The 72,089-nt window shown below is 40.1% G+C and overlaps 1 protein-coding gene and 1 long non-coding RNA gene across 3 annotated transcripts; both read right to left on the bottom strand.

Moving 5' to 3' along the window:
- Positions 1 to 11,771: 11,771 nt before the first annotated feature.
- On the bottom strand, positions 11,772 to 14,575 carry LOC118156453. The gene is made up of 3 exons (XR_004746276.1): positions 14,454 to 14,575; positions 12,645 to 12,748; positions 11,772 to 12,053 (listed from the first exon to the last, which is right to left on the bottom strand). It is a non-coding gene; the product is annotated as an uncharacterized LOC118156453 (long non-coding RNA).
- A 9,388-nt stretch (positions 14,576 to 23,963) lies between these two features.
- SULT4A1 (sulfotransferase family 4A member 1) lies at positions 23,964 to 55,494 on the bottom strand. 2 transcript variants are annotated; one of them, XR_004746263.1, is made up of 8 exons: positions 55,267 to 55,494; positions 36,650 to 36,780; positions 35,141 to 35,221; positions 34,890 to 35,016; positions 32,312 to 32,406; positions 31,139 to 31,277; positions 27,282 to 27,411; positions 23,964 to 25,662 (listed from the first exon to the last, which is right to left on the bottom strand). XR_004746263.1 is itself a non-coding variant. In XM_035310507.1 (7 exons), exons 1-7 carry the CDS (start codon positions 55,433 to 55,435, stop codon positions 25,550 to 25,552), a joined length of 855 nt encoding a protein of 284 aa, XP_035166398.1. In that variant the 5' UTR covers positions 55,436 to 55,493; the 3' UTR covers positions 23,964 to 25,549. The 2 variants fall into 2 exon arrangements, 1 of the variants encoding a protein (XP_035166398.1); XM_035310507.1 differs by lacking the exon at positions 27,282 to 27,411 and having other exon boundaries at positions 55,267 to 55,493.
- Between the last annotated feature and the right edge of the window lie 16,595 nt (positions 55,495 to 72,089).

Raw genomic sequence — 72,089 nt, 5'->3', positions numbered from 1 at the left:
GAGAGCAGCTCTGCCGAGCAGGCCTGGTGCCCAGGTCAGGCTACCGCATCTGGGAACCAGCTCCGGGGACTAGCCCTGGGCAGCACGTCTGGTCCGCAGGACTTGGCGACAGACTCTGGGGACCAGGTCTTCGGCACAGCTCTGGGGAGCTGTGGCCCAGCCGTGCGGACAAGAGCTGGAGAGCAGGTCTGGGCACAACTCGTGGGGACCAGCTCTGGGAACCAACTCCATGAGCAGCGCTGCGGAACACTTGTTCTGAGCAGGTGTGGCGAGCAGGTCTTGGTACCAGCTCTGGGCAGCAGGTTAGGTGAGCTCCCGGTGTTCATCACCGGGTGTCCGGCACGGCGCTTGGTGCACGGTGGGATCTCCCACTGCAGTCACTGCAATCCACAGTTATCTCAATATCCATCCACTTACTTCAATAACCTGTCTTAGCTGCCAAAGGTAGCATGGAGTGCTTGCATATTTAATGACGTAGACATAAAACTAAATGTGTGTGCAGAGACAAATCCTACTTTAATACTGAAAGGTGAGAACTGTGTTCTCCTCCTATGATTAAACTTTGTTTCCTGCCATCTACCTGTTTTCTGTTCTCGAGCAGAAGAGTACTTTCTAGTTTAAAACTGAAATCTCAGAATAATTGTCTTTGAGACCACCAATCCAATACCCCTGTTCTTTACTGATATCAACTTCTAAGTCAATTCCTATGCAGCATTAGCTGCATTTACAAGAGCATAAAGACAAGATCAAAGAATTCCTGAAGCAGCCTGTGCTTTTCAAAGACAGACAACACTTTGGGAGGAATTAATACATGTAGTAGGCACTCCTTACCAAGAGAAGCTAAATCAGCATATTGTGAACTTAAGAGAAATAAATCCACAGCAGTCTGTTGGCCTGAACAGTCCGATGTCAACTTCTTAGAAAAATCCATAGCTGGACCAAGATGTTGGACCACCTTTGGTGAGAAAGTTACATGGGGAAGACTTAAAATAGTGATTGTGCTTCCATAAAACTGAAGGAACAACAGATGTACTGTTCAATAGCAAATTATCATAAGCAAGTTTCATTTAAGCAAAATAAGACTATTCCGTCGGTAACAACACAACAGAGAAAGCACCGTCTTCTGATTGAATATTCCTTCAAGCAATGTGCAAATTCACCTCTCCACCAAAGCTGTGGATGCAAGTCCTCTTTTTGCAGTTTTAGTTTCTTATTGTTGTTAATAAAAATAAAACCTCTATAAATTCCTTCTTTTCTCAGCATTTCTTACTCTAAGCTATCTTTTACCCAGATTCTCCTGATACTAAATGGGGTTGTTTTTTTCCCCACTATTACTTGCTTTACTTACGTCAGTGCTAAGAAGTCCTAGTCAGTATATTAAAGGCTAAAATCATCACAGAGCCAAATGAAAATAAATGGTTATGATCATATTTCTTACAGAATTTACACAAATCTTTGTTTCTAATAAGAAAAAATGAACACAACAGTCAAGCACTAAATATCTTGAAGCTACGAGATTTACTGAAGAACAAACCCGGCAGTAAACTCTCCTAATATTTAAGTACGATTTTTGTTAACACAAAAGATATTAAAAAATCAAAAAGCAGTGAGTGAACTTTATGTGAACTTGAAAATATTCACTTTAGCTTCTTTAATATGTTTCATTTCATTCCAAGGAAATTAAATTTTCCTTCTTACTACCGGAAAATACAAACACATGCACTGAAAACTATATGATTTTTCTTCACAAAATCAAATGAAGTACTTATGAGAGACTTACAACAACCGCTTGGGCAACTTTAATTAGTTGCCAAAAGAATCTAAGAATTGCTGCTACAATATATATTATGATTTTCACTGTAAAATCAAGTAACAAAATATATTTTAAAAAGTCAAGTAAAACCAAAAAAAACTATTCAGGCACTAATCAGTTCAAATAGGCATGGTCATTTTTTGTTTCTGTCCTGTAAGTTCAAAAAGGAAAACTCTGTTTTGATAATTATAGGAAAGGACATTGCTCAGTTCCTCCAATGGAACAATGAATCAAACGTCACTACTCCTAGCTTATACATACCTGTTTGAGAAGAGCCAAAACATACAAGGGAAACAACTTGAGGGAATTTGGTGCTATCAGCATGGACTGCTGCAGGCAGTTGACGCATATGCGGACAAAGAGTCTACCACAGCATTAACTAAGGCATCTCTTACATCTGAAAGACTAGATGAAACTGAGCGATCCACCGCTGTTGGATTAGAAGAAGAAAAAAGGTTAGTAGTGTTGACCTCTTTCGTGTAATTTTCCATACAGAGGCTTCCTTTTCCAATGCTTAAAAAAAAATAGAAACAGGAGTTGTAACACTTGATTTAAACTGTAGTATGAACATGAGACTATGTACACATCATGCTTTAAATCTTATGCAAATAGGTTAGCTATTGATTCAACTATTCACTGCAAGGAAGTGAAATAGCCTGAACCCCTAGGTTTCACCACATATCAAATAACTGCAGTATTACAAATCTGTGACTCTACCAGAAAAAACTGCTTCCTTGGAATAATACTACTAATAGTAATAACAAGGTCTGCCCAAAGAACACAACACGCCAGACTTAGCTGGAAAACTATGTACCTGTATAAATACTGAAAACTCCTCAGAGAGATAAAAACGTCCTGTACACAAATCAAATCACGCAATTGAAAATTCAGCTTTATAAAATTATGCGGAATTTGCATAAACATTGCTCTAAAAGCAGAGCAGCTAATCAAAGCTATCAGAGGAGGTGTGGATTTTGTTTAAATACTGAGCTAAGAAGATCACAATGGAGGATCCCACTCTTTAGGATAGGAATCCCTGCTTTTACAGAAAAATTACGGCAAATCTGGCACTCTAAAGTGGTTCATTTGTCCCCAGGGCAGCTTATTTATTGGTCAAAACAAATACGCTGTGTACTTACGCACCTGCTTGTCAGCATGGTACCACTTGAACACCCATCTCCACAGCATGTGACAACTAACCCTGTGAGTAGCATCACCTCCAGCTTTGCAAATGGAAACCCGCAGTTGGTGCTGCCAGCAGGTATCTTGGCAAACCGATCCCCATCATGGTGCATGTGATCCCTGTTATGAATCACGGGGCCATGGACAGCACCGGCACACACCAAGGGCGAAGGCAACAGGCAACCAAGCTCTGCTCTCCCAAACTGACCACAAGAGCTCCAACCTTTCCTTTCAGAGCTGGAGGCAAAACACTTCTTCAACTGAATGATTATGACGAACAGGAGAACTAGCAACACACACAAGCAAATATAACCCCCCAGAGAACAAAAGAAAAAGCACAGGGGGAAAAATATCAAATAGTCACACCAGCATTTGCACTGGACAAGATGTACTTGACATTCTGCTCGACATCAACGTCTAAAGAGCTAAACAAGCATAGTAACATCTTTCCACTAGCTTGAAATTACAACTACAGGCCATTAATTTAATTTCTTTACTAACAAATATTTTAATTGCCTTAACTGTTCTGCAGAGACGTATTCACAAATTTGAAAGGCACCCAAAGATGAAAACAGGAAGGGGCAAAATCAGTAAACATGCTTCATCATCTATCATGCTAACGGCTCTGTAGAAAATTTGGAACTCTGCACTGCGCATATAAAAAGCATTCTATATTAATACATTCCCAACACTTCCACTTTAGAAATGAGCAAGATCTCCTATTTAACATCTTTTGCAAATTAGAGTTTTCCTTGACATTACAACACCCCTCTCCCTAGCCTAGAAAAGCATAAGAATTTAATTCCTAAATCACATCGCTGTCATGTTCCATCCCAATAAGTCACAGAGCTGTTTGTTTTCCTGCTCCTTCCTATAATGGCAGGAGTGCCAAATCAAGAGCTTCTCCTCCTCCTCCTCTCCTTTTTTGTGCATCTTCTGGAACTTTCAGCCTCATTTTGGAGCCTTCGAAAAGCATGACGCTTGCCTGCAAAGCGGTATCCCAGAGAAGTTAGAGGTGATGAACTGACTATGTAACACCAGTGCGCTGACTGGCAGTGGAAATGCCCTCTCTGAAAGCAAAGATGTTTTTTGCACTCTGTGTTCAAGCCGTAGAAGATGATGGAGGCTACGCCAGTATATATTTTAATTTCCTTCCTTAAGTGTCCTCATAAGCCATGCATGCCAAACCAGAGAGCAGCCATTCAGATTAGCAGAGAAGGGGCAAATTAACACTATGGGATTACGCAGATACGTTTCTGAGTGGGGTTTGTGCTCGAGCTCTCAGCAAGAAGCCAGCAGCTTGCTCAGGAGCATGATGTGACCCTTCGGCAGGTCCCAGGGTTTGCACAAGCCAGCCCATTGCACGTCCTTCTGCCACTGGGCCCTGGGGCTTCCTTCTTGTGGACATGACAGGGACACCGTCGTGCTGCTTTTATCACAGCCACATCTTCAAGTGCGCTGAGGATAGCTGCTATGAAAAACAGTAACCAAGGGTTAAACCACGTTCCCTCTGAACTTGCAACCACATGGGCCTTGCACACCTCCTGGACGCTCCGAAGTCGCAGCAAACATATTTTCCTCACCCTCCCCTACATGCTGGGGCTGTCCAAGCTCAGCGAACCCACAGCCCCGAGCCCTTCCAACAGACAACTTCCACAACAATGCCTCACCAGGACCGAGCAGTGCCGCTCCAACCAAGCAGCCACCACCGGCTCGACCCTCCCCTGGCCTCCCCAGCTCCCCGAATCCCCCGTCCGAGCCCCTCAGGGCCGTCAGGAGGCAGGCGAGATGTGGGGAAAGCCCAGCCCGTGCCCGCCCGCCTCACCCACCTGAAGCGCGGGCAGGGCCGGGAAGCCCCCCGCCAGCAGCCGGCGACGCCGCTCACCCAGCGGCCAGCCGCTCCGCACCGCCCGCCCCAGCTTCGCCCCAGCCTTCCTCCTCCTCTTCTTCTTCCAGCGCCGCCGTGGGCCAGCCTGAGCACTGGGCGTTGCCGCCGGGGCTGGGCGCCCTACCCCTTCCCGCGCGCCGCCGGGGAGAAAGAGGAGGGCAGCTCCCTGCGGGGAGGGCCGGCTGCTCCTCGCCGTGAAAACGGCAAACAGAGCTGCGGGAGCTCGTACCGCAACACCCGAGTATCGTGGCGTACTGTACTATGTAGTCCCCACACTGCCTGTTTTTGAGGTGTATTGGTGTCGCTGCCCTCTGTGTTTCAGCGGGATAAACGCAGTCTGCTGCCTCAGCAATGAGCATCCAAACGCAAAAGCAAGCCCTACCGAGGTTTATTATTTCCAAGGGAGTTCTATTTACAAGAAATTGTCGGCAGTTATGTGTTCCACATCAGCATATCTCACATCTCTATCACCACAAACGTTGCTTTTCATGTTCAGTGCAAACCACTGAAGCGGCGAAACCCAGGGAAGTGTTGGATTTGCCTGTTTTCTCTGCTCTTTGTAGGTCCCTCCACAGCCACGCTGCATACAAGACACAGCTTTGCCCTGCGGTGATAAAAGGGTCTTGAAGAAGAAACTGGGCTGCTGCAGCCCTAAAGAGTGTGGCCGTGGAGTGTGGAAAAACTCCACAACTACTTGGACACCTGGTGGTTCTGGGGTCTAAATAAGCCCCCACTTCATTCATTTCCCCTGCTCTGGAAGGGAAATGTGAGTATTAGCCTTTTTGGGGCACTAGGAAATAAGTCGTGTCTTTTCCATGGGCCAAGAGAGCCAACAGAACATTTTACCAGCTGGTGCTTGTGTCACTACCCTGTTTAAAACGATGACTTTGCCCCTTCCAAAAACCTACCATCTGTTTACATTTCTCACCTTTCAGATTGCTTCATGAGGTAACTTCAGCTTTGTTCTCCAAGCAACACGTGTTTTGCATCTTTCAGTTTCCCCCATTAAATATTATCTGTTGCCTGTAACTTAGATTTTCTCATCTTATACCTCATAAAGGTATAAGCACAATACTTCACTTCTAAACTACTGCATATCATTAACACCTGACAAGGATAGGTCTATATAAATATCATCCTTGTCGTTATTTGTTCACACTCAAACATATATATATATAAAAGTGAAATATCACTACAATCACAGATATAATAAAAATGAGTATAAAATGGACTGAATGGCAAAGTTGCTTTAGTACAAACAGTGAAACAAGGTCTGGACCTGCAGGCTATTCAGGTGGGGGTCAGCTTTTAGGATGAAAGTTAATATAGCGGAATGAAATAAAGTTAGGCAATGCACCTCCCCAGAAAAACAAATCCTATCGCTTGTCCACGAGCCATTACTAAATAGCCTGAATTTTCCACATAGTCACAGGGATGAAACCTGGACTCCTATGTTTTAATGAAGACGGGAGCATATAAAACCCTTTTGCTCCTTTCTGGGCATGGTAACAAGACCGTGGCTATTTGGTGCAAAGACAGACTTTTTTTTTTTTTTTTTTTTTTTTTTTTTTTCCACCAGGGAGAATTATGTTCAGTGCACAGAGAGCAAAGATCTTTTCAAAACATAGAAGAACAGCTCATTGCAACATGCCAGTTTACTAATCCTCCTGCTCTAGGAGATGAGTGAGGTAAGACGCCTCCCCAGCTCACCCAGGACAGACTAAAGCTCTGTATTTTTTATGGAGCAGTCTGTCCGGCAGGTAGGATTTCCTAAACAGGCTGCTGGAAGGCATGCTGCCAGGGGAAGAGACTTGGACTTTTATTACAGAAATTCTTACTCCAGGATCAGGAAGTGCTTCAGCTGGGCGGAGGGAGGATCATAAATTATGCTCCTACTACAGAGCTGCCAGGCTCTCCAAACAGCAGGGGAGCACTTTGCTGAGACCCGAGTCATGCCTGCGAGAAGCTTGTTTCATCTGGTCATTGCCCTTACCTCCCCCTACTGAGGCGTTGCACTGTGCCTCGGTGGTTGCTTGGGCTTTTGTGCGTGCTTTCTCTTTCTTGTAAATTCATTTCTGCTAAACTGGAAGCATGAATTCTTATGGAATAATTAACAATTTCAGTACAATTTTAGTGGCTGACATTTCAGCCCCTTATGCAGCAGGCACTAACACTGGCAATGGTCTTTTTGGGGTAGGAGTTATCCCTCCCTTTGACATTATCCTTCATGGAAGGCCTAACTCTTGCTCCACTGAGTCCTGCAAGCCTGGCCTGGTCCCTTTCCACCACACACACACACTTTCTGCAAGGTTTTACTTTTTATTTTTTCAATAAAGCAAGTCCTAAACTCCAAAATATTGCTTTAGGAAGAAGCCAAAACATTGTTCCTGCTACCTAAGAAACCACCACTGAGGAGGGAAGATAGTTCATTTTTTGTTTTTAAACATCTCCCAGAAGCCATATAACAACTTATTTTTTATAACACACACTTTGAAAAGACCGAGGGAGCATTGTTCAAAGTTCACCATAACAACACATTAGGGTGAAAAAGAATAGAATAGGGGAAAGGGCAGCAATAGCCCATCTTTATGTAAATCACTTTATGGATCTGAGGAACACCATCAAAAATTTAAACACAAAGAAGCGAAAGCCCAAGAAAAGCAAATTAACAAGAGGACAAGATACCAGTGCATCAAAGGCAGGCTGGCACAGAGCAGTTGGGCATCTCCAGGTGCCCCCAGTTCACAACACAGGAATCTACACAGACCAGACAACAGAGAGCAGGGGGCCCAATCCTGCTCCTGGCTTCTCCTAAGTTCTGCTCAGGACAACAAAGGCAGCACATTCAGGTGCACAAGAGCCAAGGAGCAGAAAAGAACCCTTAACTATAGACAATCAGGACACATTTCGTTTTTTGTTTGCTTCAGCTTCAGTAACATTTTGTATTCATAAAAGGTAGGATTTACAGTTGGTCTAACTTTTTGAAAGCACAGTATCTAGAAAAGTTAGTAACAAACGACAGTATATTCCTAGATGTTATTTTTCTCAATTATTTTCTGATACAAATATATATATAAACTACTTTTCAAACAATTGATAAGAATGGCATTTTCTATGGCTAGCAGATTACTAAGATGGTAAATCATCACCTACTCTTCCTAATGCTTAAGGATTTTTGTGACAGTAAACGCTTCACTCAAGAAACTCTCAAGCTTCAGTGTCAAACACAAGAAAAAGATATTACAATACTTTATTGCCCAACAGAGAAAAAAAAATCAACTTCTTTCCTACTGGAAACACTCAATATATATATATATAATTTTTGAACTGGTGCTTTTCTTTTAGTGATGAAGGGTGTAATTTGATATCTGTATTTGCTGATGTCTCTGGGGTGATGTTCTCTTGACAGCTGAAAATCAAATACCCAGTACTTTTAGAAAATATACAACAGAAATCAGAAAGGTAAACTGGTACAAGAGAAACAATAGTAAAACTCATTTTCCTTTTTCTTTTTTTTTTTTTTTTTTTTTTTACAAGTTTTGAAATGTTTCCAGACATTTTGCCACAGGAAAATTTTGCAGCAGGGATGCAAATCAATGAACTATGCTATTAATTTTTTTAAAAGGCCACTTCTTCTCCTCCTCCAGAATAAAGAATTTGGTAAAGAGAATTTTCTATGTGAGCAAGACAGATTGCCAGTGAGAGTCTCAGGCCACCAAACCTTCTTCTTGTTTCAGTCACTCACAGAAACTGGCCACCACGCTTTTGCAGGATTACATCCTGGCCAAGATCAGAAGATAGCACTGAGACAAAATATGGTCAAAAATTTTACTCAAGATCTTGCAAGTCCTTTATACATGAGTTAACACCAACTACTGAAATCAGTGATTGAGGTTGTAAGTACACACTAAAAAATATGTCTGTCCCACTATCTTGGAAAGTTTTTTTAATACAGTTCTTGAAATGTATTTGGGGTCAAAAAAGTAATACTTCATATTTGAAATTATTAAAGAGCTCTTGACTGTCAGGATTACTAACAGCTGATTTTGTCTTGTTAAAAAAAACAGCACCACCACTAATGACTGAAAAACATCTTTTCAGTATTCGACAAAATGTACAGAAAGCCAGTCAACTGCGCCCACTCATCTTTTTTCCAGAGATATGCATCAAAATAGGCTTATTTCTGATATATGTGAAAGTTTAATACAAAATTATATTTACTACTAATTCTCCAGGAGCTACATTACATTTCTTTACTATTCTAGGAGACTCCTGGACTGTAATTTTTCCATCAGTAGTTCACATATTCCTTTGATGTTAAAAGATGTAAGCGATGTGGCTTCTAGAACTAAGAAATGAAAAGGGATGCCAGCTGTATTTAAAATGTAGAGAATTTGAATCAATTCGCCAAAAGACTTACTTAGCTGGGGCTGGTATATCTTTCCCCAGCTAATTTTAAACTTTTCATTAAACAGGCATGATTCATATGACACAGAGTTGAAAGCTTTTGGGGAAAAAATTCTCTTGGGACAGTTCAACACTTTAAAAAGATACAAAAGTTTACCTCTTAACTCCTCACCAAAATATTATCCAGTGGACAAAAATCTTTCAAGTTTCACTGTGTCTTCATGAAGATTCAGTTTTTGGCATGCACCTTCAGTACAGTGGTTTGATCCAAGCATTGTAAGTACAGCCATCTTTCAGATGCTACTTCCATACCTACAGATACTCTGTTGTTCAAAACACTAAAATCAATGTGCTAAATCCAAAGATGTTTCAATTCAAAATACTTCCATGGGACTGGCATCTTAAATTTGAAAACAAAGATCAGTCAGGAAGTACATGTGCTCCTCTAACTAATTTTAAAAAGTCATGACAACAAAAACCCTAGATTCTGTGCTATGGTAGGATTTTATTGAACAAATAGCTCTTGCTGTACTTGTTATAATTTATAGTATAATTTATAATATATAAAAAAGATGGAAGAATAAACTTTAAATAATGGTTTTACAGAACACGTTGCAATTGATCATGGAATAAGATATTCCGAGGTATTCAATACCAAGCTCACAAGTCATGGGGCACTTAAATTGTAACATGCTCTTCTCATCTTCGCAATTACAAATAATTTTTGAGTTGTCCCTGTCTTCAGCAGTGTGTAGCTTTCACCCACTTTGAATCCATCTATGAACAAGCATATCAGTACCAAAATCCTGGTGGACAGGATTTAGGGATTTAGGGACAACATTCAACATCACCTCAGACTAAATGGAAAAATATATATATATATATCTCAATTTATTTTAGGTAAGTTTCTTTTAGGTAACTTAAAAACATTTAGTTAAGGACAACACACATGTAAATTTTATTTTCCCCGAATAATGAGTTGATGCTAACATGCAGAATAACATCACTTGAACAATTTATCTAGGGTAACTTTTTTAAAGCATTTGCAAACCATAGCTAGAACATTTTTTCTTGACTATTCAAGTTCCATTTTCAGGGGATACAGCAGTTACACAACATGTTAACATTCTCAAGACTACTTTAAAATAAAATGTAATCATACTAATTATTATTTACTTTTTGGTATTTAATCATTTTAGTTATATTTCATCAAACAAATTAACAAAAAGTACTATGTGTGAGTGACTATACTTTGTGAATTATTTCTAATGTGCCTCAAAAAAAACTGAAACAAAACCACCCCAATGTCACAACAAAGTTTCAAAATCTGAGCTAAATCCATCTGAAACTTCACAATTAAGCTACCAAAACATTAGCAAGAACAAGGTTTTGGAAAGATGTAAAAATTTGGCTATGTTACTGCATTTTGAAATTTGGTATATTAAAGCCTTTACTCCCCTTGTTGCAAGCTAATTCATTTTTACACCCCTCTTCACCTTTTTTTTTCCTCTTTAGATCACAGCAGAAATCATATAGTCAAGTTAGATTGAGTGATTACCCATGCTTAATCTAAACAGCAGACAAAAGTTACAGAAAACCTGGACCAAGATTACAGCAGTTTACAAAATGTAAAACAAGGTTAGCAGATATGTCTTCTTTAGGATAATACACAAGGAGGGTTTCAGGAACTTTAACTATTGTATTGTATCGACAGCTCATTTCAGAGAGCGCAACGTTTTTTCCTCCTTTCTAGAGGTCTGCAAAATAAAGTGTTCTCTTCAATATATAGTTAGGTTGCAAAAAGATAGTATTTGCTTAAATATAAAAACACATGATAAAGCAAAATATTTTTAATTAGTAAGCCAATCTAAATAAATCCACCTAAAAATTAAACACAACAAGAAGCTGTGTTCCTTCTACATGGATTTTTTTAAAGAATGTTTTAATAGTCAACTTCACTGTCTAGCTTGGGACTGAAATAATTCGTCATTGAGCACTCCACAATTCAGCACACTGAGCTAAGTCTTTTTTTTTAGTTTCATTTTTACATTTTCCTTACAAATATAATACGTGCATTATATATTTTATTTCTACAATTCATTTACTTTAGTGAAATTCTGCAACTTTCAAAGGGAATTCGCTGAAGTCTTTACTAAATATGAAGAAATTCATATAAACAACCAACTTACGGCACTGCCCTTTGACATCTCTTTTAAGAATTTAAATCTTGAAGGGCTACCATAATAAACGTAAGAAAAAAAGGCTTTACCTAATTGTACATTTCACTAAGAAATATCATCCCACATAGCTACATAGAATCACCAGCTTGCAATAAACAGAGCATCATACCACCACACTACTAGAAACGTGGATAAACCAATTTGAAGTTTACTACTGAAAACAGCTTCATCATTCCTAGCACTTTTAGACTGAAATAAATGTGGAAATGTATTCTGGAAATGTTAAATGTTAAAATAAATGTCTTCTGGAAATGTATACATCTCCTCCTTTAACAGTAAAGTTTCCAAACCAGTGCCGATTACTGTATATTGTGAAGAGCAAACATCCACTTTTGTAACTTTCCATATACTTCTCTCAGCCAATGCTTCTATCTGGAGTCAGGATTTTTCTTCTAGTTTACTCCTTGCTCATTTACAAATCTGCTGTTGAATATGAAGTAAGAAGTCATAATAAGAGAAAGCTGCTTCTGTCCAATCTTCAATTAAATGCTGAAAAGACTCTGTCTTGGCAGGAGTTTCATCTCTGAAAGAATAGATAGAGATTTTAGTCATTTAGCAAGAGATACACTGTAAATTCAAGTAGAGTCATAAATTCTAATGAATTGCTTATCGTGTTTTGAAGTCTAGATTCAGCCCCAAGATACTATAGTACAAATAACCCAAAGTTAAGAAAAAAGCCCCTGGAGTCTGTGATCACTATCATACAGCAGGTATCTTTTTAACAAGCATAATATGGGAGAAAGGTAGGTGAAACCACATTTAAAGTATCTTGTAGAAACACAAGAACTGAAGCATAAAAATGATCTAGTGTTTAGATGTAAGCAATTATGCTGATGGCAAAGAATTCTGAGTGTTATATTAAATCCCGATAAAGATTAAACCCAGAAAAAAAATACATCTGTGTATACAGAATTTGCATGTTCATTTTTTCCTCATTTGACAACAGAATTTACAGATCTCCATTGCAAAGGGGTTTTAGATAACAGCACTCTATCAAGTGTAGAGGAGATAGTATTTGGTTTCTTCTGAGCTAGACACCCCCACTTTTCAATGTCAGTTAGAAACTGTAAGTACGACTTGCCAAAAATCACTCAGTTCTAACAGAAATACTTACTTTATTACTTGAAGAACTGGGCTTAAAAGTCTGTTGTCCCTCAGCCAGGCTATGAAAGACCGCGTCCTTTCTGAAAAAAGTGCAACTACCTCAGGGAGTTGTGTCTGGTTGAAGGTAATTGAAAGAAATTATCTTTTATTATCAGAACTATTTTAAAGAACAGATCCTCATATTCATGACATGGCCCAATGACAGAATAACCACCATTTCTATTGTGAAATTACCATGTATTACATATACACATTTTTTCTTCAGCTTAAAATACAATTCTGTAATACTTGTTTTATAGGAAGTAGTACACCTTTATCTTAAACTGCCTTTTACATGCAAAAGATTTTGCAAAGTGAGCTCAGTAAATAAACAGTAATCTATTTAAAATGCTGCTTTCACAGTTTTCCTGCTTTTTTTCCCTATCAACTAAGTTCCTATATGTTGTCTTTTGTACCACTGAAAAGATGAATGAAACATGGAGAAACAAAATTTGAAGTGTAAGCAAAGTTCAATGCAAAGATAAGGAATTATTTGGTTGGGGAATGAGCTTAAAAAATCCACCCTCACAACAGTGCTTGTTTGAGGCATTCACTGAACTAAATACACAAACTCCAGGGTTGATATAATTTAACACAAATCTATAACAGGGAGGATTTTTTGTGTTACATCCACTACTGCCTTTGTAGTAAATGAATGGGGAATATAATTTAAAAGCAAAGATGGCAACTTTGTATGTTACTTTTTTCTCTATTTTTTCATTACAATAAATGCTATTTAACATCTCAAAAAAAAGCCATCCTTTGTTTATTAAAGTTTTTCCTGAAAACACTGTCAATTAATAATACCACTGGTAGATTAGAAGGAACAATTCTATCTTGCTAATACAAGCAAAACACAAAACCTTGAACAAGCAGTCCAATTTTATAGAAGCATTAAAGCTCACCACTCTTTCTGACCTGTTCTCAGAAGTACTGCTTTTCTTTTGCTTTTTCCCTTTGTATCTTCCCATGTTACAGTGCCACATTTTTGGTTCTATTTGGTACATATTTGGTACTATTATTATAGACATTCAATTCAGAACTTTTCTAGAGTATCTTAGTAGGGTTCATCCTTATCCCCTGGTTGTTGATATCTTGGAACCACTCTCCACAGAAGAGGGAGTCCTCTAGAATTGCTGCTTCATTTCCCATAGAAGATCATAGACAGATTACAACATAAAAATTCCTATGCCGAAACACGCATTGAAGGGTCTTTGATGTTCTAATAGCTAAAAGCATTTTGTTGTCCAGACTCGTGCCTGTAAGCTGAACAAAACCTAACTTTACTTGACATACAGACCTTTACATTACCCTTCACATACAGACCTATCCCCTAATATCATGGACCTGGTATATTACACCGCGTTCACTGAACGTAAGATTTCAAAAAAATCGTATCAACAAAAACCCCTTCAATCTTAACAACTAACACTTGTGAAAGAAAGGAATCAAGAAGAGATCTACACAATTTCACAATATTTTTGTAGGCCCAAATGCATTTCAAAGCAAAAAAAAAAAAAAACAAACAAACAAAAATTATATTATTGAACTTTTTTTTTGACATTCAGTTAACACGTTTATATTCTTTCCTTAAAACTAAGTGACAACTTAGGTTTTCTATAAAGCTGGCAAGAAGCTAGATTATGTTCATAAAAAAAAAAAAAAAAAAAAATCTAAATCACAGTTACATAATTAAAAACTGACGATTCAGAAAAAAAAATAGATTAAATATAGCTTCAAAATGTAAGCATCATACAGCACAGATCATTAAAATGCCTACCATTTTCTATGGTACTGATGCATAGTTTGGGTATCCAAGGACATCTTTTATGAAGTTGTTATCACAGTTTTTTCCAATCCAAATATAAAAAGCCTGTAGAATGACAGAATCATTTTTAGTAAAGGCCTTGCATACATTTTAGAAAAAGAGACAAATAGTAATGAAATAGGAATATTACCAGGAAACACCATTCATGCATATTAATCACCTGAGAGCTCCAGTTGCAATTCCAATCTCTCTATTCATTATTTGTACACCGACTTAGTAATAATTGGTACTATTTGGAAAAAAGATAATTAAATGTCCAAAACCCAGTTAAAACACAAACACTGAAAGGATGCAGGCCATGTCTATATTGGTACAATTAATGTATGTCACCTCCTAAAATACAAAAACTAGATTTTTATAAAGTCACACACTCTGTCAGTTACTGCACACTGACTTCCAATCTCAACAAGCTATAGTAAAGCACTAATTACCAAAACACATTAAAATAATTATTTTGGACATCTGAAGACAGAAATTTATTAATATTGATAAGATCCCCTCTCAGTCTTCTTTTATCCAGGCTTTTCTCCAGGTCTCTCAGCCTTTCCTCATAGGGAAGATACTCCAGACCCCGTAACATCTTTGTGGCCCTGCGCTGGCCTCTTTCCAGGAGATCCCTGTCTCTTTTGTAACGGGGAGCCCAGATCTGGGCACAGTACTCCAGGTGAGACCAGACCAGGGCAGAGTGGAAGGTGGAAGATCACTTCCCTTGACCTGCTGGCCACTCAAATGCACTCCAGGATGCCGTTGACTTTCTTGGCCAACCTGGTACACATTTTGACCTTCTCTGACCTTCTCTGACCTTCTCTGACCCTGTTTATCTTGTTTCTGCCTTTTGACCTTCTCTGACCTTCTTTACCTTGTTTCCGCCTCTTGTCTTTCTCTGGCCTTCTTTCACCTTTTGACCTTCTCTGACCTTCTCTGAATTTCTCTGACCCTCTTTACCTGCCCCGCTCACAAGAACAAATCATCTACCGGCTGTTTACCTATAGCTAAACTGCCATGGTCTCCACTAGGCTCTTTCTAGAAAGTCTGTGGCCACCCAAACTGTCTGCCTGCTCAAAAATGCGGCTGTTCATGTCACTAGATGCATGGAGCGCCTGAACCTGTTGCTTCCATCTGAGGGCTTCAGAGACACTGTGTGTTTGAGGTGTGAGCAGCTGGATGACCTGGTCAGCTTGGTGGCAGAGCTCGAGGAGGAGGTGAAGAGGCTGAGGGCCATCGGGGAGTGTGAGCCCTGTCAAGCAGAGGGAGGGGACCTAGGAGATGAGGAGGAATGGAAACAGATCCCTGCTTGATGTCACAGGCAACCCCCCTCCCTACTGGCCCTGCCTCCCCAGGTGCCCAAACACACACACCAGGTCTGAGGCCCTGGAGCCTGAGAGACCGTGGGTGAGAATGTGGTGAACAATCTACCCAGGAATATGCCTAGGGCGAGGAAGTCGACTCCACACCTCAGGACTGCCTCCACTAAGAAAGAAAGAAGGGTAATTGTTGTAGGTGACTCCCTTCTCAGGGGAACAGAGGGACCTATTTGTTGGCCTGACCTTACCTGTAGGGAAGGCTGCTGACTCCCTGGGGCCAGGGTCAGGGATATTGCCAGAAAGCTTCCTAACCTCGTTTCCCCCTCTGACTACTACCCTCTTTTGATAGTCCAGGCTGGCAGAGATGATACTGAAGAGAGAAGCCTGAAGGCTATCAAACAGGATTTTAGGGGACTGGGACGATTAGTAGATGGAGGGGGAGTACAGATCGTGCTTTCCTCCATCCCTACAGTGGCAGCGAGGGGTACAGAGAGGACCCGGAAAGCCCATCTGATAAATTTTGGTTTTGGAATTTTGTGTTGTTTTGTTTTTTTTTTTTGACCACAGGGTGCTTTACTCGGCACCAGCCTGGTAACAGCAGATGGGTCCCACCTGTCTCTAAGGGGAAAAACATACTAGCCCAGGAGCTGGCAGGGCTCATTGAGAGGGCTTTAAACTAGGTAGGAAGGGGGACGAGGACGGGGATGGAATAAGGCTTGTTAGAGGTGTGCCGGGGGAACAATGTCAGGGTCTGAGGAGACAACAATGGCCCAGCTGAAGTGCATTCACAAGCCCCCTCCATGAAGGGGGACTTCAACTTCCCAGACATATCCTGGAAATGCAATACAGCCCAGAGAAAGCAGTCTAGGAGGTTTCTGGAGGGCGTGGCAGATAGTTTCCTGATGCAGCTGGTTAGTGAGCCTACCAGGGGAGGTGCCCCACTGGACCTTCTGTTCACAAACAAAGAAGGACTGCTGGGAGATGTGGTGGTTGGGAGCTGTCTTGGGCAGAGTGACCACAAAATGGTAGAGTTCTCTATTCTTGGCAAAGTCAGGAGGGGGACCAGTAAAACTGCTGTCTTGGACTTCTGGAGGGCAGACTTTGAGCTGTTCAGCACTCTGGTTGGCAGAGTCCCTTGGGAGGCAGTCCTGAAGGACAGAGGAGTCCAGGAAGGCTTGGAAGCGTGGATGAAGACCGGCCTGGATGAACAGAGAATTGTGACTAGAGCTTTGGAAAAAAAAAGAGGGTGTATAATCTTTGGAAAAGAGGGCAGGCCACTCAGAAGGATTATAGGGACAAAATTAGAAAGGCCAAAGCTCATCTGGAGCTCAGTCTGGCTATTACTGTTCAAGATAACAGAAAATGTTTTTATAAATACATTAAAACAAAATGGAGGACTAAGGAGAATCTCCATCCTTTACTGGATGTGGGGGGAAACTTTGTGACGAGAGATGAGGAAAAGGCTGAGGTGCTTAATGCCTTCTTTGCCTCAGTCTTTAGCAGCAAGAGCAGTTGTTCTCTAGATACCCAGTACCCTGAGCTGGTGGAAAGGTATGGGGAGCAGAATGTGGCCCTCACAATCCACAAGGAAATGGTTGGCTACCTGCTACAGCACTTAGATGTACGCAAGTCGATGGGGCCAGACGGCATCCACCAGAGGGTACTCAGAACTGGCAGAAGAACTGGCCAAGTCACTTTCCATCATTTATCAGCAGTCCTGGCTATCAGGGGAGGTCCCAGCTGACTGGTAGATAGCAAACGTGACACCCATCTCACCCAGCTACAAGAAGGGCTGGAAGGTAGACCTGGGAAACTATAGGCCTATTAGTTTGACCTCAGTGTCAGGGAAGCTCATGGAACAGATTATCTTGAGTGTCATCATGCGGCACTTGCAGGGCAACCAGGTGATCAGGCCCAGTCAGCATGGGTTTATGAAAGGCAGGTCCTGCTTGACAAACCTGATCTCCTTCTATGACAAAGTGGCACACAAAGTGGATGAGGGAAAGGCTGTGGATGTGGTCTACCTTGACTTCAGTAAGGCATTTGACACCATTTCCCACAGCATTCTCCCCAAGAAACTGGCTGCTCTTGGCTTGGACTGGCATACACTTCATTGGGTTAGAAAGTGGCTGTATAGCCAGGCCCAAAGAGTCGTGGTGAATGAATTTAAATCGAGTTGTAGGCTGGTCACTAGCGGAGTCTCCCAGGGCTCAGTACTAGGGCCAGTTCTCTTTAATATCTTTATCGATGATCTGGATGAGGGGATTGCACCCTCAGTAAATTTGCAGACAACACCAAGTTAGATGCATGTGTTGATCTGCATGAGGGTAGGAAGGCTCTGCAGGAGGATCTGGATAGGCTGGACCAATGGGCTGAGGCCAACTGTATGAAGTTCAACAAGGCCAAGTGCCAGGTTCTGCACCTGGGGCACAACCCCAAGCAGTGCTACAGGCTGGGAGATGAGTGGTTAGAAAGCTGCCTGGCAGAGAAGGACCTGAGAGTATTGGTTGATAGTTGGCTGAATATGAGCCAGCAGTGTGCATCCTGGCTTGTATAAGAAACAGTGTGGCCAGCAGGGCTAGGGAGGTGATCGTTCCCCTATACTCGGCTCTGGTGAGGCCGCACCTCGAGTACTGTGTTCAGTTTTGGGCCCCTCGCTTCAAGAAGGACATGGAGGTGCTTGAGCGAGTCCAGAGAAGGGCTACGAAGCTGGTGAGGGGCCTGGAGAACAAGTCTTAAGAGGAGCGGCTGAGGGAGCTGGGCTTGTTCAGCCTGGACAAGAGGAGGCTCAGGGGTGACCTTATCACACTATACATGTACCTTAAAGGAGGCTGTAGCAAGGTGGGGGTTGGTCTATTCTCCCACATGCCTGGTGACAGGAAGAGGGGGAATGTTGTGCCAGGGGAGGTTTAGGTTGGATGTTAGGAAGAACTTCTTTACTGAAAGGGTTGTTAGGTATTAGAATAGGCTGCCCAGGGAAGTAGTTGAGTCACCATCCCTGGGTGTCTTTAAAAGCCGTTTAGATGTAGAACTTAGTGATATGGTTTAGTGGAGGACTTGTTAGTGTTAGGTCAGAGGTTGGACTAGGTGATCTTGGAGGTCTCTTCCAACCTAGATGATGCTGTGATTTCAAATCTGTCCAAATGTTTGGCCAGCTCAAAAGCTCTTATCAAGGTGATGATTTCCACCTTTTGGGCTGATGTTTGTTACCGCATATCCTGTGAGGTGAAATCCCTGGCGGACAAAGCTGCTGCCATCTATATACCAATCCTCCATATCTTCTAGGGGGTGTATCCTTTAAGTCTGGTCAGCTGGATTATACCGTGTCCATGGTCCTGATGCAATCATGAATGGGTAATCTGGAAACTGTTACTAAGGAAAGAGGCTGGGTTCTCAGTATTAGTGCAAAAAAAACAAAACAAACAAACAACAACAAAAAAAACCCTAATGATCAATTCTACACATTCCTTTTCTTCTTCAGTTGTGACAGTGTCCCCTTTTCCTGAACAGGGACACTGAAAAGAAGACACTTGAAAGGAGTCTTTCAAGCTTCAAGATCACAGGCTAATTTTTCCCTAATATGGTGGGGCTATTCTTGAACCCCTCTGGTAACACAGTCCAAGTAAGCTGAGTTTTTTTCCTCTATTTGGATTTTCCCATTCAAAGGCAAAGAGTTTCTGGCTTTCATTTGCACATGCAGGCAGAAAAAGGCATCCTTTAAATCTAGTACTGTGAACCAAACTTGACTGTTTTCCAGTTTTGTCAAACGGTTATAGGGGTTGGCTACTACATAGTATCCTTAAATCCTGGTGTATATGATATGTTCCATCTGCCTTTCTAACTAGGCCTGTATGAAGAGTTATATTCATGAAAGGTATTAATATTAATACCTTTATAGGTTAATAATACCTATAATGAAAGGTATTAATTATTCCTTCCATTCCTCTTCTGTCTTCCACCTTTAGTCAGTATTGCTTTTGGCATGTCTTGGGAGTATTTTCCTTTAAATCAGTTTTTTCAGGTACTACATTTTTTGCTGTGCCAGGTATTCCTGTAGCCCAGTCTCCTGGACACTTGGTTCATAATGACATAGATGTAATAGTTTAATATGATTTCCGTTTTTCCTTATTCAAAAGAAATTTTTGCATGCACTTTTACCAGCAAGTCCCTTCCTAATAAGGGCCTCAGCAAATTGGGTAAGTATAAAAATTGATGAATTCCAATCATTTTTCCCAATTTAAATTTCAAGCATTGCAAAAAAAATGCCTTTTCCTGTTGTCCAGCTGCCTATTACATATACAGACTCAGTGCTTTTCCAGAATCAAGTTTTGAATTAACATAGAGAAAGAAACTCCTGCAACCAACAAAAAAATCAAGCCTCTCTCTTTGTTCCCTAGCTTTATTTTAACCAGTGGACCTGCTAAGGTAGATGCCCCAGGTCCCCGTCATTCCCAAATGTTGCAAGTTTATCCTGCAACCTAAGACAATTTCTTTCTGATATCAGGGGCTGATTGCCCTAGGAAGAGGCTAGCCAATTGCCTCTATTTTCTGAAGCCAGGTCCATTTTTTTTTGTTGTTGTTTTGTTTTGTTTTGTTTGATTGTTTGTTTTTTAAATTGAATTTCAGAGTTGGTCCAAAAATTCCATAGGGGGTTCTTTTGGATGTTGTTGGAACATATTCTCAATTCCCAATTTAACCAGATTTTGGTATTTATGTAGCTGCTCATAATTTCCAGGGTGATTAGGGTCTCAGTGGAGGGTCGGTTAGGGGAATGCAATTGTCCACAGTTCCCTGAGTGGTCCCATTGGCAATCTGAGCTCGCACATGAACTCAGGTTGCTTTAAGAGTTAGCTGCTTTTCTGTTTCCGTGACAACTCTCTCAGACCCATCATGATCCCTCTGCCACAGAAGGCTCACACCCCTGATTTTGAGATTTCCAGCACAACCATAGAACTCCTAACATTCCTACATCCTCTTTCCCTGCTTATTCAGCTTCAAACAGCTCTGTCAAATACTACATGCCACACCTTTAACAACCCTTTTAACATTTATTTTTCTCCAGTCTGTACTTATCTAATGCTAACACCAAAGGCTCAATCAGGAGTCAACTTGATTCCATACCTCTTCCCTCCAAGATGCTGAAACAATAAACCAGTATTTCATCTCATTTTCCTTCTCTCATCAAAAACAACATTAATTGCAAGATAGTGTTATAGTTGATTAATCCATATAGTGGCCATTTAGCTCCATACCTGATATGGTATCAGAACTGATACCATATTAAATTGAATAGTAATTGGAGAACAGTAGCAGTAGCTCAGGATGATACATCTTGGGGATTTACAGATCTGTTAAAAAAACTGACTTCCTGGTTGCCAAAATTAACATGGCTGAAGCAACTGTTTATCACAATAATCATGGTCATAGTTTTATCCATGGTTCTTTGCATGGTGAACTGATGTACCTTATGGTGTTTTGAGAGTACAGGAAACTCCTACAGCAAGTGGAAAAAGAACCAACTCAGGCGGCAACTGGAGTCAAACAAATATTTTGAAAGAAAGTTAGATTGGAGTGATAAAGTACAGAGAATCACCCTGCATTTTTGTAAACTTTTTTTGCGTTCACGTATTCTTGCAAGTCCACAAAGCTCAGATGTTATCAAGACACTGGATATTATATGCACCTGTGTATAAGTTGAGCCTGATATCTGAAAAGAGGCTTTGTTCCAGTCTGCCTGCACAATCTGCCATCATTCTTCCATCTTTGCAAAGGATAATTTATATACAGATAAATTAGAACAGAGTGGAATTGGTGTTGTTGACTTCCTAGCCACTCCCTGAAGAGAGAACACCAATTTTCACTGGAGTGGGACTCAACATCTGAGGTCTAAACCTCATTATGCTGGTATCTGTGTAAGTTCTATTTTTAAATGAAGGCATTCATTTTTGCAGACACCCTTTCCATCATCAGAATAAAGCACATAATTGGTTGCAATTCTTTCTGTCTCATCTGTTTGATATACATATACACCATCACAGGTAGCAGAAATACTCATCTGCATGTTTTGTGATTCAGATACTAGGGGACACCAGTTTGCAGATCCTGTGTTAAAGAAGAATGGGTTAGTGATCACACTGACAGGATGTGACAGGATGTATTGAGATTACACATAATCATTTCTGTACTGTGTTCTTTCCATGGTTATGGTCATTGGGTTGGCATGTTTTGTTAATATTATTTGATTTAGCTCTCTGTTACTTCATGCTCTCTCTAAACCTTGTAACTGCTCAGTGGCATTATTTATAACCAAGGACTCAATAGCTTCTGATAATGGTGACTCAAGCCTATGAATTCTTATTATTCCCAGAACTATTGGTGCCATGTTGTATTAGACTGAAATGCTTGCAAAGATCAGATATCCAAAGTCAGAATTTCAGCATGGTGTCTGTGGGCTTTGACCAGGCATTTGACTCCTCCACGTAACAGTTACAGGCAATGTGATCAAGGGATAGGAAAAATTAACTCTAGGTGAAAGCAATCCTTCCAGGTCTAGAAAGCAGATTCCTAGCTCACAGCAACTTTGTCTAAAATAAGGAGCTCCAGCATAGCTGTAGAGACACAATAGACCGTCACAGAGTTTATTCCTGTTACACTAAGTGAAGTTTTTTGGCTTGCACCAGCTGTTCCTCCTCCAGCTTGGTAGCTGGTGGCTCTCATTCAGCTAGATTAGGCACTGCCATGTTAGGCACTTGGGTATTAAATACATGGCCTTAGAACCCAACAGCTTTGCTTTTGGGTGCTGGTAGTGGTTTTCTCATGCAGCAAAGGAGACAGACTGTGCCTAGGAATGGAAGTAGCTTCACTGGTAGATTCACTGCTGTCTTTTGAAACTTTTGGGCAGATGGTAATGATGTATTGCTCTTATGCCCTCAGGATTAAACAGCTTCAGTGGATTTTTGATGCCAGTGAAGTTTTCTTCCAACTCACATTCATAGGAATGGTCAGAAAAATTTGTCTTCCTCTGTAGAACTTCCACTGTAGATGTCTACTCTCTCTACTTGTGTCTTCTTGTGGCTTATCACATTTTGTAGGTTGTGGTTTTCTGTATGACACAGACTAGGACTCCTCAGCATGCAACTGCTGAGAGCTGTAAGATAGAACTCTACAAAATCCCAAGTGAACAGTGGATGGAAGAGTGACTGTATCATCTGTTGCCATGCAAGAACAAAGGACCATCACATCACACTATCCATTGGCAGTCTCTAAGAAGACAAAAGGAATCCTTTTTCACACAGCGGGTATTTAGATGAAGAACTTATGGCCATAGGACAGTGTCAATATCAGCACAGGGAAAAACAAACAAAAACATTAAGTACTATTAAACACAAAAATACTCACATAGTCATGTGCTCTCAATTGTATTATTGCACAAGCATTTCTACTATTCCCCCCTCTACTCTTCCCTGGTCAGGCCTCACCTGGAGTACTGTGCCCAGTTCTGGGCTCCCCGGTACAAAACAGACAGGGATCACCTGGAAAGAGTCCAGCGGAGGGCCACAAAGATAATATGGGGCCTGGAGCATCTTCCCTATGAGGAAAGGCTGAGAGACCTGGCTCTGTTCAGCCTGGATAAAAGAAGACTGAGAGGGGATCTTATCAATATTTATAAATACCTGAAGTGTGGGAGACAGAGGGATTTAGCCAACCTCTTTTCAGTGGTTTGTGGGGACAGGACAAGGGGTAATTGCCACAAAATGGAACACAGCAAGTTCCACACCAACATGCAAAATAACTTCTTCACAGTGAGGGTGATGGAGCACTGGAGCAGGCTGCCCAGGGAGGTTGTGGGGTCTCCTTCTCCGGAGATATTCAAGGCCCGTCTGGACACCTACCTGAGCAGCCGGCTCTAAGGAACCTGCTTTGGCGGGGGGGCTGGACCCGATGATCTCTCGATGTCCCTTCCAATGCTTACAATTCTGTGTGATTCTGGGATGCGTTATAGGCTGCTGTCAGAAACAGCTCACTGGGTCAGACAGTGCTTTGATTTCATGCCCTCTATCTGCAATTCTGTCTTAAATTAGGAGGTGTGGGTAGTGGAGAGGATCTGTGTTTGGAGACTACAAGGTTTTAATTGGAGGTCTCCAAAATGAGCAAACCATAACACATGGAACACATTTTATTCAATAAGCAAGCAAGCACAGAAGTGTAGTGTGTAGTGCTTAATATTCATACAGTACTAAAAATATAAAAATAGAAATAAAATTTCACTGAAAGCATTTTCACTCACAAATATACAAGGAAAAGTGCTGTCAATCCACATCATGCTACACCACTTGCCAGTTGAACTGTTTGTTTCCCAACAGTACTGAAACACCAAAAATCTGCTAGTCTTTCCTCATGGCTTTTGGTGAGACTGAATATTTGACTAGCAAAAATGGACCTCCTGCAGCTGCGAACCAAAAAGGCATTGATGTAATTACCTAACAGAATAAAATAATTCTGGAGAGTTTTACAGTGATAGGAGCCTGCTTCAGGCTGTTTGTGTACCTGTCATAGAAAATAAAAAACAAATCAACTTGCATCCTGATCATAATCCAGACCTACTAGCCATGGCTAACAATTACTGAAACTATTCTGCATGAATATTTGTACAACACTCCCACCTGGTGGTGTATTTTTAAACTCTCTTCCCTCATTGCTGCCATTTCCTCTGCCTGCTTACATTGTAACACATACCCACTTTATCTTCTTAGGTCTGAGGGAGTCCAGTAGCCCAGAGGACATTGCTGAGTACCCTTTATTTTTGGTGGAACAGGAGGATATCCAGCACCTTATCTTCTCTGACTGAATCTAATAGGTGAAATTCAGATCTGCACAGTAAACCAACATGAGTTAGAGACTGATTCCTGAAGAAAGACCTCTGCACCAGATGCCTTGGTCCCCATTTTGAGGGACTAAGGTAGAGCTGCAGACTGAAAACTTCTGTTTGCTGACCTTCTGCATGGAACTCAACTTCTTCCATGAAGAAGACTGCTGCATGCAGTCATCCATGAAAGCATGCATGGGTTTGGGGATTAGTGATTATCACAGCTATATTTCATAACAAGGCCCGTCTTGCAGAATGTGCCAGTACACAGACCCTACTCAGAAGTTATAGAGATAAGGGTGTGCAGAACTTAATGTGAACCCCACTTTGATAATTTATTTTGGAATGGGATTTATTTATACTTGATTTACCAGCTATAAAAATAAATGTGATGATTAACCCCTGAGATCATTCTAGCATACAGTTTTGGCCTGTTACTTATTCCCCTCTGAAATAATTTATTTGGTTTATGGACATTTATTTAGGTACTAGTGAAAAGCTTTATAAAACATTAAATACGCAAGATGGGCCTGAAAAGGTGTACATTCTAGTTGCACATATGATACATACCTTATGTATATAATAAAATTCCATAACAGCTGAGTGTTCTAGTATTGTCTAGGAAGTTCTTGCGTGTGGACAAATAATTAAAATACCAGAAAATGAACAGCTGTTTAGGATCAAAGACAATCATATCTGGTTTACACTTAAGTTGTTTAAAGTTTTCTTAGATTGTTTACTTGATCTACAGTTTAATTTGATTGTTTTTCTTTCTTTAAATCTTGTTACACATAATAGCTACAGTAGCTTGTCCAGCAGGTAATAAATGAATCCATAAAGCACTTCTAGCTATATTTGGATATCATATGCATGCATTTTTATAAATAAAAATCAAATGTGAGGTCACATTTTCCCATCTTCTGTTTATAAACTAAATCAAATTTCTCATTCATAGAAACAGTGAAGATGTCTTTCCATAGCCCAACTCGACCTGAAACACAGAGAGAGAACAGTCAGAGTGGAGAGAATACCAAATTTTTACAGTCTAATTGTGCAGCGCACCAAGAATAATTTGTGAGAAGCTAATCAGTCTTAACTTTCACTGAATCCCCAATGAGACCTGATACTATTCATTATCTTCCCCAGTCACCCCTGCCACGTTTATGAACATTTTTTTTTTTTTTTTTTAAGTGCCCTATGCCTTGTCATCTGCAATGGAAAAGTATTATAAAAGAAAAATTCAGATTTTTATGAGATACTGCTCCAGCCTTAATTAACTATAAATACAGATTTTGTTTTGGATATTAACTTACAAGTTGATTTCTGGTGTCAGTTCGAAGTGTGGATGCTTAATAAATGCCATCAGCTAACAACAATACATTTCAAAATGACCATGCCTTCACCATATACTCATTGGAAAACAATTCAAAAGGTGCATGAAATACAGAGCATTAAGCTGATTATTGAATTTTGATCACGGAGATGAAATTTTAGCATAGCTGATTTCTAGTATTTTATGTTTAAATGTAAGTTCAACAGCTGAATTTATGTTTCTTAGAATGGAAAAAAATGATTTGTAAAATAGGAGTGAATGCCTGGATTGTATCTATTGAGAAGATATTGACAAGAATGTGCGCCATGCAATCAACCAGTTTGACATTTAACTTTAATTTTGAACATGAGGAAGAGGAATCTTTTGGTGGATACAGCATGGACTACTGAACTTCTTCTACTTTACTGAACCCAACTAGTAATATAACCTGATGACACTGCTGAAGTCACCAGTCAAAGGCTACAGTCCCCTTAGCAAGTGTTACTCCGCAACAAATTTTAACTTGTATTCTTGTTGGGGTACTTATTGATGAATAAGCTCATGGAGTAACCAGACTGAGATAAACAATTCTCTTCTCATTTATACTGGGTATAAATAAAGACAAAATCCAGGCTTGTTCAGCTGGAATAAATGAAAGGAAAACTGAGACTATGCTACCACAGAGTTTAATCATAACAGGAAGAACAAAACTACATACAGGGAACTTAAGCATCTGATGCATAAGAAGAATACCTATTTAATTAACATTGCTTTTATACAGCAACTCTATAATTGAATCTAAAGACAAAACTGTCTGAAACTTCTATAAATTACACATTAACATAATAATACCTTATGTGTGACAAAGGCCATTTAATGAAATCAGGATTTTCCTATAACTCCTAAAGGTATGATAGTGTTGCGATTTGCTTCCGTATCAAAAGGGTCAAAAGAACCTGAAACTGACTAAAAATGCATCATTTTGTTTTTGCCAAGTTTGTCCTATATCAAACAGACCATTACAAAATTTCTTGCAATCAGAAACACCTGATAGTGAGTTTTATTCTGGTAACTCTAATTGCATAAAGTTCAGCATAAAACATAAAAGCCTGTATTTACCTTTCAATAATGTTAATAAGTATTTTCTTCCTCTACTTGGGAAAGATAAATGTTTTATTTCTGAATCTCCCTAACAGCACATATGAACAAATCACAGGTTTTTACAAAATACATATGCAGTGTATTTGTATTTTTTTTTAACCACATGAATTTATAGGTTGTCAAAAAAAGTCACCCACCTGGTTTATGATTTGAATCATGCAACTGTGTAAGTTATGATGTGATATGAGTCAAATGTAAATAATATATCTAATCATTGCTCTGCTTTCACAGCAGCTCAGGGTTATCTTCAGAGCATAGATCAATGTGCTAAAAGAAAAAAATGAAGAACTAAAATAAAGCAAAATAAAGTAAACATAACTAAAGACAAAAATATTTGAAACAAATTACAATAAGCTGTCACGTAACTGCCACAATTGTCACAGAAATTAACAGAAGAACAAAGCACTGTTAATGAAGCTACATTCTGAAGTAACAAAATATTGTAAAAGTCAGAGACAAGTGAACAAAAGAAATTCAAAATAAGGATTTTTTTAAAAAAGCACACAATGAACAAATGACAAAATATTAAATCAACTGTTATATATCCCTTCCTTCTTTATTACAAAATGGAAGCATCTTTTTGAAATGTTTGTTAGAAGAGAGCAGTAAGAGGCTCTGACCCTTGACTGGAGCTTGCAGGCTCCACTACAGAACAATGAACACTAACACCATGCACAGAATGGTACGTGCAAAAGTGGGCATCACCCTGTTTATCTGGATGGAGATGACCTGGGCAGCAGGGGCAGTGGTTGACCTTTCTGCCTGCTGAAGGACTCAACAGCAGCTGTGTTCCCTTCTCTCCGGTTGCTCTGAAATTGCAGCCTCACCTTTCTCTCACAACTGCCTTGCTGGCTTTCACTGGGCAAAAAGGAGGGATTTTGGCTGTGCACAGCATGTAGCTGCACTACTGCTCCACAGATCTCCAGGTAGCTAAAGTAACACAAAAACCTAGATTTGTATCTAACTTTTTACAACTGAACTGAAGAAAATGTGGCTCTGTTGTTTGTATGATCTTAAACTTACATCAAACACTTTACATGAGGCATTCAAGACGCCTTACCAGACTCATTTTTTGATCTTGCCTTCACAGAAGTGAGGTGATAATATGAGTTTGGTAATCTGCTGCAAAATTCGACAGCAGATGAGATGGTCTCTGATTTTTACAGAAGATACAACCTGTGTAACATTTTGAATTTTTCAGTTTGAACAAGCAGGAGAGGAGGAGGCCAGGATGAGAGTTGAAAGGAAGGTATCTAAGAGCAGAAAAACACACTATGCAGTGGAGATTACCAAGACTACAGAGATTATGTTTTCCAGCGAAACTACAAACTTCTTTGTCTTCACCAAAATTTTACCTCAAGCCGGTAAACTTTAGATAGTTATTTCAAGAACTAATTATTTATCATACCATAACTGAACTGGGACAAAAAAAAAAGCTGCCATATCACAGTTATGGCACAACTGCCCACAGGAATCCAGGCTCCAGGTCCTACAGTAGTAACTGGAATGTACAGCTCATATGTAACATACAAAAAGCCTTTCCATACTATTTTTATTAAGTCACAGATAAAAGCAAGGAAGTCTGAACAATAGCTTTTGTAAAGTGTGACATTCTGAAATGTTTGTGCCAACATACAAACAGCACAAGTTACTGAGGGGCAGTTACTCTGACCACAGTCTGTGCAGGGGAATGAAAATTGGCATAAGGCTCTGCCAAGAAAGACAATAAAAGTCATATAGAATAGCAGTGATCTGCTTCCATGGGAAACAGATCCTCTCAAATAAACCTGACTGAAGATTACAGTCTGAGTAAAGGTAGATGCAAAGATACAATGGACTTCTGTAAGGCATGTGATGTTAGTGGTTTTTTAATGCAATTACATAATGTTGTATTGGATTTATGTGGAAAGGTTTGGGGAGGGTGAAGGGGGACTGCAAGGGTGGCTTCTGTGAGAAGAGATAAGGAGCTGCCCACCATGTTGGACAGAGTCAGTTCCAGCGGTCTCCAAAGCACAGTTGGCCAAAGCTGAGCACCATTAGCTGGTGGCACCTCTGTGATAACATATTAAAAAAGGGATAAAAAACTGCTGTGAAGCAGCTGTGAAAAAAATCAGAGAAATACAAGAGAACCAACCCTGCACACTACATAGTCAGTGAAAAAGAAGGGGGTGGAGGAGCTCCACATGCCAGAGCAGAGATTCCCCTGCAGCCCACGTAGAATACTGTGGTGAAACAGGTTGTTCCCCCACAGCCAAGGGAGGACCATGTCGGAACAGATATCCATGCTGCAGCCCATGGGCACCCAGTCTCTTCCTAAAGGACTGTACCCAATAGACAGGACCCATGCTTGAGCAGTTCTTGAAGAACTGCAGCCCACTGGAAGGACCCATGTTGGACCAATTTATGAAGGACTGTATCCTGTGGGACGGACCGCACACCAGAGCAGCAGCAAAGTGAAAGGAGAAAGCAGCAGCAGAGAGGAACTGTTATGAACAGACCACAACCTCCATTCCCCCTACACCACTCAGGGTGGGGAGGAGGTAGAAAAGTCAGAGAAATCAAGCCTAGGAAGAAGCAACAAAAGGTAGGTTTAGTTTTGTCTTTGTTTCTCACTATCCTACTCTATTTTTAACTTGCAATAAATTAATCTTCTCCAGGTCAAGTCTGTTTTGCCTGTGATGGTAATTGGTGAGCAAACTCCCCAACTTTATCTTGACCAACAAGTTTTTTCATCCTTTTTTCTCCTCCTGTATCACTGAGAAAGAGGAGTGAGAGAGCAGCTTGGTAGGCATCTGGCAAGCAGCCAAGCTTAACACTGCCTCACCCCCAGTCAATAAAATGACTGATAAATGAATAAACAATTGGCTTACTCAAAATTAGCAGTCAAGATGGACTAATGATATTTGATATTCTTATCAGAGATTTGACAATAGTTTTTATAAATTACAGCTAATAAAATTTGCACATAACAAGAAGATTGGCTGAGAGAAGTAATATGGAAGGGACTCCTACACAGAAACTTAAGAACAAAGCATTCATGTCATGCTCCCTGAATAAGGGACAATAACCTTTCAACCAGTTCCTCTGAAAAGACTGTGTGGTCACAATAAGCATGAGCTTCATGTTTGATGCTGCAGCAAAATGTGCTAATGTGGCCACAGATGGACAAACAAGGGAGTGGGAAGCAAAGTTAAAGTTAAAACTGAATTAAAACAGTGGATAAAGTGATTTTTATCCTGAACAAGGCACTTGTGAGAATGACTTAGGAAATCTCCATCTCATTCTTTAAGCTCTTGTTTTTAAAAAGAGCTGCTAAGTGTTGTAAAGCAGCCCACAGAAAGTAAGTAGAGGGAGACTTCTTGAGTCAACTTTCATATGTTTATCAGAAAGAAGACTGAGAAAGTACTTGATTTCTTGGCATTGTTGAAATACAGATGTATCAGCAGATCAGAGGACACTTCAGGTTCCTAGAGAAAAGCCTCACAAGAATAAACATCTGTAAGCTACACACCTTTTAAACAGCTGAGATAGACAATGAAAAAAGGACATCAGGAAAACTAGGAGTTCTTGTAATTTGATGCCTTGAAACTAGAATGATCTGCTATTCTAGAAAATCTGATACAACAAAACACAAGGGTTTAGGCCAGGACAGATGAAATTGTATGGGCTTTGGCATGCCAAATGTCAGAAGGAGCTAAGCAATCTTCCCAGCATCAACAGCTCAATCAGTTGAAGTAAGCCAAAGACATCTTGTCTTCTCCAACAGAGCAGTTTGGATGATGATCGATATGCACTGTTGATCTTTAATGTTTCCATTCTTTTAATCACTTCCACCTGACTTTATTCCAAAACAAAATTGTACCAATCAGTTTCCTCACATCATTTATAGAGCAATATTTTGCAACCATCTTAGCATATCTTGGAGGTTACTAAACTGTCAGCTGCTTCTTGCAACTTCCACTCTTTTAAGTTTTACTGTAGGTTTTAAACATACCCCTGCCAACAGGAAGCGCTTCTGCATTACAGCACTGATCGATGAGTTGATGGCAGTGTTCCACCATGGATTCCAACTGTGCTTTGTCATAAGAAACTCCCAAGAACCTCACCAGTTGCTCAACCATTGTTGCTAGGTCCTGTAAGAGAGCATTTAAAGATGAGTTTATTTTACGTTATTTTAAATGATTTTTTGTATAAGTATAAATACTTCAAAGTGAATTACATCCTGATGAGTGGGAAAAATATCAATGAAAAAGTTGCAGAAACATCACTGTCAAATTTTCCCAACTTCCTATTTGCTGAAAGTAAACCCACATATTCCAAGTAAATAGGGAGAACAGACAGGAAGCGGAGTGATGTTGTGATGCTACCAGCTTTCAGCAGCATCCCTCACTGAGGGGTTAGGAATATACTGTTATTCAAAATAATGGGTTTGAAATCATTGTTACTGAATTATTAACATTATTCTGATTATATTACAACTTTTAGCATCCAACTCCATGAGTAGGTTTAAGGAAAAAATACAAGCTGAAATTATTTAAATGTGCATTTTGAAATATTTTAACTAATTATCAAAAATATATTATTGCAATAGGAAATGGAAAGCGATGTTCTATGTAGTATTTCCATTACATTTCTGATTTAAAATACAGTGGATTTGTTAGCCCACACACTGGAAAGACGTTAGAATTATGTTCACCTTATGGTACATGATCATCCCCATATTTTTTTTTAAGATTGATTCCCATATGATGGTAAGAACAACCAAATAATCAGAATAAATGCCGAATATATAGGATAAACCCCTGATGAGAAAGTGATACCTCTGTTCTCATTGATACAAGACACACAGTAAGACATTAATTTTAAGTGAATGTCCAATGTTGAGGGTAGCAAGCATTGAGCTTGCTCTGCCTTCTGTGTGAGCACCTCTCTGCCTTCTGTGTGAGCAATGGAGCATCTACACATTCAGGTGAATTCTTGAGTAAATTACTGCTTTTACAAAAGTGCTGACAGTCCATGGAACGAATTGAATACCAGTGCTATAAAAATGGTATCAGACATTAGGAAGCCCAACTATGGAAACATGAACCATTTTTTTCCCTTCGTATGTTTTAAATGCTACAATGCTAAAAGCAATTAAAATACCTCTTTGCTACATGTAACCTACCTTGTGCATATCTTCATACTTGAGGAAAAGCACGTTGGCATCCATGTGATGTTCCCAAAACTCTTGGATATGTTCAAACCAAGAACCATATCCTACTACAGGTACAGAAGATATTATGATAGGCATATACAAAAAAAAAAATACTGTTATTAATTCCTCTTCAAAAAATGAAAAAAAAAAATAATAATTGGAGAGGTTCATAGCCCCAAGAGAACCACCTAGTTTTGACCCACTGCCATGCACATCAATGAATTTAATTGAAAAAGTGTTTCTGTCAGTTTGGAATATTTGAAAGAGCTAACCTGTCATAACGAAAAAATGTTGAATTGAAAATGTAACTATATTTCACTTATGCACCTCTCTAGAACTCAGTATTAGTAATGCCTGACTACTGCACAGAAGTGGAGCCAACATAAACATAAATTACATAGACAGTTTTCAGAAGGCAAATTTTCAGTGGCTCTAACCTGTGTGAATTCCTGCAATTAGCATTATCACACTGCACCTTTCATCATCTAGAAGCTAGATACTCATTAGTGGAAAGTTCCATAGAGCATCTTTTATGATGGACAAAAAAAACCTGCTAATGACCATTATATTTTCTTAATTAGATAAGTATTGAGGAAACAGACCTATATGTTTTCTTCACTGTCATTCTCAGAAAACTGAAGATGTACTGACAGAATATTCTATTTATCATTACATCTTTTGTCCCCTCTAAAATTTAAGACCTATTCTCTTCTGTCATAGCTTTCTTAGTACTTCCATGCAACTGACACAGTTATGCCAGAACATAGTCTCAGGTATACTGTAGCCAAGGTGCTACACTGGGTAGGCCTACATTCCCAGTTCTGCTCCGGCAGTGGTTACTAGAAATTCTAACACACACACACTACCCCAAATTTTCTTCCTTTATTTTCCAATTCTCTGATAAAGTCCATATTTGTGTTGATTTCAGTCCATCCGCATGTGTGTAGCAGAGGTACAGGCACTAGCATTTATTATCTAGAGATTATCTTTTGCTGCTAATATTACCAAAATAAAAACCGGAGGAGAAATGTATTCTGGATATTACTTTCTTACCAGTGATAAATTCCCCAGAAGTATGTCAGATAATCAAGGCAGGAGCTAAGCAAATATGGTGAGCAGTTTTACACATTTTCTCAGTATTTTTAGTCATGTTTATCTTTACAGCAGACAGCACTAGAAAACATTTAACTTTTTAACTTTGTATTTTGAAACCACCTTTTCCCTTTGAAAAAGAACAATTTCTTTTTGGTATATGAAAAAATTTCAATGCACAGAAGTCAGTTTCATACGAAAAAGAATACAGAACTTCCCTTCTCTATTAGGCCTTTTAACATATCTTTCATATGTCTCCAGTCTAGAAGTTCCTGCTCACAGGCTACAGACAAGATTCCCATTCCTGGGGAATGTAGAAGAAAAAAATGAAGGTGCACTAGAACAGGAGGAGATCATTCACCCTCCCTGCACAAAAGAAAATGACAAAGGTTATAAAGCCTGTTAGCTAACCTCCACTGGCAGGCTTTTACTTTGTAATTCCCTTTAGTATTACACTGCTTCTTTAGCATTAAGTCCTCCATATTCCAGCTTTAAGAAAGTTTGGATCTAGAAGAGATCCTGGTCTCAGAGCAGATCACAATGTGTCTGGTGGCTTCTTAGCATCACATTAGGGTATCATAGAGAAGATTTTGTAGAAAAAGAATGCAGTAAAAAAATGCCTTTTTTTTTTTTAATCTCACTAGCTACAACATGTAACAATCCATTGGCAAAGAGCCCAATGATAGCCAGTTATGTGAGAACATAGAGCTTGCCCTACCCCTAAGTTTACTGAGTTGGTGCAACAGAGCTACTTACAGTAGTGCAGTTGGAATGGGAACAGTTGGTGGTTGCCAATATAGCCCTTGCTCAAAGGAGTTACTGGGTATCCATCTAGTAAGCTGCTGTAATGCAGGTTACTGTATTCTCATTTCAGTGATACATATTCAGACAGTAGCAGCCTACAACTGCTTTCTTACAGGGACTCCCTTCAACTTACTGATATATTCCTATTGATGTACTCCATGAGCTCAGTCTCATGCAAACTAGAAATTTTTGTGCATTAATTGATATCTTGCTAGTGACAAATTTCAAGTTCCAGAATTAAATAAAAACATTAAAGGAATTACCATGGCAAATGTTTCTTGAGAAGCAGAAAGACTACTGAGAAATAGGTAAGCAGAGAACTGAAAGCAACAGGTGCCAGGCACATTCACCACTTTTCACAGGGTACCTGCTGCCTTGCAAACTGAATTGTAAAAAATACAGTAGACCAGAATTTGCCTCAGTGAAGTAGAATGGTATCAAGCCCATGGGGTGAGTAATTGTAAGGCAATTATTAAGAAGGCATGGCCACAGTTCACATGGACACATTTAAGTCTATGCAGTGCTATATCTGTAGCAACCTCCCTGCTCCATAAACAAAACAAATGCACCTTTATCCATTTCATTTCTTTACTTGCTGAGGGAATGCACAGATGAAAATACATGTGTAACAGGATGTGCACAAGCTCCTTACACTTGTCATTCATAAACCTTCTGCAGAACTCCTGAAATGTTCCTCTGTAGCTCATGGTTCTTAGGGAGCGGTGAAACTGGTAATAGGACACCACCAGGTCTTTGGGGTTGCGAGCCATGTATATTACCTACAACAGCGAGGGAAAATCATCTTAATCAAAGTTTCCCCCTTCCCTCCCTCTCCCCCCCCCCCACTTCCCAAAGCAATAAACTGCTGCTGGTTCAGTGAAATAAAAATGAATTAATTTTTACCTTTGAATTGCCATTATGGAGGTCTGAAGGCAAAAAACGATATGGTAGGTGGCTTTTTATGAGGCGAGGAGATGTTAGTTCCTAAAATAAAGCAAAGAAACATTTCTTATTGTGTATTAGCTTTTGGCACATCGTGAGCTGTCCTGAACCATCATACTTAACGTCCTTGACTGTACTGAGTCACATTCAGTGAGTAACTTATTAAATTAATAGGGGTCTGCAACTAGATATTAGTTCAGGGAACTGCATCTGGTTTTTAAATCAAAAGGATGGATAATGTGTATATACAGAAATTGTAGAAATTGTTGTGTGGGGTTTTTGCTTTGTTTTGAAACTACTTCCACTTGTAGGACCTTCTCAAGAAGAGAGTGTAACCGTAGCATTATTGGTGTAACACTAACTTTGTTTCTTCTGATACTTCCACTAAAATTCTGTAGAAAAAAAAAAAAAAAAGAAGCTCCAAATGTGGAGCTTCAGAAAATCCTTAAATTCTTAACTTCAAAATTATAAACCCTGCAGTTTATTTTATCCTCAAAAATAGGCCTAGACAATTGAGAGGTTTATCTTGAGTATATTAACACTTTTCAAACAGAAAGCACTTTTCCATCACAATTTCAGAAAAAAATGTCTTATGACAATCTCCCAAGAGTTAAAAGCTAGATCAAGTTGATAGCACATAGTATTCACAATGTGTAACCTCAGACTAAACCTCTCACTACTGCCACCACATATTTGCACTGAAGTAGCACTGAGGTTTCACTGGAATAGGGTCACACAGTGAAAAAGATAAGCAACTTCTGAGCCCTAAATGCTCTCAGCTTAAAAGCAGGCTGATGCTGCAGTTGTCAGTGAACAGAACTAGTTTAGATCTATCCATGCCAGCCTTAGCTAGCACAATTCATTAAGCACTATGGAAGTTCTAGAATGGAGCCTAGTACTTTAGCTAATCATTCCAAGATATGACTGTATTTAAAGTAGTTACAGCAGTAATAAAAATCACATGTCATGCCATTAGTCTGAGTGATTCTTAATAACACAGAAATCATTTCAAACAGAATATTCCAAACTCCTCTAACTACACTACAGAGTCTACAGATTCACAGACCCTAGGTCTCTAAGGATCTAGATGTGCAAATCAAGTACAGGGTCTATAGATCCACAGATCTCTGTATGTGTAGTTCTTTTGCAAATTCAGGAACAGGATCAAAGGAAATCAGTCTTATTTGAGGAGCTTCCAAGGAAAGGAGGCTTAGAACACTTTTATTCAAGAAATCAATTCTCAACTTATTTAGGATGTTGAGAAACATGTTTTAAGACATTGCACAAAGTATAAACAAGCTTAATAAAAGCAACTTCAAAATAACCCAATCATACTCTGAATCATTTCAACAAACTGAGCAAGTCCAGTGATGAAAAGGACAAGGACACGGGATGAGATGAAGTGATAAATATGCAGCCTACAAAAAAGGTATCCAAATGCTGAAAGACTTTCTTTGCAATACATTGTACCTTGATGATGTCCAGACCAGGCTGAGGGTACTCTAGGACTGGAAGTTGTTCATCTATATTCATTAGTCCAATCTCATCTGGATCAGCTCCCTGACTCACTAGATAAACCACTTCCTGTAGCAAGCCTGTGCCTGCATAAACCAAACAATGAAAGAGAACAGATTGTATTACAGTTCTTATCTAAACAGAAGCATATGAAGGGAGACCTAGACATAGAAATAACAATAACTTTTGTCCTTAAGAGTCTGCTCTGAACTCAGTCTATGGCTACTGTTTTAATGTAGTATGTCTGGTCCCTTTGTTTTGTTTTAACACAAAGATCTCCTTTCACATTGAATATCTGAGGTTTATCTTTGGTAGTAACTTAAATATAACTATGTTTTTGTTTCCCAGTCCTTTTACCTGACTTGGAAAATTATTTTTCCTGAATCGGAAAGCATTTTACATATACCGAGTCTTACCTTCTGAATGTTAGTTAGGCAAATACTACTATCTCACTTTTAGAAATTAAAAAAAAAATGAAGCTGACAGAGGTCATCCAAGTTCATACGCATTATAGTGGCCATACTGGGAAACAGCCACAGTGTCCTCTATTCTAAACTGTAGGCAGTTCTACTGTTACATAATTTTTTGAGTCTATTTATACTTCCATTTTATAGATTGGATAAACCACTGACCACATCAATGTGTAGTGAGTTAGTCATAAGCTTTAGAAGCCCTAATTAGGTACCTCTCTCTGGTCTGAAGACACTTACAAAGCAGCCAATAAATAATATAGCCTTAATGACTGCACATTGGAAAGTTAAAATGTATTCCAAACATAAGTTTGCACAGGGAAACTATTTCAACTGATTTCACCTTCAGGCAGGTAGGACTAGAAAGCAGGAAACACTCTAAACAGACTAACAAAATTCAGAGATATTCTCCAGGGCCTTAAAAAGAGAAAGGCATGGGCTTTTGGTGAGATGGAGAAACAGAATGAGACGAGATCAAGTTGATCTAACAGGCAAGGGACCCCATGGTTTAAAAGACAAGTCATGTGGACATGGGAAATCCTGGATACTGTGACAGACTTACCAATTCTTTAAGAACTGAGAGCAGTGAGGAAAACAAGACCAGGATTTATTCTCTCATGTTACCTTAAAGTAACACCATAACCAAATAACCCATACCTATCTGCTTCATGACCTTGGAAAGACTAGCTGCAAATTTAGAAATGGTCCCATTTATCTTGAAAATAACTTGCAAGTTGCAACTAATCTGTAAATTCATTAAGTAATTCATGTTAGCTATTGTGACTATACACATGAACAAAGACACATTTTGCACAAATTCCTGCATGTTCTTCCAACAAAAAGAAAATTGTTGTATCATTATTCAGATTATTATTTTTTTTAAATCTATGCTAGGAGTAAGGAAAAAAACAGAAAGATTACTGTAGAGACTGGTTAGAGTGAAGAGAGTCTGGATGAAATATGAAAGAACACACCTCTCTAAAAAATGCTTTGGAAAATAAGTCCTTTAAGACTTCTGTTTCCTGACTGATTAAGTGAGTAACTTAAATTGCTTGAAAAAAATAAACTTTTACATTATCATCACCCAGAGACATCTGTCAGACTTAATACACAGGCCTTGAGGCTGTTCACTTTGCATTTTTAAGTCCAAGCATATATTTTATATATTAAAATTAACATACATAGGGTACTTCAGTATCAGTCCTTGTGACTCTGAATAAGCACAACCCTTGTTCTCATTAAATATTTATTCTGACAGAAGACATCCTGGTTCTCTATAATTTATTTCTGCATTTCCAATTCAGCTTGCAAAGAAAATGCTATTACAGCAACCTTGTTCCATGAAAGGAAAAGGAATAACTGCGTAGGGATAAACACCAACACCAGAACTTTCTAAGTCTCAATCTTTCTCCTCTCAGCTGCTCTCTAGACAAAAAGACACCACTTCCACTGTGCCTCTGAATACAGGATGGATTCTGGGTTGAGGCAGGACTGTGCTGAAAAATTCAGGAGAGCAGCATAGGAGAGCTTCATACTGGGAACATGCTTCAGGAAGAGCTAGGGCTCTTCATGAAGTCGACTAGGTAACTAGGAGGTAAAGGCTGAGGAAAACATTCCCCATGGCCTTACCTAGTTCTGCTCAGACCTATGGCCATGTACTAGACTTGCCTTGGTTGCCAGCAAGATCCACAGAGCACTGGAGAGATAGGAAAAGACCTACTGAATGTCTTATAATCCACGTAGTTTGTAGGAGGCATGGCGAAGAAGGTTTCTGTTTTGGAGGAAAACGAGCCTCTGGAAGCACAAAGGTCTTCACTGTTTTCATCTAAATGTGCTTCCATCAAAAATAATTATTCTTTAAGAGTAATGCTGGGAACATGGCAGACAAAATAAAAATCTTGATCGAGTACATGTTCTTTAAAACAGTACTTTGAATCTATGAACCTCAATGCTAAGAGTAAGCATCCACATGCACATATACATAAACTACTGCCCCTATGCATGATTATATAGAATGCTGCACATACTCTAGCATCCTATTCTAATTCATATAGTGATAAATATTTCTTCAAACTCTTCTACAACAGGGAGGACTGTAAACTGATAGCATAGATATTTGGCTTCCGGCCAGCCAGCAGGTTAGTTTCTCCTCCCTACAGATGCATTAGGATCTCTGATCCTGAATTCTCCCACCCGTGAACTCTGTGCTAGTTTTCACTTTTGACACCAAATATATTAGCCTGATTTTCTTCCACATTAGCACTCAATTTATTCTACTTACGATTTTTGGGGTCTTAATGCCAATGAAAACCAGTGATTTAACTTTTGAGAGAACTCTGATTTTTTTTGTACTTGTCATCCTTTTCATTTATCCCCACCACACACACAAGCCTCATGTACAAAATTATCAACCTGATTTCCTCCATGTAAAAAAAAAAAACAAAAAACTTGTTTACAAGGAAAAAATAGCTAAAACCATTTATATAAAATTATATATATAAAACCTCTTCACATCTCTATTAGGATTAATCACAACTCAAATCGAAATTACAGATATCAGCAGAGCTGAACATTCTTTTGGTTTAGAAGTGTTGGCTTATCCTAACAAGAGACAAATGGCAGCCCAAATGCCAGACCTAGATCCTAGGGCAGGATTTTCTACTCCATTTTCTAGATGCCCAAGCCTAGACTTGGGCTAGCAAAGTTTATTACATTTGCCACTGTGGAAGGTGAATGTGAGTCTTCTGTTGTTGCCCCTGACTTCCCATCTGGGTATAAAGCATACAGAAATTGTCTGTTTAAACCAACTTACATAAACTGATGTCTGTGAAGAAGTGTGAGAACCACCATTTCATGGGGTTGGACCTGGAGTAAATTGCTGAAAATGAGATTACGTGAATTGGGTAGTAGAGCTGATTTAATCCCTCTGATAAACCCCATTTATCACAAAACTTGGGTAGATCTAAACGCTACAGAAAATTTCTTAGTAAAAGGGGCAATAATGACATTTGGAGAGAAGAGGAAAGCTAAAGAAAATAAAATAAAGGAAGCTAAAGAAAAAAAAAAGTGCAGAGCTTACCTTTATACTCCCCAGATTTCTGGCCTGGCTGCCAACCATGATGCATGCTCACTTGAGGGCTCCTCACTTTTTAAGTGAAATTAAAGGACCAGGTCACTAAGTGGAAAAGCTATCATTTATGTATACAAACCCAAAGTTTTTTCTTGGAGCCAATCAGTGGATCTTTTGAATTCTCTAGTATTTTCCATCCCCTTCTCCTTGTGTTTCTGAATGCATGCACTTGTATGTGCATGCCTCACCTGGCATGGTACAAAAAGAGTGAACAGTCACAGAAACAGGATTAATCTGTCAGCCTTTGGGCATGAGGTACCAGATGCAACATTCGTAAGTACCCAGTGATTCTATCCTGCCTTCTTCCAGCTGCTGCAGATACACATTTCATCCTGGAAGAAGACTACTGTCCCTGATAACTCCAAGGTCATATTGCCAAAACAGATGTGGAATTCATTAATGCCTATCCAATTTCAACTAAAATGAAACAAGTCGGCCGAGGAACGTCAGAGCGCTGTACCTGAGAAACACTCTTCCCTGACAAGCTCTTGTTATGTCTATACAATGCCCCAGGAAAAGCAGTGTTCCAATTTATCATATAATATCTGGAAAGAGATGGTGTGGGAAAACAGCAGTAATAAGCTACTGCCAGAACCTGCAGGTTTTTAAGAGATCCTTTTAAATTACCTATGAACCTACATTTCTACTCTGCATAAGGGCATGTACAAAAGAAGTCCCATCACAGCATTTTGAAACTGTGCTAGTTGGGCTATGCTGTCCTTTCCAGCCTAATGATATACAGAATCAGGACTCACTAAGAATCCTTCCACCCCACAATCACCCCTGAAGAAACCCCTGCAATGAATGGGAACCCTCTTGCAAGGCCAGTGCCTCAGCAACACTAGCAAGGTTAGTTCATGGCCATAGTGTCTCTGCTTATCAGTAAGCCTAACTGCTCCAGCAGCAACCAGACAGCATAGCAAGGTAATCAGAACTTTGAAACACCTCGCAGTTATTCCTTTGTTTCTATGCATTATTTTCAACATCAAATACAGCCTCTGTAAGAGAGCAGTATTTTCTAGAGCAGATATTCTCTGGCTCCTCTCAGTACTTTCTGGCCACTGGTACACTCAGATGCAGCTATTGCACCTCACAGATTTGTTCTAAGTGAAGTGGCAGACACAAAGATGGATGCCTCCTCTGAAATCTTCCTTCCCTCCATTGTTTCTACAGTAGTTTGTTTCAGTTTTCTCCCCTCCACATCAGCTAACATGGGACAAGCCTGCAACTCAAAGATGTGAAGGTCTTTCATATATTCTTTCTATTTATCCCTTGTAAGGAAAGTCATATGGAAAAACATAATAAATACTAATGTTAATATTAACAATTTTGTAGCACTCCCAATTAGTTGCACCTCATTTGATCTATCAGTGTTTGACCAAGTTTCAGCTAATACAATGCAACAGACCCATTATGACTTTTTTTTGTTTTTATAGCATTGGTAGATGTAGAGAGCTCATTAAAAATGAGGGCTGCAAAAGCTGTTACAGATGCAAGTGCTGTAAGACAAATCTCCACACAATTCTAATTGCCTGCAAGCTCATTCCCCTTTCACCAATTTCAGTGTACATCTGCAGGTAAGTATAGCAAATTCATCTTTATCCTACAGTCAGGGAGGGAAAATTAGATTTTCCCATTAGAGGAAAATAAATAAAAACCATTAAAACAAACCATAAAAATCTCTCTTCTTCAGGTCCATATATCCTTGTTCTCCTACACCTTGGAATTCCAACTGTCCTAAGAATATGGATTTTTATTTTTATCACTTAGGGTTCTAATAATAGCAACTATATGTAGACCTTGATACCATATATTCCAATTTTTCTGTTCCTAGATGAGACTCATGATTCAGAATTAAGGCTGAAATTATGATGTTATATTGTCAATATTTTTGATTGCCTCATTAAGGTGCTGATTTTCAGAAGGAACTGAGTACTCATGCTGAGACTAGTGCCCCCTTTGCTTGGCCCAATTGCCTCTAAATTCAATATTCACCTGTCAAAGGAATTTGTGGAACATGAGGAAACTGAATCCAGATCCTGAAACTGACAGCAACAGCTTAAAAAAAAAAAAAAAAAAAAAAACAGATGTTAACTGTATGATTTCCAATAACAAGGGTTATTAGTAGGGTCTTGGCTTTTTAGACTTATTAATCAGTTTAGTTTTCATTTAAGCTAATGGCTTTTAAAAACAAAACGAATAGGCTAAATTCTGCTTCTCTTTCACTAGACCTGTATCAGAAGATACAGAACTAGGTCCATTAGGTCTGAGCTGTGTTTTGAATGTACAGAACCAGAGGCTGTGAACAGTATTCTATAAAAAGTGTATTCTATTTGGAGCTAAGAGGTACTTTTGTTTGGTTAAAAAAAGCTATTGCTGAACTGTTACACACATGTATTATCCTTAGAAGCATTACTACCATGTATAAGACCATATCCTAAAACAACAATAAACGGTTACAAAACAGTTTTATTTTCAGTTCATGCATTAGTACTATTTTTAAAAGATGGCCCAAGTCCTAATTCTCCCTTATGGTAGGGCACTAACTACTCAAGCAAGTGTAAGATGAGAAGTGCAGAATGAACCACGGTGCACCCCAGACCAGGCACCGACTGTAAAGGCTTCACTATCACCAAAAGCAAAGCAGATGATGTGGTGTGTTCCACTCCTAACAACAGCAACAGGAACAGCTCAGAAAAAAGCCTCCTTACAGTAGTAAGTGAAACATGCCAGGCCCTGTTCTCTGGGAGGACATGCTGGGCAGCCAAACCTGCATCCATAGAGGTGAATTTCCCAAAACAAGACAACCCCATCCATAGCTTCCTGGGACCTGTCCCTGGCTCCAGCTACTTCCCACCTGGGGAGCCCACTGCCTGGGAAAGGGCAAACTGCGCCAGGGAACAGGCTGGCAACAAAGCTATGTTGATGACAGCCTGCCACTGTTGGAGCCTGTCTTAGGTTTACCAGTGTATACATGGAGAGCAGAAAACTGGATTGTCTGTGTTCCCTACTTTAGACTTCATAAAACCAGAAGAAAAACAGCTTGAGTCACAAGCTCCCTAAAATCTCTATCCAAACCATGGTTATGCCAATCCACTCCAACAGGCAGTAGACCACAAGGCAAAGGCCTCTTGCTGGGGCAAAAAAATATTTCTCTTTCCCTCTCAAACAAGCCACAACATCCTCACAGCCTCTGGAACTGCAGCAAGGAGTAGGTGCATACTACCAGCACTACAAACCAAGAGACAGGTCCACAGATCGTTTTTTATCCCTAGATTTTGTGTTACAAGACAACACTGGTTTGTCTCTTTGCCTTTTGAATGATGAGTCAAGATTTGTGCTCTCAAGCGTGTCCCCACATCCATGATTTTATCATACCTAGGTATCCCAGAATTTGTTACAGGTTCTTCACTGACAGCTGATACTGGTTGGTAGCTGAGAGGGGAGAAGGACTTTACTCATTGCCATTCTCTTTAGGCCTTAGCTGGTCTGGTAAAATATGTCCCTGTCCATGGATGCTCCTCATGTCAGTACCAGATGTCATCACCAATGGAGCAACTTGTGTGAAGCTGTCCCAATTCATGTGAAACCACATCAGCCAAATTAGCTTAAGGAGCTTATCTTCTTTGGCATAAATTCACATACCTAATTCTCCTTGAGACAAATGAGAATGCATTCACACAAAATGCTCTGCAGGCAGTTCTTTAAGACAAACAGCAGACTAAGGACACTAAAAACCTGCACTACTGCAAATGCTTTTAAAAGAGGTCATCTACCCATACCCTTAGATTAATCCTCTCTTTCTGTTTCCAATCACCAAATAAAATATGCTGGCATGGTATAAGATAGCACAACACTCACCTTGTTAAAACAAACAAAAAATATATGGTATAACATCTCTGGAAGGAATATTATATGTTGGGAACATGTAAATAACATCTAGATCAATAAAAGCTACAGTCTTGCTTGCTGCCTTACTACCTGACTGACAGAATTACATCCCTCTTTACCCTTTCCATACTTATTCAAGGTTGACCAGGTCTAAAGTCAGCCTAGTCCATTCAGTTGTCACCTTCTTTCCCTTGGCTTCTCTCTGAACATCCTACTTTGGACATCGTCATGATGCAATTCAGAGAAACAAGCCCTTTTGTAACAGCAGTACAAGCATGCAGTCATGCCAAAGGGTAGGCCACCAGGAGAGTAATTCATGGAGGAAAGACTGCTTTTATTGCTTTTATTTTATGCTACCGGGCAGATTCTATCTCAAACATCTGGAAATTATCTGGAAAACTTTGGTCATGTAAACTAGCAATGATAATTCTTCACAATAATGTGCCAATGGTGTATTATTAGACTTTCAAATCCCACTTTCTCCCTGGAGCATACATAAAATACATGCAGTTACCTCAATCTTACCTTAGCTGTATCCCAACCCCTGCTTTCTCTGCACTCCCGTTCCCCCAGTCTTTTAAAGCCTACATGCAAAAGATGACCAAACTGCACCACTCGTTACCCCAGCAGGAGCTTAACTTAATCTCCAGCAGTAAGTTCCCCCATGGCATGGAATTCAGCTCCATTTTCACACAGGTGACACAATGCTGTACCAAAGATAAGGCAGAAAAGAACACTGCTGTAATGACATTATTGTTTGTGATTTTTTGTTGTTGTTGTTTTTTAAATCACCCTGAAGGACATCATCATGTTAAAGAGAAGTCCTTAATTACCCTTAGAGTCACTGATTTCTAGGACAACTACATCACTTTGTCTTGTACTACAATGTTGTAATACAGACTGCAGCTAAATGCAGTGAAGGCAGGAGACAACAGGGCTTCCATATCAGAAACTCACGTTGAGGATGTTCTCATAACATTTGTGGTGAACCTGTTTCACTCCCCCTATGGTAAACATATTTTGGAGGATGTCTGTCATCTTTTGAAGTGCTTTGGTTGGCATTCAGACTTGTGTAGTGAACAGAAATGCAATTCTATGCCCCAGTTTCAGTCCCTTCCAGGAAAATTGTTGGACAAAGCTTGCCTACACATTAATGTATATTTGCATATATTAGGTGGTTAAATCACAAGAAGGCAGCATACAGACAGTGTCATGTGAAAGCATTGAAAATACAAGCTGTATGTGCAAAAAAAAAATGGAAAAGAGGCATATTGTTGTTTCAGAATTTCTAGGAACATTTTTAACCTTCCATGCATGAGACTACATAGTCTCTTTAGTCAGCTATTACTTGTATAAGATTAAACCATTTTGTCTCAAACAAAACCTCTCTCAGATGAAAGCTGCCCATCGTAAGAGCTGCCCTGAGCAAAATCGTTCTTTGCAAGATACCCACAACCCCACTCATATTTAACACACTCATTCCCTCTATCTGCTGAACTTAAGTTTTAGGCAAGCTACAGTCATTTCTATTCTGTTATTGTTCTTCAAATTAGAAATGGGTATAGATCTAATCAGGAGAACAAAAGGGGATCTGCCAATCTGTATCACCATGGGTTTTCTCTGTATTGCTGCAAAATCCTTAAAGAAAGCAAACTATTTCTGATAGAAAGCGCTGTTGATCCAACAGAAGCATTCACATTGATCATTATTAATGTGCACTTCAACTCTGATCATTATTAATGTGCACTCTTCTTGCATAGAGCAATCCAATTTTAGCAATGCCTGTAGCAGTTCTGTGCTACTCTGGCAAAGCTGATCAGCAGTAAACAGGCTTTTAACTGGATAGTTAACCTGGGCTTATGATTGCCTTGCATCAGCAGGACGTTGCAAAGCAGCCACTGTACTGGCAAATCTGGACTGCTGTGTGGGTAGTCAGTGTGTATCTTCTGAACATGTGTCTCATCTCACCTGCTTCACACTTGTCTCATTTTGCTGGCTTGGATGAATTCATTACACACATACTTGGACACAGCAAAGGGCTAATTCTGCACCCTTGTCTGTATCCCATATGGTGATCTAATGTCATTATACATCATCCAGAACTTGCAGCCTTATATAGAATGATGGCCTTCACATCCTGTACTATAAAGAAGTTGTTTAATAAAAGACTGCATAATAAGAATGAAGAATCATGTGTGCTAAGTCTAATTCAGTCTAATGTTCAAGCATTTTGCTTTCCTTCATTAACATCTTCACTATGTAAGATGAACATTAACATGAAATGAGAATGAGTTGGGTTTAGCTGATTTGCATAACTTTCTAATTCTTTAGTCTTTGAGGTCATTATCATCTATCTAACCCAGTCAATACTAATTTCACATATGGGAAGGAGGTGGGCAGGCTGAGAATCATTAGGGATTCAGAGAAGGAGGTCAGCTGGTGGGACCATACTCTTACCATCCCTGAGACAGAAGCATCAGCTAGCCACAACACAAGAAATGAAGGATCTCCTACTCTCTCACCACCAGGCAGTAGAAAGGGACTTAAGAGATGGGGAAATGGAAGCAGGATTCTGTTCAGGGTGGCTGGTGAACCCCTCCCTGCTACCTCACTTTCCGAGGTGCTTTTACTCTACAAGGTATTAGGCTCTGGAATTTGATGGACAGGCAAGTGATGATGTGAATGAAGGTCAATCCAGGTTAGAGGGATCACCTAGGGCAAGTCAGCCTACCCCCAGTATCATGACCATCTCTGTCACAGAAGAAAGAAAGGTTGTTGTCATAGGTGACTCCCTTATGAGTGGAACAGAGGGCCCCATATGCCAACTGGATTCGACCCATAGGGAAGTCTGCTGCCTCCCCAGGGCTTGGGTAAGAGACATTACTAGAAAGCTCTAGGCCAGTATGGCCCTCTGATTACTATCCAATATAGTTTTTTCATGTCAGCAACGAGAAGTTTTTTCAGGTAGCAAAAAAGTCCAAGGACAATCAAAAGGGACTTCAGGGCCTTGAGGCAATTAGATAAAGAATCAAGCACACAGCTAGTGTTTTCTTCTATCCCTCCAGTACAGGAAAGCAATATTAGAAGGATTAGGCAGACCTAATATGTAGCTCCAAGGCTGGTATCACCATCAGAATTTGGCGGTTTTTGATCATGGGATGGTCTGCACAACACCAGGCCTGCTGGTGCCTGACAGGACGCACCCTTCTCAGAGGGTGAAAAGGATATTTACTCAGTTAGCAGGATGAGTTCTAAACTAGTTTTGAAGGGGGAAATGGACAAAACCAGGCTTTCTGGTGATAAGCTACAGGACAGCATGCCAAAACAAAGCATGGGGTACAGTGAAGCACATTTGAAATAATTCTACACAAATGCACACAGCCTGAGGAACAAGCAATAGGAGCTAGAAGCCTTGGCTCTGTCCCAAAGCGAAACCTGGTGGGTTGTCACGTGACTGGTGTGTTCCAACAGACAGTTACAGGCTCTTCAGACGGGCAGGGCAGGGCAGACGAGACGAGACGGGGGGCTGGCACTGCATATAATGGAGGGCTGGGCTGTACAGAGCTTGCCATTGGTGATGACAACATAGTTGAGAGCCTCAGAGTAAGAATTAAGGGACAAAAAGGTAAAGCAGATGTCACTGTGGAAGTCTACTCCAGACCACCCTGCCAGGATGACAACACTGATGAATTATTCTTTAAGGACACCTCTAGATTAGCCACCCTTGTCCTTATGAGTGACTTTAACTTGGCAGATACTAGCTGGGAATACCACACATCTGATACAAACATGTCCAGGAGATTCCTAGAACACCTTGATGATAACTTCTTGGCACAGGTACTAAAGGAACCAACCAGGAAAGGTGTCCTCCTTGATTTGTTGCTTGTAAACAGAGAGGTTCTCATGGGTGAAAAGGCAATTGGTGGCTGTCTTGGTCGTAGTGACCATGCCGTAGTTGAGTTTAAAATCTTTGTTGACAGGAAGAAAACTGCCACGAACACTTGAACCCTGGATATGGGAAGAGCAGACTTAAGGCTAGTTAGTAACATCTCACAGGCAACTGCTTTTGAAAGTATTGAGATCCACCAGCGCTGGTCACTTTCTAAGTACAACCTCTTAAGAGCACCGGAACAGACAATTCCAAAATATCAGAAGTCAGGCAGGTGGGGCAGAAGACTTGCTTGGCCTAGCAGGGATCTTTTTCTAGAGGTTAAGCAGAAAAAGAAAGTGTATGGCCACTGGAAGCAAGGTCAGGCGACATGGGAGGACTACAGGGATGCAGCTTGCATTGTAGAGACAAAATTCACACAGCCAAAGCTCAGAGTTGAAGTTGGCCAATATCATAGGGGACAATGAAAGGAGCTTTTTAAAAGATGTTAACAGTAAAAGGAGGACCAGAGATAACATCCGTCTGTTACTTAATAAGAATGGTCACCTCACAAACAGGGACATAGACAAAGCAGAGACATTTGATGCCTTCTTCACTTCTGTCCCTGGTACCAATGATGGTAGGACCACGACTGCAGTAGTGATCAACTCCCAATGAGCCCCAAACTTGTGCAGAATCTGCTGCTCCAGCTGGATGCATGCAAGTTTTTTCCTCTTGCCTAAGTCTTCTTTCACAAAGCAAGTCACTTGAGTTTTGCACTACTTCACAGTAGGGAAGCAATTATGCTAGAGACCCAGCAATACCTATTAGGTAACTATACCTAATACCTATTAGGTAACTAAAGAATTCTTCCTCTTCTGAACCATTTGTTCTTCCTCTAGTAAGATCTCTTCACTGTCTTGATAACTGACCCATGGGAGAAACACCGCTAGTTAGGTAACAAAAACAAGTTTTCCTAATGACAGATCTTTCCTCACCACCTTTAGTTCCTGCTTTACACATGTAAGGACCTATTCAATTCTACTCCCACTGAAATCAAATCAAACGCATCAGTGGCAAACATCTCATTGTCTTCAATTCCTTATTATTTGACATTTTTATTTACCATTTCTTTGCCTAGTAATGGTTAGGACTGAGTCAATACCAGATGATATTTTGAGCTATACATAAATAAAAGATAAGCCCATTTCAAAAGGGTTTTCAAAGCACAGGAACTCAATGGCCCTGACCCCTACAAATAATTGCATACAGGTCTTGCTTTCCTGCACCTGGGTGGTCCTCGATGGAGTGAGCTTAAGAAGCACTATATTCTCTTTTAATTGTTGGAAAGAAAAAGGCTTCAGTCACCAAAAAGTAAGAGCACGAAATCAAATTCAAATGTACCCTATATTTCAGTCCCTATAATGACAGCTCACAGAACACTTCTCCATCACCCAATGCAGTTTGCTGACTCCTTTTTGTTTGTGCAAAAAGTCCATTCTTTCTGACTAGCTGGAATAGAACTGAAGCACATTCATATCACATTAAAGAGGGTGGATATCTGAGCTTTACAAATTACTTAAGATAAGGAGAAACTGAAAAAATATGAGGGGATTGGAAAAGAGAAAAAGTTAAGTACCATCATTCTGACTTCCCAAATATTAACTTGTTCATGAAACTAACAGAGGTATGGTATTGTTGTAAGTCACAGGGAAGAGCTTGTAAGCATGCATAATATTGCCTCACAAAACAGAGCACAAAGGAAAAAAATCCAAAACATATTTTGTGTAAAAATCTCTTGATTTTTAAGCCAACCTCATGATTTCTCGAGGCATGTCTCTGGGCCAGTAACGCTTGAATTCACTCTTAAAACATAAACCAGTTAAAAACATAAACTGATTAAACTCAAGTGACCAAAATCCTGCATTGGACTAGAAAACCAGAATAGCAGAATATGGCTATTCTGCAAGATAAGAAACTGTTGTCAAAAAATATAACAACAAAACTATTGGGAAGAGTTCCTTATGAGAACACTGGAAATTACGGCAAGTCAACCAACTTAACCCACAAAACATCCATGTGGATGCCCTAGTTTCCTGAGGAGCCTTACTCCAACAGCATAAGGCTTTCTTAAACCTACTATTAACCAGGGTAAACCTCTACCACCCACTGCAGTTGACACATTGCTGTCTGACAGCTCCAGCCCAGACACTCCCACAGACTAGGCACATCCTTGGGCAGCCATTCAGACTGATTCTCCTCTCATTTATGTCTGCACGAATCAGGACTGTCAGCAGTGTTGGCCCTGTGTATGTCTGGGTCAGTGTGAAGAATCCAATTCCTTGTGTTCAGGCTTATCAGTCTGCCACATCATGCATGGGCAACTGGAATGTGTTAGCCAGTGAGGCAGCAACACAGGTACCTCAAAAAAGTACAACTTAGCAAGCCACAGCAGGGGTATGCTAATGGGCAGGTAAGAGGACACAAACACTCCAGTTCTCTGACATAATACAATCACTGCAGCTCTGTGCAGACCTGCCACCTACTCACTGATTGGTATGCCAGGTCACTGCAGATACATTAGCTAGTGAGCTAGATGTCCGCAGAGTGCAGGACACCCCTACAAGCACAGCTCACGTGCAGCCATGTAAACCTAGGCAAGCGACAATGCTTTTTATATTGAAGGATATTCTTATGCAGTACAGTAATGTTCAAAAACCTGAACGAGAAATCAGCCTTGCTAGTTAAGCGTAACATCCCGGCCAATAAATCACATAATCTGCGGACAAGAAAGATGGGATTGGAGAAGACAAAGCACAATTTCCACAGGAGGCACACTCATTTGGTATAATTTTTACAGTCTATTTATTAAAGGCATTTTTCCACTGTATTTTATAATGCAGTCCCACAGACGATTGAAACTGATCAGAAGGTGAAGGGGAAGAAACAACTGCCTAGAAATAAGTCCTTGAATGGAACCAAAGAAAAGCACATGCATCTCCATCCCCAATGGTTCAAGCCTCCCTTTGCCTGAAGTATAGTAGTGTGAGTGCTGAGTCTGATACATATAATATTCTAGATGTTGATGAACAGAAGTCTGTTGATTTTAAGAGGAAAATCAGACAAGCAAAGCAAGTGGGGGTTACACTGAAACTTCTATATCTGGTTCACAGCCCAGAAGCTTCTTCCACTACTCTAACTATCAAAGGATCAAAGAATTGTTTTCCCTACAACAAAAGAAAAAGCATGAGACACATGGAAAGAACAACAGATTATAGTATAAGGGAAATGGAAGAACATAGAGTCCCAGCACATGGCAGGGAAAGGGGATGGACAGAACAATAAACAGAGCTCCTCCCAGCCAGGGAAAGGAAGATGGGAGGGATACCACTGTCCCAGCAAGAAGTGTTAGATTCAGGAGCACTGGAAATATAAGAGGATAAGTGACTGGTGTGCCTGCAGTGGGAGAGGTATACACAACAGGAGGAGGCACAAAACCCATGATGTGTGCAATGCACTTTATCAGCAGGTACAATGAGAAGCAAGACTTTCTTCTGTACATACAGAATCTTTTATGCAAATAAAATAATGGCAAACTCAAATGAACCTTCTCCAGTTCATTTCATACAAGACTGAAGGTAAGTGTTAAGAAAGAATTTGAAATATGGTAACTCAATGAATGTCCTTGAAGGAAAGCTGTCCTTGAACTGATGTACAAAATTACTGTTGGTACTTCATTAAGCTTAAGGCCTAAAGTCAGCCATGATATTCCCTACAAACTATTGGGCAGTTACTGAAATCCAATGCTGCAAGAAAAGTTCAAAATGTTGTCTATAAAAAGACAGACCTACAGACAGCTGAAGGCCATATCCAGCACTCACATTTCACAGAGGTCAACAAGTCAGAAGAGCAAGAGTTCTCATGAACTGACTGGACTTAAAGCTGATATTTGCCCAGCAACTGACATTTTCCCACACAGAATTCCAGAATATTATTTGGCAAAATAATCAAAATTGGAGAGACAGCTCTGTTATTAGTGTAAATAACTCACTTTAACAAATTACCAGTTTTGCAAAAAGGCATTAATTTGTGGGCTTTGACCCAGGAACATAAAATGCACACTGATGCAGAACAGTTACAAGAGGGTATTAAGAAAGCTTGCTACTGCACATCCGTTATGATTAAAGCAAACAGAAAGATCATCTACAGTCAAGGATTAGCATCATAACCCACAGCAAAATACCTAAGCGAATCTGGAGTCAGTACTACACTTTAGGTGCTGATTTAATTCCACTGAAATTGTTGACCTTAACAGACAGATAGTCTAACTCTTGGCATGTTGACTGAGTATGAAAGAATTTGTTCATTAATTATGTAGTTTATTATGTTCATAGAGAAGAATTTTAATTTTCAAGTAGGGTACAAAACCCCCACAGTATGAGAGGGTTCCAGGAAAGTTATTAGGAGATACAATGTGCTTCCTCCCTAACACTGCATCTTATCTGTGAAGCAACCTGTTGTGTGGGCTCCAATTATTTAATGCTATATAGAATAGCATTACTATACACTTGTAGTTAGAATAAATCTTGTTGCACCCTGCTCCACCTGCCCTTTCTACACTACAAACTTGCATGAAAGATGCAACTTGTGACTTGATCTTTTCAACAGAGTAGAAGCCCACCTGATTTTAAGTTATGTGCCATGACAAAAAGGGTTTCTGTAACTACAGTCCTAATATATACATATGTAAAAGCATACATGCACACTGACATATTTACACGCATCTGTTTAAATGAGTCTCTGGATTTTAGGCACAAGCTCATCCTAGTTCAGCAGCTACCAAAAGTTGTTACCATTGATTGGATGCAGGTGTTAGGATTAAAGATGTAAGGAATATCATTATTTAAGCATCGATCAGTAGAAATCACATTAAAGCAGTCATCTTCCATTAGGCTTACTACATTACTCCCAGTAATGCCACTGGTACATTCAGTTTTCTACCATTATTGGACCAGCTTTTTCCTGGATCACTCCCAATTTGTCAATATCCGTAACTATTTCCAAGCAATGTCTCCATCTCACGTTTAGAGCAGCAGCATCACCCAGTTGTGCAGAGGATGTCTTCAAAATAGCATACATACTTTTACATCAGTCACTAGGAATACTGAAGCAGTCCTGACACCCCCACCCCACCCCCGGAAACACAGACAATAAGCCACTTGTGTATTTTCTTTGCCAGATCAACCAACACACGGTCAGAAACTACTGATGGAGCCTTTTGATATTAAATTATGGTACAGGGCTCAGTAGGAGCTAGAAACTCTTGCCTCTCTCACATCTAGCAGAAGGGCTTGTTTGTGTATTTCTTCCACAATTTGAACAGATGTAAAGGTGGTGAAACAATGAACAATTTACTTTCATAAAAGTTTTCCATTAAACCTATCTGAAATTAGTGTATTTTTCTCTTCCTAAGTTTCTGTTGTCAAAAATACTCTTTGAATTTTGTTCAAATGTAATTTATTAACAGAAACTAGGTAAGTGGGTCCCAAGCACGTTTTACATTTGAAGATCCCCCAAGAATGCCAAGATATTTCATCCCTATTAACTATATTTTGTGCATGAAACATGTTTTGTAAAACAACTTTTTTCCATTATAAGAATTCCGATCAGCTCCAGTTAACAGAAAAATCTGTCAATGCTGCTCAGAGACAGGAGGATGAAGCTGTAGTTAAGGTAATGGAGAAGAGCATGTGGTTCTGGATTCAGTTTCTGGCTTTGATGCAGACTTCTATGACCTTGGGTAAATCAATGGAAACCATATTCGGGTTGTCTAATTTCTAGTGACAGGCCTGTCCCTAGTCAGCAGACCCTTTCACAGTTGATTCAGAAACCCTAAATAAGGCACTAAGCCATAAGCCATGTAGGATCAGTGGACAAAACAAGTTCCAGAAGACCTCAGGCCACCTGAAGGTGGTCTGTTGTCTCCCGGGGCTTGCAGACATTATGATTGTGTTTTAAAGCCTATTTCCATGACAAGCACAGGCTCAAGACCCATCCTAAATATACTCTATCCTAGCGAGTAAAATACTACGGCACCTATTTTATCGCAAGGTGAGGCTGCCCCTCCAGTTCCTCCACACAACCCTGTATCTCCAGCTTTGGTGCTTCAGTTCTCCACCTCCCTTTTCCTCAGCTTTCACACTGTTAGTAAACCCTCCTATAGTAAAGCACTGCCTCTAGCTTTGTAAGTGAGCAGTTGTCACTGACCTCAGCTGATGCCCTGAGAGACCTACTATATTCATAAAATAATAGCAAATTACATATGATTATGCAAGTTGCCTTTCCATGGCTAATTGTATAGCTATCAAAAATGAGCTATTCCCAAGTGATGTATTACAGCTATTTTGTGCCTGGCTCCTAGAAACTGAGGTTATGTGAGGATATTTAGCAATCTGTCAGTGCAAGGCTGGGGTGCTGTACTAACAGAGGTGCCCAGATTCACAAAAATAAAATCTTAAAACTGAAAGAACTAAAGTGTGTGCTTCCTGTATGCTCTATAAGTATTTACAAGAACAATAAGGATGCTGCTGCCTGGTCCTAATCCTAGCATTCTAGGGGACATTTGCCATCTTACAAACTAGCCCTATCCTCTCTAATGCATTCATCTGTCAAGCTCTAGCTTGTCTTCAATAGCATAATTTTTAACTAAATATTGAGAAAAAAAAAGTGAAGATATTTAAAACACCTTGAGGAATGGCATCATAACAGACGCTGCTTTTTTGAAAACATATTTGTGAGGCAGCAGACTGAGGAGAAACAGCAAAGAACCCTTCATACAGCGAAATAATAAGAGCTAGTCAGTAAGTTGTAATACTGAAACATTTCACAAGGGCATTTAGAGAGCTAACATCTGTTATCTCCTGTGGACTTTGAATTTTCTAGAAAGCGATCATTCTGTTACCAGGAAAAAACCTCACTCCAGAAAGGGCTTCAGTAAGAACCCGTTGTGTTTGCTGCTGGTTTGTTCGGCCGCCTCGCTGAGCTACCATATTGCCGCCTCCGTGCGGGCAGCACCGCAACCCCCCACACCACTTTTAGGCGTTTCTGCACGAGAATCCCGGAGCTAGCAGCAGACGCCCCGGCGGCGTGGGGCCGTGCCGGCGGCAGCGCAGAGTGCCCGGGCACACGTCCCCGGGGGCTACCGCCCGCTTACCTGACTTGGGATAGGTGACGATCCAGACGTCGCTGTCCCTCACCGGGAAGTTGGCAATCTCCTCCATCTTCCCCCGGCAGAAGGGCGGCAGCCGCACCCCATTGTACTCGAAGTACTTGCTCTCGAACTCCCCCGGCGTGCTGGGGGTCTCGGCCTCGCTCTCCGCCATCCTCAGCCTGGCCGGCGGAGAGAGTAGGGACCGAGGGGGCGAGGTGCGTAAAGTCGAAAGTCGGGCGAAACGATGATCAGCCCCAACCTCAGCCCCAGCCCCCGACACGCCCCCGCGCACGCACGGCGAAGAGGGGGAGCGGGAGCGCGCGCTGTGATGTCATGCGCGGCGCTGCCAACGGCCGCCAAGCGCAGGCCGCGGGAGCGCACAGGGGATTGGGGGGAGGTGCATGGGCGAGGTCCCCTCAGACCTGTGCCGCTGACAAGGGGCTGGCCGTCCTCGTGTTTCGGCAAGGCAGACCCCAGAGAAGCGGCTCTCTGTTTGCATTCCTCGTACTGCCCAGGCTGAGCCCCAGAATTGTTCCTTACACAGCACAGCCTTCATCCTGCATCCCTTTTCCCACTCCTTAGGCACCAGCTCTGTAGGGCAGCAGCCCAGAGGGGTGCTGCACACTGGCTCCAGCCTGATCCTGCCCCAGCAGACATAGCTGCACCCAGCAAAGCCCTTTCTGACTCGCTCCCTACAGCGCAGCTTACTACCAGCACTGCTGGTAGTGCCTGATGAAGATACAGCCATTGTCAGCTGCCACCTCACCCTGCTCTGAGGGGCAGCCCCATCCACACAGTTCCTAACACCTCAGCTGATGCCTGCTTAAATAGCATTTCCCTACCTGAGCCTGTGGGTTAGCACCTAGGTGCTGCTGTTCAGGGTATTTAAGGCCTGCTGGCACCTGACAGGAAAGTATAAAAGGTCTATCCCCCAGTTTATATTAAAGAAATCAGGGGAATTTTAGCTGTTCTATCTAGTATGGATGAAAAGCCAGCAGTTCAATAGACTTAGGCTTCTGTTAGTTCCAGGAAGGTTAGTAAAGAATTTTTATTTGCTTCTTTTAACAGCTGTGTGTATGCTTCTAAAATGATGTTAAAGTATAACATTCTTTGAAAGCTTCAGATACAAAGTGTCTACAATAAGTATAAACTTCCAAAAAATCATAAAGAAACAGGAAATTAGGGGAGGAGGGTGCAATTGCATAACAAACACGTTTGTGAGGGAGTAAAATATAGCTAACTTCAGGTTAATGTACTAAATTGTGAACAGCAACCAGATGGAAGTTGTCAAACTGTCCCTACTACAACCTCAGCAACCTCAAGGAAAACAACAATACAAACAGCTCAGAGCAGTAACTACTTTGAGCCTTTACAGTTCCATCTGTTATTGAGTAGAAATCAGTATCTTTACTGTAGTTTACTTGTTCTTACCACTACTAAACTACAGGCATTAAAACTATAGTTGGAGCAGGTAGGAAGAGTTCACCAAAAGCTATTATGCAAAATAAATAAATAAATATCTCCCTTGAATGAAAATAAGTTGTAGAAGTGGGTCAGTTTTATATACATATATGTATATATATACTTAAAGCAATTCACCCTGGAGTGTTTTGACTAGTAAGAAGTGCTCTATAAGTTGATAATACATGTTTAAGTCCCTGTGATGCCAAGGTTAGTTTTGAGCCTGTTCCTTCAAGATACCAAAGTCAAAATTCTCTCTAGAAATCGAAAAGATTTTTTCCAGATTAAATAAAGAAATACATATTTGTGAAAGGTGGCTTAACAAGACTGTAGAATCCAAGGAGCTGGATGGTTGGCATTCTATATTTCAAGATTATGTTGTAAACTTAGAAATGACTGGTATTCTGGGGCTGGTGCTTCTTATTTTCTTCCCAAAGGTGTTTCAAGTGGTCCTTTTATTCTTCCATTGCTTAAAAAAAAAAAAAAAAAAAAAGCTGCAATTTTCTATGGGAAGCTGAATTGTGGGATTTTCTAGATAACCATCAAGGCAAGATTTATTAAAGTTTTCTGATGCTTAAAATCATTAAATTGTATCAGTAATAACTTCAAACCCCAACAAAATAGACAAAGACTTGAATTCTAATCTCTGCTGCCATTTATTGATTTAATTTTGCTTCTAGAATTCCTAACTTAGCCCTCAGGTGTGCACACAGACCTTGTTGCATATATCACGTGGAGGGATCCATCCTGACAATAGAAAAACTCTGTTTCTGTTTTCCCTTTAAGTTAACAGGAGTTGTCCAAATGTGTCTTGGGGTGGAATTCCTTTATACAGAGCAAAAAGCCAGGCAGACATTAACACAAGGGATACGGCAATAATTGGAGCATCCTTCTAGCAGTGAATGCTTTCACTTACCTTCTGTTTCGAATGAAAGAGCAATTGGAGCCCAATGAGGATGAGAAATTGGCTGTCATGGATTAAGTGCCCTTGGAAAGATCAGGTACAGTGAATCCTAATATAGGCACATTGGACCTATAGTGCACCAATTGCACAGCCAATGTATGCATGTGAATATTCAACATATTGGATTTGCTGCAGGTATACAGATCACCTGCCCAGCACTTACCAAGGTCTGATGTATGAGATGTGCACCAGACTTGCTGGGAATTCAGACTGCTGGACTACAGGATGTTTGAAAGACTGTCACTAGAAATCACTGGACCACCCTCTTTATAAAACTTGGATAAGACTTGGAAAAGGAAATCCTAGAATAAAAATGAAACGCTGACTTTAGGGAAAAATTTTCATTTTAAGATCAGTGGAAACAGGATTCAAACCTGGAAAAAGATGAACTGTTCCTATGCTGTTTAGAAATGTCTGTATTTTTGTGTTCTGTCACTACAAAAAGCACTTCTATAACCTTTGTGCTCTTGATTTCCTTGTCTTCAGATTTGCCTACTTATCAGATGAAGCTATTGTAAAGAACATTCCTGTCTTGAGATGTGTATGTGTACTATTGCAGACACTAATCGTTCTTTCAAAAATCTATCTGATGAAAAGATAAACTTGGCAATGTTCTGCCTTACCTTTTTATTAATCCATTGTAACAGCAACCCGCATCAGGGTTGGAGAGATGAGCTTATTCAGAAGGAAAGGGTTCAGAGGAAGCTAGACAACTCCCACAGGTTGAGGTGCCAGCTACTGTTTAGTTTTATACCTGAAACCTATAAATGCTGTCCCAAGTATGTGATGTTTATAAAATATTGCTTTCTGAGAGGTGCTTGTTTGTTCAGGGAATACACATGAACTTTCAGGAATGTTTCTTACAGTCTCAGCCCATGTATGAGTGAGAGCAATGTGACCTTCAAGCAAACAGTCTTAGTCCAGCATCCTAGTTATTTTAGTGAATGAGGCTGAGGAATAAGCCACTGATCATCACTCACTCTCTTGGGTTTGGTCTCTGGTACCCCATGAAGAATGAACATTCTGGCCTCAGCCAGGACAGTAAGGAATTGTATCTTATTTCTGTATAACATTAACAAAGTGCTTAAATTCCCCTTGCTTAAATTCCTACCTCTAAAACAGTGCAAGTACTCAAGTGCTGTCTGAAGAGATCTCTTATTATTATCTAAGTGCAAGATTCAAGGTCTTTCTAGGAGACAACATTGATGCAAAGCATACATTTCTCTGATGTAATCCTGTTCAATACAGTCAGAATGCGAGGGTTTGTAATTGTAAAGTGTTCATAGCTGATGCTTGAAAGAGACCATTTCTCAGTGTCTCAGGTTGTGGAAGACTACTCAGCATTAAATTCAGAAGTATTGCAAGTCACCTTCTGGTGTTTCACTGAGACAGGTCCTTGCAACATAGCATTTTTTATTTTTATACTTTTTACAAATTTAAAATGCTTCTAAAATTATAATATGGAGAGTTTCAAAGTTAGCCGACTTGTATCATGAATACTGGTAGACTTCATGCATGATATTTATTTTTAGCACTACACTTCCCAGAAGGCCATGTAGGAAGAGGTGTAGACAATAGGAGACTGTCTTACTGCCAGCTTAAACAGTATAAGAAAGCATGTGATCACTTTGCTGACGCATCATATGCATTAAGCTTGAAATGAGGACAGGGAGACAAAAGGCAAGTGACTAAAACCAATCAGCATGCCATGGGATCAGTTCAAAAGTACAAATGGAAGAGGGGCACCAGTATTTTGGGTGAGTCAAAGCAAAGATCACATGAGAAGATAATGAGCAGGAAACCAGTCGACACTGCAAATTAACGGCTTTCCTTTCCTGAAAGGTCAGAATGGGAATTTTGTAAACCAGCATCATCACATCACGTAAATTATGCAATGATAATTCCACCAGGCAAGACAGTATGGGATATCTAGCATACCTCAACTAACCACATTGTAAATACTTCCCCAGTGGGCTGTAGATCACTTTAGCTATCAACATATTTCCAGCTGTATTCCATCCTCCCAGAGCTTTGAGCTTGGAGCTGTTTTTAACATAAATTTTATTCAAAAAATGACCATTAGGGATAATTTTTGAGGCACAAATGTTTGTCTGGGACTGAGCCATAAGGAAAAGCAGATTTCTAACTTAACATGCTCTATTTTTCACTGGAAATCTTCTTGGAAGCCAAATGGCCTTGTAGGCACAGTGCTGGCCTGGGACATAGGAATCTAAACTCTATTGCAAGCCCTTGGTACTTCCATAGATGAATGTGGATGTGTAGCTTCACTACCTTTAGCTTCCATCAGCCTCCCTTATAAAGGTTGGTCATATTTGTTTGTGGGAGAAAGTATAATCTGATATCAATATATAACAAGGCTATCATTGATGCTTAATTATTATTATGCTTGTTACTTATGCCATTATTAAAGTTGAAGACATCGTTTGGGGATAAATAGTCTCTTTAGCAAGCTGAGGGCTCTGAAGGTGGATGGTCATTTCAGGACAGCAATTAATGTGGCTTTCACTGTATTCTTATGGTAACTATTTCTTATTTATCAGTGTATTAGGAGAGGCAGACAACTGAGTAGCCTTTGGGTATACTAGTTTCACTGTCTTGGCATAGTAAGAGAGGTTGTACTGGGTCTGGCTGGGATGTTAACTTTCCCTGCAGCAGCCCATACAGTGCTGCGCTCTGCACTTGCAGCTAGAACAGCAGTGGTATCACACCAGTGTTGTGTCTGCTGCTGAGAAGTGCTGGCACAGCATCAGGACTCTCTCTAACCCTCCTAGGGGGTGGGCAAACCAGTGAGAAAGAAACATCACCAGGGCAGCTGACCTAAACCAACCAAAGGGATATTCCCTTGTCACACTCATATTCTGATGTCACACTCAGCAATAAAAGGTGGAAAAAGGAAGAAGAGGGGAGGGGTGGGCTCTCGTTGAGAAATGTCTGTCCTCCTCCCGAACACTGGCTATGTGCGTTGAGGCCCTGCTTCAAGGACGTGGTCAAGCATCGCTCATTTGTGGGAAGTAGAGAGTAATTTCTTTCCTCTGCACTTCCACAAAGCCTTTACTTGTTTTGTTTTGTTATTCCCTTTCCCCCTCCCTCTTCCCCTTTTCCTTTTTTCCCTTTTTTCCCTTTAGTTGAATTGTTTAATTAATAATAATATTTCCTTAATAATATATATATATATATTTCTCTTTAATTAAATTATCCTTATCTCAACCCGTGAGTTGTTTTTTCCTTTACTTCTTCCCCTCCTCATCTGAGGAGGGGGAGTGAGAGAGCGGTTGTGGTGTTCAGCTGCCTAGCACGGTAAAACTACCACTATCTATATCTTATAAAATTGCTTTACTTTTGAAGGACCAGATTTGAACATCTCCAGTGATCCATCACTACAGATCTACAGGATTTCTTGTATTTACAGTTGAAATCCCACAGAAATGGTAGCCAAATAAGCAGTGAACTGGATATGGCTGCTTTAGAACTAGGGTCTCAGCTTTACTTTCCTTTCTGAATGCTTCTGAATTTAGCTGGAGAAGTTATTTCTCAAAGCAATCTGTTCTAGAAATGGCACAGTTGCTGTTGTTCCTGATCAGAATTAATGAGAACATTTTTATATATTTTATGCTTCTTAAAGTATATTCATTTTTTTTTCATATCTAAACATTAGCTTAGAAATATGATGGATAATCTTCAAATCACAAAACTTAAACACATTAGACCCTATGAGATCCTGAATGGACTTCATAGTGCATGCTTTCATATCAGTTTTCTGCTATTCAAACAGCTGCAGAATTTTAAGTGCAGTTAACTGGGAGCATGTGTAAATGAAAAGATGAATTTGAGCTGACTCCACACAAGCCAGGCGCTGGCATAGTCAGGTTTGTGTAGTGATACAGGGAAGTTTCAGTGCTCTCAGGCAACAGCTCAGCTTTCTGCTTATAGCTAAGCAATTGTGTGGATTTGAAAGCTTGGGATGGTAGTGGATAAGGAACTCTGCACTGTGCTTTGCAATCCCTATCCTTTAGGCACATTCATAAAACCACTCTGATATCCGATGAGTGTCTCAGGAATGTCCAGAGTTGCTTTAATTATCAAAACAGGAGGTGATTAGGGTTTAGACTATGTACCTCAGAAAGCAGTGAATGTCATCCTCCACAGTCTTACATGAGTTCACAGAGGTGAAGAACAGTCTCCACTACACATTAATTACAGATACTGCATCACATCAACACAGAAAACAAAAATGGGTATGCCCAGCTGCGAGTCAGCTTTCTACCTCATTCCTTAATGAATTAGTGGGAAAGGAAAGGGAAGAATGAATGTATTAGATTGAGGAGAAGGCATAAAAATAGAGAAACCTATTAGAATAGATATCTCTGCTACTGGGGTGAGCAGGGAAGAAATAGGATGACCAGAGAAAGGCAACATGAAAGTAGTCAGTGTAGGAAGAACAGAAGTGACTTACAAGATAGGGATGGAAGAATCTGGGTGTTGAAATGAATGTGCAGTTACTTGCAATCAGTGATGGCATGGTGTGACATCCTGCTGTAATCAGGAGCATTAAATGTAAGACAAACTGAGGGTGGTGGGAAATGGGAGACCACACAAAGGGCCTGAAAGAAGGTAAAAATGCAATGATATAGTAATGTGATCTCAAATTGAACTAGTCTGATGTTGACTAGGACTGCAGATGCAGTGAAGCACAAGTGACTTGAATTACATAATCCCCATCATCATCAATGTGGCTATTTATACATTTAAAATGACCGTGTGCACCGTTACTTTATTGTATTCGTGAGTTAATAAAGGCATTAAAATGTGAAAACTTGAGTAGAAATTGATAAGAGTAATGTCCTGACACAACTGACATAGTATTCTGTATTTTCATACATACATGTATCACATGCATGCACACTTAACTAGTCATCTACTACTTCAAAATGGATTTGTCAAGTTAACTAATAACCAAGAAAATAGTTGCCGTTGGTCTCGGTCCTGACAGTTCATCTGTCAAGTCACTGTCTTGTTGCTCTACTTTATATTCTGTGCATGAGTGCGTACCTATGATGGTTGTCAAGGTTAGATTCATTCTCAAAGGCTTTTTTTTATTGTAACTTAAATCACCTGAGCTGCAAAACATACACTTCAGGGAGTGTGATGAGAACCTTTCTCTGGGACACTGAGCAACTGGTTCACATGGTTCTCTCAAATATTCTTGCTTATTAACTGCTGGGGTAAGGATTCAATCCTGGGGTAGTTTCACTTCATATGTTGGACACTAAATAGCAACAAAACAATTCTATCATGTAGACAGCCAGTTTGTGGTGTAGTAGAAAACTGAACATAGCTCTTACAGACTAGAATTGATGAAAAATCCTTCTTCCTTCTCTTTGATCAGCATCTTTGGGGCAGGTGAGGCCTGATACGTATTACCTGCAAACTTTAGATACAACAGTGCCTCCATGTAACACTGTTCTCAGATGAACATTCTCAAGAAAAAAAAAAAAAAAAAAAAAAAAAACAGGTAGTACCATATATGATTTAATCATACACCTAGAGTACTACTTTTTTATCCTCAGAGGCAGCATTGCTTTTTGTTGCCTGAGGCCAAATTTTGTCTCCTGAGCTGTTTTCTAGTCACTCATTTGGTTCATAGGCACATAGTAGAGAAAGAGGAATTGTAAGGGACTATTTTTATTTCCCCTTCTCTAATTCTAGGCAGTCTGGGATGACAACATCTACAGGGCTAAGTATCCTGGAGACCTACCAAACTGCTGCTCCTGCAGCTTATTTGAGGAAAGGGGGCTGGTAGATTCTAGCAGGAAGCTCAACAGCAGGGAAAGGGCATTTGGAAAGAACTTGAAAAGGCAGAAGGAAATGTGACAGGTGACTTGAGGAAAGATAGTTACTCAAAAAATGTTTATACTGGAGTTCACACTAGAGAGTACAAGTTGCAGGTGTGGACTGTTACCTTGCTGCATGTTCACTGCAGGGCACTAATCTTCCTCACATTTGTTCCAGGCATTGGTACAGCAGCAAGCATACGCTGCTGAAAGGAGGAAAATATTTTCTCATATGATTGTTTGAACTACACTTATGTAAACAACGTCGGACAGAAAAGCTGCTAGCACATGAGAAACCGTATGCTGGATTTCCCCTGTGCTTTGCTAAGGCAGTTCGTGTCGGTGGCAGTAGCCATTTCATGGCATCTCCTTTCTGATCCTCTGTTGCATCTCGTGCAAAGTGCACTCCCTAAAGGCCTTTGTGGAGCAGGAAGCAGAAGCTAGGCTCTTCCTACCACAAAGAATCTGTTCCTCAGGTTGCAGGACAAGCTATGAGCAGTGCCTGCATGGATAGTGTAAGGCACAGGGGGAAGAACCCACAGGTTCCTATGAATAACTACACAAAACTGGCAACCTTCCCTGTGTAAGAGATGCCATGACTGGTTTTCTAACACTAGCAGAATTAATTCGTGGTGGTCTGATTGTGGCCAGGTGTATGTAATAGAGACTAACAAACTGTTATGACTGTACATTGCTATATGCCAGGCTTCAAAGCCACTCTGCCCCACAAATTCTGAAGTGATATATGAATGAATGAGCAGGATGTTTGTTTGTTTGTTTTCCAATGGCACTGTTTAGATCACAGGCAGCATTTGGAAATGAAATAGCTCATCTTTCAGCTTCTAAATCCACATGTAGACTATTGCAAAGTTCAGAGATTTTGGTTGCAAACCATCTTCAGCTACAACCCCATCCTAATACTTACAGCTAGCAATACGGTTCTTCAGACCAAAGAGTCACAAGGACTACAGCACAGTATCTGCTGGCATGTTGGTGGTATCATAAGACTGGATGTATCATCAGCTGTGTCATGAAATCACCTGTAAATAGTTCAGATGTAATGTCTTCTGCAAATGGCTACAGTCATCTCTGGTGGGTGGAGCTTTAATGAAGGCAGAGGTCACAGTGTTTCAAGAATGTCATCTGTTCAGGTATAATATGACTCAACAGGACTTCTTTATTTTACTTAATTTTACTGACAAGTAGATCTATGTTTTTCTGAACACTGTGCATTATTGTCAGTAGCAAGCCTAGCTGTTAGGTATAATTTAGAGCCTTTGGAATATAGCAACCTGGTATTATTCCTAACTACCTTTATTATCGGTGTTTAGGTACTGAGGACTAAGAAAGCACAGGTGCTGGGTTTAAAAAGAAAAACAAACAAACAAACAAACAACCTTCAATTTAAATACTTAAACTCTTTTCTCACTAGTTTCTGTGGAACTCTATCATATGAATTAGGGATGTAGGCTTAATTTCTAGAAAGAGAAACAATACAAATCAGTTATATTCTAGGAGACATAGTATTGTCCTGAATTTTAAGCACATGGCTGGTAAAAGGAATTCTTAATTTCTAAACCCCGTTTTGCTCTAATTTACTTGACTTTTCAACTCAAGTTCTTCAACCTCTTCTTTCCCTACTTATGAAATACACAGAATGCATTTGTCTCAGGAGTCTTTATGATGGATTTGCCAAAGCCTCCTCACTTACAGCAGCCTCTTCAGAGCTAAATGTAAGAGTATGTTTACCAGAATATGCTCAGTGTGAATTTCTTTCCAACACAAACTAACTCTCAATGTTTCATGGTTGTTCAACTTTCAGCTACGTGGCAGGGCAAAATGGAATTTAAACTTGTTTGTATCCAAGACTGCCACAGAGGACTGTTGCTAGGGAAAGAGGCTGGTAAAGAAGCTGTTGCCCGAGAAGTTCTGTATTAACAGGTTTAGGAGTCTGACCTCATACTTAAAGCTATTCTGGTTATGTCCAGTACCTCATGTGGTTTGTGCAGGAAGCTGTTGAGGAGTAGAAGGCAAGGTGTGTGAGTCTGCCTGTGTTCTGATGTAATCTAAAGCTACTACATTAATCCTAAGAAGCATCTGATTTTCTTGCAGATGACCCTCTCTTGTGCTTACGCTGAAGAAATCTGAATGAGGGCCTTGGTAAACAAATTGCAAAACACATTTGTGAGATGTTCAAATCCCCATCATCCACCTCCTTGGATTTTGGCCTAGTCATCAGATTATACACTAGGTAAGAATGGACTTCCATGCTTCCTGTGGATGCTGTAAACTAGAAAACTCTTTGGGCTAGGAGCAAGAAAAACTTCAGAACTGTATCCCAGGAGTCTGTCTTCTTTCCCCTGGTACCTACTGGGCAAATAGAATGCTGGGGATTCTTGTCTGTTTTAGTGACCTGATTCTGAGCAGGTCGAGATTTAATACACAGCTCTAGGGCTCTACAGGTAATGCTTTTTATAATTTTAATTATTATTATTATTTTAGTTCTATTAAAAATCATGATAGAGAGTTCCTCAAACTGAATGACTTGAATTACACTAGAGTCCTAACAAAAACAGCTCAGATCACAACTGCAGACATTCTATATGTAGCTGAAGATGCTCTACTCAAAGTATTAAATAGCAGATAGAAATCAGGATAAATAAGCTGTCAATGGATCTTTCTCACTGCTTTGAGATAGGTAGGAAAGGAGATTTCTTTGGATATGTATGAAAAATCAACATTAAGTAAGACACCCTTGAAGGAACTATGTGCAGATGAATACAAAGGGCTTTCAATTGCTGTTAGTACAGATAAATATCCTGGACAACATAACTCCAAGCCAGTAATACTAAATCAATAACAAGCATTCTGAAAGGCAGAGGCAGGAGGAGTTCCTTAACCAAGGAGGCTGTGATGGGTGGTTTGGAGAGAGGTTTTCCCTAATTGCAAAACCAAATCCAAGGGTCTTCTCTTCTGAATCTTTCAGAGTCAGAAATAGAATGACATGAGCTTCTTAACCCTGGTTATTCAAGCTAGTGTGCTATGGAAAAATTTGTCTGTAAGTCTCTAAATACCAAGGCAAAGTGCCTTCATTTTTTATATTGCAGCTGTGGAGTTCTTATTACTATGAGGTAGTGAGGTGCAATTGGCATTGACATGCACATCATTTTATGCAGCTCTTGTTTGCCTTTTTTTGTTTGTTTGTTTTTTGTAACAGTCATTAGGAAAAGGGAAGCTTTAACAATAGTGAATTTACTCAAGTCCTTATTGTTTCCTTGCTCAGCCATAGTTTTTCAAAGTACAGTTTTCCCCTCCCCAGAAGCTCAAGCTGAGGTTAATGCCCTGGACTGCAGCTGAACATAAGGCCTTCCTTTGAAACAAGGGTAAGGGCTTCAGCTGTGGTGGTACATCATTGGGCAGGAGATGCTCTTTGGGTAGGTCTGCTCCGCCTTTCACACATAGGTCCAAATTTATTATTGAGCTTCAACTTCTTACTCAAAATGGAGGGCTATACATTCAAAAAGCATTCATGTTTCTTAAACTTTTTAGTATTTACAGCCTGAAGACTGTAGATAGCCTGTATTTACAGTGAAAACTGTAGATAGCCTGTACAGAATTTCTGGAGCACCACTGTACATTCATTACAGGCTGTGCTGAACCAGTAGCCTGCATTATTCTTGTCAAAATTATTTTTTTCAAAAGGAACTGTATCTTTGACCAGTCATTCTTTATTCATTCCTGATGTGACCACCACCTGAAGAAACAGCCATCTTTCAAATGATGGGAAGTTGCCATGTTTTGGATGAGTGTTCCTGTTCCTCCCAGCAAGAGATTTCCACAGTAGCAATGTATGTTCACTATGTGAACTCTCCTCTGATCTGTTTTACTAGTAGGTCATCCAGGCTAGTTCAGTCACTCTTGTGCCTGTGTAGCAAATAAATTAAAATGAGTGACTTTGCATGGAAGCAAATAAGGTATGCTTCCACTCCTCTCAACAACTTTGCTGTGGGAGCATTAGCCTTCAGAAGAGGATACAGAGAACTGCTCTGTAGATTTAACACATGAACTTGTGGGCAGGCTATTTTACAAATTAAGTAGCAGGTCCTTGTTCTTCATTTTTTTGGTTTGCACTGAAAGTCATTACCAGAGTCAGACCTGCATGTTTCAAAATGAGTACTTTTTTGATTGCAAAAATAATCAGGATGTACCCACTGTTCTTATTTAATCTGGCAATCATTTCCAATGCTGGAGACTTCACTCAATAGTAGTAAAACTCCGTGCAATTTTAAAAATATATTGCAATTTCAGACAATTCAATCTGCATTCACAGACTGAAATTGTAGTGCCTGATGCAACTTTAGATGCTGCTTTCTTTTTCAGTGGGGGTGGTTTCCATTTGAAGGGTGCAGATGTGACTATCAGATGCCTTAACACTAGGGATGCATATTGAGCATAAACTGCATTGCTTTTTACCTCTTGTGTCACAGGGATGAAGAAGTCTAGGATTTAAATATGGTTTTCATTGTTTTTTCAAAAAAAAAAAAAAAAAAAAAAAAAAACCTCCTCATAACGTAAGCAATATGTGCAAGGAGAAAACAAATGAAAGAATGGATGTCTAGCTGTAATAGGGAATCTGTTTTCCTCACTAGTTCTAGGTATTGTGTGACCTAACTCTTGTAACTCTTGATCAAACTATCCTTTAATTATATTGTTGCACTTCCAAAAGCCAGTCACGTGTCAAATGGGGCTGTCAGAACATACAATCGTTTAGCAAGCAATTCAGCCTAATGGATTTTGAAAATCGAACCTAAATGGGAGTGTTCTTTCTTTCACAACAAGCTAAATCCATTTCTTAATCCTCCTGCACCTGTTTTTTTCTAACATGCTTAAACCAGCATTACTTTCCATACTGTTACATGCAAATGAAGGCAGGAAAAAAAAAAAAAAAAAAAGAAGAAGAAGAAGAAGAAGTAAAAATTTGTCTTAGTAGATCTGTTTCTGGAACTGAGAAACCAGAAGACCTATAGCCCATGTATGGGCCTTTTAGCTCCTGAGTCTGTAAACTCTGCTTTCAGAGCAAGACTATGTTAATCTGTGTTATAAATACTTTCTAGAATCCTGTTGTTATCCTTACAAAGGAAAAGCTATAGAATTAAACAATGGTGGTTACTGGAATACCTGTCACATATTTACTTGTAAATACTGTTGTCCTGGTTTCAGTTAGGACAGAGTTATTTTTTCTTCGAGTAGCTGGTAGGGTGCTATGTTTTGGATTACGATGAGAAGAATGCTGATAACATGCTGATGTTTTAATTGTTGCGGAGCAATGCTTACACTAGCCAAGGAGTTTTCAGCTTCTCACTCTGTCCTGCCAGCGGGCAGGCTGGGGGTGCAGCAAGAGTTGGGAGGGGACAGATCCAAGACAGCTGACCCAAACTGGCCAAAGGGGTATTCCATACCATCTGACATCATGCTAAACAATTTATGGGGGTGGCTAGCCAGGGTGGGTGCCAGCTGCTCGGGGTTGGGCTGGGCATCGGTCAGTGGGTGGTGAGCAATTGCATTGTGCATCACTTGTTTTGTACACACATCATTATTATTATTATTATTATTTCCTATCTTAATAAACTGTCTTTATCTCAACCCACAGGCTTCACTTTCCCATTTCTCTCCCCCATGCCAGAGAGGGATGGGGGAGGGGGAGCGAACGGCTGTGTGGTGTTTAGCTGCCAGCTGGGTTAAAACACAACAGTCCTTTTGGTGCTCAACGTGGGGCTCGAAGGGTTGAGATAACGACAGATCTGACCAGAGTGTGTTAAACTAAAATTGGTATAAGTATTAGACCTGTTAATAGTTGCTAGTCACAATGTTGATTGCTTTAATCTCAAGTCTGCTGTGCCTGTATTCCAAACTGAGTTTTATAGCACATTACTTTCTGTATGTGCTCCCTGTCATGCTGTTTATCCTTTCTGGGCCCTGGTTTAAGATCATTATGGTACTGTGCTGTGTAACAATAGCTTATGATATGATGAAATATCTGGCCATGACTCTAACCTGATATTTGTACTCAGCACTGTCGTCGACTCTATACTTTGGAAACCATATCTCAGAAACTATTAACAGTTATACCTACTGCCTTTTTTCATCAGGGAGCCAATCTGTGGAGGGGACAGGGGAAGATATTTTTCCCTACTTGTTCACTCTCCCTTTCTCCTTCACCACCACCCTCTTATCCACCAAGCTAGTTACGATAGTTCTCCAAGATGTTGAATATCCTTGGGACACTCAGACCAGCATGTTCTTGTTGTTATGTCTCCTGAATGCGCTTCAGGTTTTGTTTAAGGTTAAACAACTACTTAGGAATCTCATCCAGAGATCTGTCCAGAGGCGGGATAGTTGTGAGTGGCAGGGAGTGTGGGAGGATATGGGCAGGTGGCTAGAGCAGTGGGCACCTCCAGTGTTTTGTAGATTCACCCCTGAACAACTGCAAAGTCCTAAAAAACTGGTAGAATGCTTGAAAAAAGGGTGTCGTGACTCTGGCAGTTCCAAAGTGACACAACTCACTGTAGCGTGTTGGGGCCTGACCTATGCCTATCGAGCTGCAATTGATGCTACTATGAACCTAGTGACAGACCCTGCAGCCGCTCCAGTTCCAGTTCCTGCAGCTGCTCCAGTTCCAGCTCCTGCAGCCGCTCCAGTTCCAACACGGAGTAGCCAGCAGGGTTAAACCACAACAACTGTAACAACATTCACTTGTATATTCTATGTCAATTTAGCTCCTCTAAATACTTGAGCACTATGTTTTCTGCCCTGTAAAAGTATGGTGATACATTGCCCATCAGATCATACCAAATCTTTGATTCAAGCTTAAAGCCTAAAGCAACAAAGGTCTGTTTGTGTGATTCCTTGTACCTTGCAAGAAGTGGTTGACTGTTTAGGTCTTTGATGTGCTTTTTTGTTCATTCTCTGTAAAGGAAGGTAAAAGGGTTAGAATGAGAAAAATAGTTACTTTTCCATGCATGTATTAATAACAAATGCAGAGGAAACATTCTGTGGCTCTTTGAATCTGCATTTAGAAACCTAGAAATCAAACTGCTGAAATTTCAGAAAATGAGCTACATGTCTTACAAAACATTCAGAGATTGTAATTGGTTCTTATGATCTGGAGCAAGTTTTTTTTTCTGTTATTCTGTAGATTGTACTTGCAAATTCATATATGCTTCAGATGTATGCCTCAACTTATGAAAATGACTACTGCAATGCAGTGTTCTCAGTGCAGTGTTCTCTTCTTCTCTATCATATGTTTCCTGTTATTTTTAAGAGTTGTTTCAAGATATAAAGGTCACTCTGCTTTGGTTCTTCTTTATCCTGTACTCTTCTAATTATGAAATGGACACTTGACAGACTCAATTGCATTGTCAAGATGTGCAGTGTTCTGAGAATCTAGCTCATTTTGCCATTTCAGGAAACTGCAAATTAATTAAAGTTGACAGAAACTGCAAATTAATTACAGTTGACATTGGGATTTTTTAAACAAAAGATAAAATTTTCAAATAGTTAGGATGGTTTCTTAAACTTGAAGCAGCTGCCTTGTATGCATTACACTTAACCATTTTTATTCTGAAGCCATTTCAGACTGCCATTCCACCATACTTTCTCTTGAGCAGCTACTTCCCCATCTCCTTCCTTTACCCAACCTCAGCTGTTCATTCTTGCTTACTTGCTTCTGTGCCAGCTCCTTGGTTATTTCGATTGCTTCTGTAGCTGCTCTTTTGCCTTACACAACAGGAAATGGAGAGGGTAAGCTGCAGTCTTCTGTAAATTCAGAGTTTATTGGGAGAAGGAAATAAAAGGCTCAAAGATGTTGATAGTAAGTGATTCAATGAAAATTATTTTCCATTAGGGAATCAGGGTTGATGGCAGAATAGCAGTATGCAAGTCAATTATATGGTACAAGAGATATTCCTTTACAAAAAAAAAGCAAATATATGTATTAGGAACAATGCAACATAGCTGCTACAGGGCTCTGTTTCTTTAACCTAGAGCCTGTGTGCTAATGGCAGTCCACAGTACATGAAATTGAATGGACAAAATCTTGGCATAAATGTAAACAATCTCGCGTTAATTCTGTTCCAGAAAATAAAGATTTTGTAGTCTAACATTTGCTTGGCACTACCTGGTGACTATGATGACAATACTGAATAAATTTCCTTGGGTTTATTTTGAAAACAGCTAAGTAGTCATTCGGTTGTTTCTTGGCATTTTTAAAGGTGATGGGATCTGAGGAATTAGTCATTTAGCTGCAACTTGAAATCACAGTGCGATCTAGTTTTCACTTCCTTCTTTCACCTTTTTCATAGGTGCTGAACCTGAAGTGTGCACACTTTCTTCAGAACTAGCAAGTAATATGTTTCTAGCTTTGAAGTAATTGCTTCAGTCAGGAGATTTGCTGTATTCTGAGGACAGACAGCTTTGATTCCTCGGGACAGAAAAAGTATAATGGAGTTGGTATCATGCAGGAGACTGGAACTTAAAGTTCTGGGGTTACT

The sequence above is a fragment of the Oxyura jamaicensis genome, chromosome 1 (genome assembly GCF_011077185.1).
Source record: "Oxyura jamaicensis isolate SHBP4307 breed ruddy duck chromosome 1, BPBGC_Ojam_1.0, whole genome shotgun sequence".
Taxonomy (NCBI): Eukaryota; Metazoa; Chordata; class Aves; order Anseriformes; family Anatidae; genus Oxyura; species Oxyura jamaicensis.
The sequence above is the reverse complement of the archived record's forward strand: the minus strand, read 5'-3'. Positions and strand labels throughout refer to the sequence as shown.

Bases quoted from the DNA above. Each gene is read 5' to 3' on its own strand.
- SULT4A1 (XM_035310507.1), bottom strand. From the start codon at position 55,435: ATGGCGGAGAGCGAGGCCGAGACCCCCAGCACGCCGGGGGAGTTCGAG. The intron at 32,407-34,889 runs GTAAGGAGCTTG...CTGTACCTGTAG, and splicing joins AAGGTTTATGAATGACAAGT to TAGGATATGGTTCTTGGTTT. The intron at 31,278-32,311 runs GTAGGTTACATG...GCTCTCTTACAG, and splicing joins AGTATGAAGATATGCACAAG to GACCTAGCAACAATGGTTGA.